The 71,332-nt window shown below is 50.5% G+C and overlaps 2 protein-coding genes across 2 annotated transcripts; both read right to left on the bottom strand.

The window, feature by feature from the left end:
- Positions 1-38,226: 38,226 nt before the first annotated feature.
- On the bottom strand, positions 38,227-39,759 carry LOC138579898 (FK506-binding protein 5-like). The gene is made up of 2 exons (XM_069650123.1): positions 39,684-39,759; positions 38,227-39,026 (listed from the first exon to the last, which is right to left on the bottom strand). Exons 1-2 carry the CDS (start codon positions 39,757-39,759, stop codon positions 38,227-38,229), a joined length of 876 nt encoding a protein of 291 aa, XP_069506224.1.
- Positions 39,760-39,854: 95 nt separating this feature from the next.
- On the bottom strand, positions 39,855-50,185 carry LOC138579897 (uro-adherence factor A-like). The gene is made up of 13 exons (XM_069650122.1): positions 50,146-50,185; positions 49,148-50,056; positions 48,337-48,675; positions 47,845-48,219; positions 47,321-47,734; positions 46,904-47,239; positions 46,104-46,793; positions 44,719-45,453; positions 43,963-44,421; positions 42,578-43,312; positions 41,328-41,927; positions 40,517-40,855; positions 39,855-40,399 (listed from the first exon to the last, which is right to left on the bottom strand). The coding sequence occupies exons 1-13, from the start codon at positions 50,183-50,185 to the stop codon at positions 39,855-39,857; spliced, it is 6,516 nt and encodes a 2,171-aa protein (XP_069506223.1).
- Positions 50,186-71,332: the final 21,147 nt, after the last annotated feature.

Raw genomic sequence — 71,332 nt, 5'->3', positions numbered from 1 at the left:
TTACCTGAAAGAGAACAAACTGGAGACGACAATTTTCACGAAAACAACGAACAGCAATAGTTTGTTGTTAGCATCAAGCTTTCACCCCAAGAAAACTATTGAAAGTATTCCTTTGAGCCAATTTTTGAGATATAGGAGGATTATATCCAAAGAGGAAGAGTACGATATCAAAGCAAGGGATGTAACCAAGAAATTTTTGGAAAGAGGATACAGTGCGGAGACAGTATCACAACATTCAGCGAAAGTAAAAGGAATGGCAAGGACAGAGGCAATGACACCGAGAACAAAAACAACAGCAACTGAAATGGTCTATGTAACTACTTACTCACAACAGAGCAATGTGATCAGAAAAATAATCAAAAAGAATTGGAAATTATTAGAATTGGATCCAACCCTAACAGCTCTATTTCCGAATCCACCATTATTTGCCTACGCCAAAAGCCCATCTATACAAGATCATTTAATGAAATCAGATATTGGACATGAAAAGAAAAAAGAGACAATATATAAAGGAACTATTCCATGTAATAATTGCAATTGTTGTCACAATCTAATTAAAGGAAATGTGATATATCATCCACATAATGGAAATAGAATTCAACTCAAACACACCCCAATATTTGATACCTGTAATGTAATTTATGGAATAAAATGTCCATGCGGACTTTATTACGTAGGACTGACAGGACGAAAAGTAAAAACAAGATGGTGTGAACACAAATCAAACATAGGACAGAACTCAGAAAAATCTCCGGTGGCTCAACACTTTGTGAAAGTAAAACACACGATCGCACAAATTAAATTTGTGATTCTGGAACACGTTACCCTACCCAGGAGAGGGGGGAACTTGAACAAATTCTTACAGCAGAGAGATATTTTTTGGATAGAGAAATTGGACAGTATGTACCCGAGGGGCATGAATATGGAATGGGATTTAAATTGCTTTTTGTAAATTTGAACTAAGGTGTTTCCACTCCCTTATATCCCCCTAAGAACCAGCACTGAGTATAGAGGTGACCAACTAACTCACATCCAATCAATGAAATGTTTTGTTGATGTATATACCAACCCACTAAAATTATGTTATGTCAGACTGGTTTATGTGAATGAAATATTGAGAAGTTGTGGTCTATGAGTCATCTGTGATAGTAGGGAAATGTGTATATGTGATATCATGGATTTAGATATGATTATATCCCCCAAAATGTTCATTATTCACTATTTTGTTGGAGACCTTTCAAGCACTAATTCATTGAGAATAGTATTCGCAAATGTAATATACACCAACTGTTTTTCTTTCTTTCTCATAGTGTGTTTTAATGTGTTATACTGTACTGTTTAAAATTCACCATTATTGTAAATAATTCAACAGTCAGCATTAACAAACATGATCAGCAATACACAATCTAATCTGCACATCTTAGATGACATCCTCACCCAACATGGTGCCCATCAAAAGGTGTGCCTGAACTGGAACAGGCAACGGAATAGACAGAAAAGTGGAGAGCGGTTGCGTGGCAACCTGACGATGAAGGACCCAGAACTCAGTACTGTGACCGTAACGAACAGTGTAGCTAAGGAATCGACTAAGGGTTGAAAGATAGAAAGAGTTTTCGAGGCATAACACCCACGCGAGATTTAATTACAGCAACACGATTACATCCTTTCGAAAAGTACAGGACACAGAGACGCTGCACCGCAAGGGAGGGCCTGTGTGGTACGGACACCACGGCAGGACGCGGAGCCCCGTCCAGGATATTAAAAAAAAGGCTGTACACGGACCTTTTTTCAACTAAGATACAGAATGGTCAATGGACTCAGCGCCGAAACTAAGATCTAAAGTCATCAGTAATGGGTGAGTCCAACAAGAATTGAAAATCGACTTTCCTTAATATGTGATCACAGGGTGGGACCCAGCGCTGTTTTTAGCGACTGGTCCCACTCGTGATAGCTCCACATTTACCTATTTCTGACACAGCAGTGTGAGTCTCTATACACATGGAATAGAGTAGTGACTTCTGCTATTTTGATTTATGTTTTATCTCTATAGTTTGATGAATCCCAGCAATTATACTAACAGCCATATGCAGATACAAGCAGCCATCATATAGCAGCGGGCAAAGTATTACCGCACAACGGTTTACCTGGACAGAGGTTAGTGAAGTGTAAATAGTCCTCAATAATGTGTTTAAATATATTTTTAACAGAAAAAGATATTAATTGAGCTCCCTCTCTACATTTAATTTTGTAGAAAAAAGACAGAGAAACCTGATATTCCCACCTGAAGAAGGGCTTATTAAATGCCCGAAACGCATAGTGTAAATCCCAGAAGCCCGTCATTAGGGCAGTCTTACTGGAATAACAGATACAGGATATCAGAAATACTTTATTTGAACATTATATTACATTCAAGTGGAATTGAATTTTGTTTATAGTTAAAAAAATTTGTTGTCACACATTATGTTATATGTGTTAGGAAGCTGAAAAAAAAAATTATGTATATAATGACACGAAATTTTGTTGAAGGTCTAAATGAGTGAGTTATAAACTTGTTGAGAACTCTGTGTTAAAGAGAAAAAATTGAAAAATAAAGACACATATTTTTATACGTTTGTATTTTTTACAAGAAAAGAATTTCAGTTTATACGTTAAGTTTAAGGAAATAGCTTGGCTGAGTGTCAGCGCAAAAGTGTGCATCTGTAATGTCCGCCGTTGTTGACGGCTGACCCTTTCTTTCTAGAACCTTCTGGACACGCCAGACCAATCTAGGTAGCTTGCCAGGCGGTCAAGACTAAGTCCCAGGAGGGGAGAGAGTGATCGGAAGCCCAAAATGAGCACACACAGTAAGAAACTACAAATGACTCTTAGAAGTGTATATGAAAAATATCTATACATTTATTGTCGGCCGGACCAATTGACATGGGTAAACTTTAGTTATATAAAAACAGTTACCACACAAATACTATCCTAGATAATATATATACAATACGTTTTCTAATGCGACAAAGGAGTAAAAAAAACAGCCACAACCTGTAAAGAGAAGGGTGATTTAACACACTAGGAGCAGTAGACAATTCTTCTGAGTTGTTACCTAACTTTCGAGTCCAGCCCTAAGAAGTAGGGACCCTTGTGCTCAATAGTACAGTTGTGCGTAAAAACGCATGATCGCGCAGATGGAACAAAATGCAAGTGTTCTTGAGGGGGCTGTAGCGAGTCAAGAAGAGGCTTGGGATGTTGAAGAATTCCTTCCCAATATTTGAGTAGGATGTGTCCTTGGCAGCAGAGCAGTTTTCAAAAGGTAAGAATAGCTAGGGAGCGCAGGCTAACCCAGCCAAGATCGAATACCTTTAAGGGATACTCGTGCGTAAAAGTGATCAGTTCTGCCAGGGGGCCACCGGTATATGATACAAGTACTCACCAACCATTGGCACAGTCTGGACCAAACTTTGCCAGTTTAGTCGAGGTCGCTAGGATGTTCGAGTCCTGCAATTTAGCAGTGCTCTGGCTTTCAGTGGCTGCGGGATTGAACGATCGTCCGTGATGGGACAGTTGTCTTTTCTTAGTTTCCAAAGGAGATACAAAGAAAATTCGAATGCAGCAGGTTTGAGGGCACAGGAGAACAGGTCAGCAAGACGCTTACAGCGACCATCACCAACAGGTAGTGACGCGGAATCACGGATGTGTTTAGCGTTATGCACTCTCCTAATTCCGGACCCATAGAAGCAGGGCCTGCGAAATATGACGGGAGAAGGCACGGGATCACAAGCAAGCAATGCCCCAAGCCTCTGGTTTCAACTCGAGACGGCAGAGATTCTGCGGGATACCCTGAAGTAGATCTGTACAGGTCACTGGATGGTGACTGGATGGTCCAGGAACACTTTCAAAAGAGCTCCTTCGGTGGGCAAGCAGGGGGCGCTGAGAGTAGTGAAGGGTGAAGCGCCCCTGCAGGCCTTCTCAATCAATGAAGAAAACAGGGGCCCGACGGGACAGCAGAGGGCGAAGGGTGCCAAACCTTCCAAAGTGCCTCTGGCGAATTTACGAGTATGTTTCTTCATTGCAGGATACTTGGCTCCTTCTGTAGTTCACGAAGAACTCAGATGATCGTCCTGGAATGGATGCAGAGCCCCTTCAATTATTCAATATTAGCTTTGCTCCAAAATCGAGGACTTCCAATCGAAGATCTGCTCTCATGCTGGCATCCCAGTCACGATTCAATCTTGGCCCACAGTGCTCTCAGTCATTCAGGCACTCCAGACATCATGGCACCAGCAGTGTGGATTGGGACCAGACAGTCCCTGCCTGCTTCCTGGGAACACACACGTGACAGGCAGAAGCCTTCTAAAGAGATCGGTTTTTGCAGGAGGCTGCATGCAAAAATAAGAAAAACCTGGGTTGCTTGACCTGGGTGAAGGCAAGGGACAAAATGACCAAGGGACAGAACAAAAGACTTTGTGGCTCGACCATTTTCGGAACTTGCCACAGTCTTGAACCAAACGCGGTAAATATATGATTCCGTTAAAAGAAGTAAAACACTTATAAAAAGTAACTCCTGCCACCAGTTTGTCCTAAGCACAATTGTACACTTACTCAAAAATCCTTTGAGGGTATCTAGAGCCATAAAACAAAAATGACCCCAGTGCACAGTGCTGGTAGGTGCATAGTGCACTGTTAAAAAGTTACCAAGACTGGGTAACTTAGTCAAAGACTTAAGAGAAACATAGTTTCCCAGCACTGACAGTCTTAAGGATGTGTCAGTTTCCCAATAACAAGTGAACAAAAGCTCAAGGGAGCGCAGCTGAAGGCTGTGTTCCAGTGACAAAAATTCAGGATAGGATAGCCAAACAACAGCAAAAGTTTGGGGGGTCCCCAAATGAAGGGAAAATTACACATTGATGAAATCTTTCCTAACATGAATAAAAAATCGCAACATCTGAAATGTCTCCAAAGTTAGATATCAGCGTTGAAGTTACTTTTCATTATTGATGTCTCCAAGGATACAAAGGAGCTTGTAGGGTGTGGGCGCCTTCTGTAAATGGCAGACAATGGTCAATTCTACAGGTCGGACCAGGTGGGTGTTGAGGGCGTGTTGTCTAGGGCTTTTCTTGGTCTAGTGGCTTGTTTTTCAGTCTTGCATGGGGGGAGTTTCGGGGGAGGGGGTGTGGCCATGGGTGGATCGACCTCTGGCTACCCTACTGTTAGGCTGAGGAGTGCATTGTCTCGGTAGGACTTTAGCGCGTTTAGGCTGCGAGTTCGTGCCACCAGCAGGTAGGAGAACGACTCTGTGTGACGTCCATTCTAGGGTTAGACATGGGTAACAGTTGCGTAAGTGGCTATGGCAGGTGGAGCAGCTTCATTCGGAATTAGTAATTGAGCGCGAAGGCATCTCATTTGCTTAGGGCTGGGGGTTTCTGCAGGCCCAAGCTGTCGGTGGGGTACTGGAACAGAAAAGGGGGACTTACATGAAGGTTTTGGCGGTGGAGGTTTGGACGGGGCCAGGGGTTGAGAGTCGGGGGGTTAGTGGACGATGCTAAAACCATGTAACAGAACAGCCTAGAGTAAGGAAACCCCATCCTTATTTTACATCCCTGTGCATCGCCTCACGCTTAGCCACTATTCTAAGGCCACGCTTTTACAAAATGTTCATTTAAATCATGCATGGAAGGAACACAATGTTTTTTAGAGGCCGGGCATGGTGCCTTATCCAGCTTTTGCTAAAATAGCGGTCTGTTCTAGGTTCTTAGCAACTATGCATGTTTCCCGTGGGTCATTCTAGGGCGGTCTACTGGAAAGCGGTCTGCTGGGCCAGTATCCGGAGGGAAGTCATTATGAGGAGGGGGTAGCGCACTTTTAATGTGGGTCTCTGTTTCCTACGAGGAATGCTTTGGTGGTGACATTTAATATACATGTTCAGTAGAGAACGCTCTGAAGTTATGGCGCAGGGAAGAGTATGGGATATCTCTGGGAAGGGGTTTTGGCAGTATTCGTGGGGGTCAATTGGGAGGAATTTCATGTGCGTTTCTAACGCGACCCCCCCCCCCTCCCACCACCCCACGGGAAGGTAGGGGGCCGGTAGTTCTCGCAGGCTGGGGAGCACTTTTATTCTATCACACACGCAGTGCAAGGTGGATGCCTCCCGGAAGTGCGGAGGTATAAACCTATGCTTATACCACATAGAGATTATACCACCCTGGGGCCTGTTTAGGATCTGCACACATTCTACAACTAGGCCAGTACTATGAGTTCCATCTGCCGTACAGAAAATTAAATATATATATGATTTTGCATCAAATTACAGGGGAATTCAAAATAATACGGCGGTCAGTGATCCTATACCTGATCACAGGTCAGTGTAAAAGGGGTTCAGATATAGAACGGACATATGGCCTGGCGTACACATCACTGTTCTCAACCCTGAACTTAACATGTGTATACTCTCACGCCGTCAGCTTTACATGGAAATATCTGACCTGAAAGCCAAGCCGCACTCTCTAATCCCCCAGTGCTGTGAGACTAGCAATGGCAAAGCAGGGCTTTAGAACTACACATAACATGACTGTGCGCATACGGCTTTAAAGGGCACCCATGTACTGTCGCACGCTGCGGTGCTTCAAGGCTTTTAGCAGTTTGGTGCCTCCATAAGAGCCTTTTTTTAGTTTTACACCTTCTCGCTCATATTTCCTCTGTCAATGGCTTCCTCCCTTGCTCTTTTCGCCTTCTGATTCTGCATCCCTTTATCGCATCCTCCTTTAAAACCGTGCACTCTCCTCCTTGCACCCAGGTGCCCTCAATGCAACATGCAAAGAACATCAGTAAGCGCCAAACCTATTGGCATTGCCAATGCTTGTTTAAAGCAGGAATGGAAGGGTTTGGTTATCATGCACTGGAATCGCTCAGTGGGGAAGGACATACACCAGTCTAAGAGTCTGCCTCTGATACATAGTGTAAATAAGTGACTCTTTGGAATGCTATGTTCTACCAGGTCAATGCTGCTGATAGGTTTGGAAGGATCAAGACCCCTCCATTGTCTTGGTCCCCAAATGATTTGAGGCCATCTTGTATGGAGAGGAGTGCAGAGTCTATGCTGTGACCAACTTGTACGGGATCTAGAGGCTTGCCGTCTTCAGTGAATTTGAGTAACTGGGCCTATGCTGCTGTGTCCACTGGTTTGGTGATGTACTTACAACTGGAAATGGCCCAGTAGTTATTTGGGACTTTTTGGACGAGATCTATTTTTTTAAGCAGTGGTTAGCAAAAGGCTTCCTTAAGTTCTGCTGATCTACTCCTGAGGTGAAGGGTGCATTGATAATGGTCCTAGCCAATTCTACATCTAGCGGGCATTCCAAGAGAGGTTTACATAAGGTGAGAGGGCCAGGATCAGAGGGCTAGTCTGCCAGAGCGATGTGCATCAATAGTGTCTGGAATTCCTCCAGTGACAGAGATGTGGAAGAGGGACAATGGTCCATCCTTGGGTATACATGTCTCCAGAACCACTTTCAAAATAATTCAATCTTCCAGCTTTAGTTGTCTGGAAAAGAAGTAGGAAGTAGGAAGAAAAGGCATTGAAAGGTTACTGTGCAGGATGCAAGATGAGGTGCCAGAAGCTCTCCTGGACTCTGCCATGATTTTGAATGTTTCTCTCTGTGGAGTAATAGCTTTAGGGAGCGTGGTGGAGTAGACGAGTGGTTCGGGTTTGCACATTTCGGAGTTATAAACTCTTCTGTGTTTTAAAAATTCTACTTTATCTTTAGGGTCATGGCGCTTTTTTCAGTTGTTGACAAGGTCTCTGCTAGTTGCGTGAGGTGTTCTACGTTTCTCACAAACCTTGAGGTTTATGTGACTGTTTATGTGATGTTGCTCTCTTTAGCCAGCCAGATAGCACAGCGAGCTGAGTGCTTGTTCTAACATTTGTGCACAGCCTGCTGATGCAGGTTCGAGTCGGGCAAAGCCCACTCAGACTTTCATCCTTATGAGGTTGACGAATTGAGTACCACGGAGTGGGATAATAATACCAACTGTTATTTCAGCACTTAGATACCTCTGGATTTGTAGTGCTATATACAATTAGATATAATTGTTATTTAGGGGAGCAATATCATGGAATTAGTCAAGAAGCCATTGTTCAAAGGCATTCATCTTAAGTAGTGGATTATTAAGGTTTGAAGAGTCAGGCACGTGTTCTCTGACGTATGCATGGAATTTGTCTCTTCTCCCCAAGGGAGACCCACCCCCTTTGCGTCTATGGAGTTGAGCCCACTATGCTTAACACCCCCAAAGGGATAGGGCAAGTGGGACCTCACTTGGGGTGACCGCCCTTTAGGGGACAAGGAACATCCAAGCAAGGGTTTCACTCCATCTACCTGTAACCCAGAATCAGCAGTGTTTGTTGGCTGTATGGGAAGTGAGCAGAGCAGTAATGTGCAGGGACTTTTAAAAGTATGTGGTTTGGTTTCAGACCTGTTGTTGTCGTGCTTGCCTGAAGAGCGGAACTCATTGATTCACCCATCTTGTTTCAGGGAGGAAGATAGAGGTCGTAGAACACAGACACCAGGGGAGAGAGCCCGCCTGAGGTTGAGAAAGAGAAAAACCTGTGTGGGAACACAGCGAAAGGGACGCCTCCCTTCACCAAGGAGCTTGGAGGCAGGACCATGCAGAGACCATGATGGGCGGGAGAAATCCGGAACCTGCGGAACACTGCAGAGACCAGGAAGGCAGAAATCCCAATTGAAGGGAGGAGCTGCATTTGCACCCGAGCATCAAGCAGTGCCCAATCCGACGTTCTGCCGGTCGCAGGCAGGAGGAACCGACGCGAAACACCAGTGCCACGGTTCTGCAACTAACAGAGAAGCCGCCTCACCCGACAAGACACGCCTCAGGCGAAAAGGTATGTGGCCGAATGAGAGAAGTGGTGGGAGGGCGGTGAGGTGCCAAGTAGCCCACAAGGGGCTGACCCAGAAAATACCTAATGAAGGGGTGTATCCAACCAGAGGAACATACGGCTGGAAAGGCCAAATAGTCCACGGTGGGCTGGCCTAAGAAAACCCCTGGGGGCGGGGGTAAATACAACCAGAGAAACATATGGCTGGAGAGGCCGAGTAGCCCACAAGGGGCTGACCCAGAAAATACCCCATGAGGGGGTAAATACAACCAGAGAAACATACGGCTAGAGAGGCCAAGTAGCCCACAAGGGGCTGACCCGGAAAAATACCCCATGAGGGGGTGTATCCAACCAGAGGAACATACGGCTGGAAAGGCCAAATAGTCCACGGTGGGCTGGCCTAAGAAAACCCCTGGGGGCGGGGGTAAATACAACCAGAGGAAGATACGGCTGGAGAGGCCGAGTAGCCCACAAGGGGCTGACCCAGAAAATACCCCATGAGGGGGTAAATACAACCAGAGAAACATACGGCTAGAGAGGCCAGGTAGCCCACAAGGGGCTGACCTGGAAAAATACCCCATGAGGGGGTAAATACAACCAGAGAAACATACGGCTAGAGAGGCCAAGTAGCCCACAAGGGGCTGACCCGGAAAAATACCCCATGAGGGGGTGTATCCAACCAGAGGAACATACGGCTGGAAAGGCCAAATAGTCCACGGTGGGCTGGCCTAAGAAAACCCCTGGGGGTGGGGGTAAATACAACCAGAGGAAGATACGGCTGGAGAGGCCGAGTAGCGCACAAGGGGCTGACCCAGAAAATACCCCATGAGGGGGTAAATACAACCAGAGGAACATACGGCTGGAGGGGCCGAGTAACCCACGAGGGGCTGACCTAGAAAATACCCCATGGGGGGGGGGGTGTATCCAACCAGAGGAACATACGGCTGGAGGGGCCGAGTAACCCACGAGGGGCTGACTGAGAGACTATCCCGAGAAGTGGGGAAGGACAACAAGAGGCACAGACGGTCTCAGAGGCCAAAGTGCCCACGAGGAGCTGAACCGCAGATCACCTCCCGAGGAGGCAAGCGCCAAACGGTGTCCAGAAGGCGTGAAGGGTCAGACATCCCACGCTGGGATGGAGTGTTAAAAGACCCAGAAAGAGTAAGCAAGCCACCGAACATCTGCAGAAGACAATGCGAACCGTAAATCATTGTGTTGCTAAGCAACCAACCACTTCAAGCTGGAGCTGAATTTTGTGAACCTTTCGATCTTTGTGAACTCACAAGAACACTTGGAATGTTTAACTGTATCAATGGGCCGAGGCCTGAGAGAGAACCAAAGACACAATTTGGTGGGGGTGAGGAGCCAGCCACCAGAAGCCAAGTCGAGTGGGAGCCAAGTTACTTAGAGTTTGTGTTGTTTAGATGATTCGTGGTAGCGAAAGTATCGGCTAGAATAGGTTTTAATGCAGGAGGGAGTTTTCCTGACACATACTGATCGATGGGCACTGGTTTATGGGTTTTTTTAAGCTTAGGGAAGATTATCATGATCGTAGTTTGTAGGGATAGGAGAGACATTCTTTTTCCTTTAATAAAACTCTTAAGTTTGAACCATGTCCTCTCGTCTGTCTCCTATGTCTGGCTCATCCCAGTTCCTGAAGAAGCGGGATAAGGTCATTTATAAACTTTATTCCCTTCCAAACTCTGCAGCGGGTTTTATAGTAATGGAATGGAATGTGGAAAGGATTGTGTTGGGTGATTGGTGGAAACACGCAAAGTGGAGTGGGTCTTGGCTTCAGGATCTCTCCCTCCTGGGTTTGCCCACTTGTTGTGTGAAGGTCTGGAGCCGCGGGGGTAGGAATCAGGCTCCTGGTTCGTTGCAGTTCCAAGCAAATGTGGCGACCCCCGAGAACGCAGAACTTCAGGAGATGATGGGGTGATCGTGCCGTGAGGGCTATCCACGAGTTGGGATTGTATCCGTGAGGATACAGTAGAATGAGGGCAAAAGGGAGAGCTCCAGGCGGCATAACACGGATTGGCAGAGTGGTGCCATGACATCAGGGAAGGAGGCAGGGGTTTCCTGCAACTCTCTTGTGCATCAGGAGTTGGGGTCCTGCAGGAAGGGCCTCATTAATGCCGGGTGGTTACTCACCTTGCGGACGGGTCCCCGAGGAGTAACAGAGCCGGGTGCTGCTGTGATGGGGTCATATGTGTCATGTCTCTGTGTGCACGCGATCGTCGTGCCTTTAGACGCGTGGAGAGTGGGGAGGCAGACAATGGAGTCATTTTGGGCGGAAGTGCTAAATACTTTTTCTTCGCAGTCCCACGTTGCGCGCGTACGCCCCCGGGCAGCACCGCAGTGATTAATTCCAGTAGCCCCCAGACCCGAATCTATCCCACTCATCCGGAGCCTTTTTAATGAGTCCACGTTATTTCCAGTCCCCCGGTTGCTACTATCCTGCGCGCGTGCATCGTATATAATACAGTGTAATGGCATTTCTGCGAATTGTGCCGCGGGTCGGTTCCATCCAGTTCCTTTATAGGCCTCCGTGTGCCCTGTCTCGCGGGCTTTTCTTTCACATCGAGTCATTGTACTCATTTCGGCGGCGTTACAGTCACGCGGGCCTTCGCCCGCTTCCTCTCATGCGCGTGTCAGGGAGGCGATGCACGTGTCTCACGCGCTTCCTCTATTGTGAGCTCAGGGAGGCGATGCACGTGTCTCACGCGCTTCCTCTACTGTGAGCTCAGGGAGGCGATGCACGTGTGCCACTCGCTTCCTCTACTGTGAGCTCAGGGAGGCGATGCACGTGTCTCACGCGCTTCCTCTATTGTGAGCTCAGGGAGGCGATGCACGTGTCTCACGCGCTTCCTCTACTGTGAGCTCAGGGAGGCGATGCACGTGTGTCACGCGCTTCCTCTACTGTGAACTCAGGGAGGCGATGCACGTGTCTCACGCGCTTCCTCTACTGTGAGCTCAGGGAGGCGATGCACGTGTGTCACGCGCGTCCTCTACTGTGCTCCTCAATGAGGCGATGCACGTGTGTCACACGCTTCCTCTACTTTGAGCTCAGGGAGGCGATGCACGTGTGTCAAACGCGTCCTCTACTGTGAGCTCAGGGAGGCGATGCACGTGTGTCACACGCTTCCTCTACTGTGAGCTCAGGGAGGCGATGCACGTGTCTCACGCGCTTCCTCTATTGTGAGCTCAGGGAGGCGATGCACGTGTGTCACGCGCTTCCTCTACTGTGAACTCAGGGAGGCGATGCACGTGTCTCACGCGCTTCCTCTACTGTGAGCTCAGGGAGGCGATGCACGTGTGTCACCCGCTTCCTCTACTGCGCTCCTCAATGAGGCGATGCACGTGTGTCACACGCTTCCTCTACTTTGAGCTCAGGGAGGCGATGCACGTTTGTCAAACGCGTCCTCTACTGTGAGCTCAGGGAGGCGATGCACGTGTGTCACACGCGTCCTCTACTGTGTCAGGGAGGCGATGCACGTGTGTCACGTGCTTCCTCTACTTTGAGCTCAGGGAGGCGATACACGTGTGTCACACGCGTCCTCTACTGTGAGTTCAGGGAGGCGATGCAGGTGTGTCACACGCGTCCTCTACTGTGAGTGTCAGGGGGGCGATGCACGTGTGTCACACGCGTCCTCTACTTTGAGCTCAGGGAGGCTATGCACGTGTGTCACACGCGTCCTCTACTGTGAGTTCAGGGAGGCGATGCAAGTGCGTCACGCGCTTCCACTCCTGAGCTCGTCAGTGAGGCGATGTATGCGTGTCACACGCTTTCTTTGCTGTGAGCTCAGGAAGTCCATGCACGTGTGTCACACGATTCCTTTATTGTGCTTGTCATGGAGGGGATGCACGTGTGTCACACGCTTCCTACACTGTGTCACGTGCTTCCGCCGCTGTGCTCTTCAGGGAGGAGATGAACGTGTGTTACGCTCTTCCTTCACTGTGCTCGTGAGGCGATGCACGTGTGTCACGCGCTTCCTCTTCTGTGCTCGTGAGTGAGGCGCTGCACGTGTGTCACGCGCTTCCTCCACTGTGGTCTTCAGTGAGGCGATGAACGTGTGTCACGTGCTTCCTCTACTGTGCTGTCAGTGAGGCGATGAGGCGATGAACGTGTGTCACGTCCTTCCTCTACTGTGCTCGTCAGTGAGGCGATGAACGTGTGTCACGTGCTCCCGCCGCTGTGCTCTTCAGCAAGGTGATTAACGTGTGTCATGCGCTTCCTTCACTGTGCTTGTCAGTGAGGCGATGCAAGTGTGTCACGCTCTTCCTCTACAAAGCTCGTCAGGGAGAGGATGCACGTGTGTCACGTACTTCCTCTACTGTGCTCGTCAGTGAGGCGCTGCACGTGTGTCACGCGCTTCCTCTACTGTGCTCGTCAGTGAGGCGATGCACGTGTGTCATGCGCGTCCTTCACTGTGCTCGTCAGTGAGGCGATGCACGTGTCACGCGGTTCCTTCTCTGTGCTCGTCAGTGAAGGGATGCACGTGTGTCACGCGCTTCCTTCACTTTGCTCTTTAGTGAGGTGATGAACATGTGTCACGCGCTTCGTTCACTTTGCTCTTCAGTGAGGCGATGAACGTGTGTCACGCGCTTCCTCTACTGTGCTCGTCAGTGAGGCGCTGCACGTGTGTCACACGCTTCCTCCATTGTGCTCTTTAGTGAGGCGATGAACGTGTGTCACGCGCTTCGTTCACTTTGCTCTTCAGTGAGGTGATGAACGTGTGTAACGCGCTTCCTTCACTTTTCTCTTCAGTGAGGCGATGAACGTGTGTGACGCGCTTCCTCTACTGTGCTTGTCAGTGAGGCGATGTACGTGTGTCACACTTCCGCTACAATGCGCGTCAGGGAGAGGATGCACGTGTGTCACGCGCTTCCTCTACTGTGCTCGTCAGTGAGGCGATGTACGTGTGTCATGCGCTTATCCTTCACTGTGCTCGTCAGTGAAAGTGAGGCGCTGCACGTGTGTCACGCGCTTCCTCAACTGTGCTCGTCAGTGAGGCGATGAACGTGTGTCACGCGCTTCCTCTACTGTGCTCGTCAGTGAGGCGCTGCACGTGTGTCATGCGCTTATCCTTCACTGTGCTCGTCGGTGAAAGTGAGGCGATGCATTTGTGCCACGCGCTTCCTTCATTGTGCTCTTTAGTGAGGCGATGAACGTGTGTCACGCGCATCCTTCACTGTGCTTGTCAGTGAGGCGCTGCACGTGTGTCACGCGCTTCCTCTGCTGTGCTCGTCAGTGAGGCGATGAACGTGTGTCACGCGCATCCTTCACTGTGCTTGTCAGTGAGGCGCTGCACGCGTGTCACGCCCTTCCTCTACTGTGCTCGTCAGTGAGGCGATGAACGTGTGTCTCGCGCTTCCTTCACTGTGCTCGTCGGTGAGGCGATGCACGTGTGTCATGCGCTTTCCTTCACTGTCCTCGCCAGGAAAGCGATGCATTTGTTTCACACGCTTCCTTCATTGTGCTCTTTAGTGAGGCGATGCACGTGTGGCACGTTCTTCCTTCACTGTGCTCTTTAGTGAGGCGATGCATTTGTGTCACGCACTTCCGCCGCTGTGCTCGTCAGCGAGGCGACGCACGTGCTTCTAGAGCGGGCTGAGTGGACGATGCCTCTCCCCTTTTGTCGCTTCTCCTTCCACTTTCAATAGGTCATTTGAAGAGCCTTTCGACCCGGTGGCCTTGGTGCACGAAGGGTGCGAAAGACGCTACATACATGGCTACCACACAGACAGGTGGGGGGTGGTGAGTGGCGCTAACGCGAGTGTCAGGCCGCGGGATGTGTTCAAGGTGTGATCTGGGTGCTTAGGACAACCTGCCCGTGGCTGTCGGTGCGGCAGAATAACGCACGCGAAATAGCCCACGCTGGGAAAATACACGAACTGCCAACAATGTACACTTAAAACCAAGACAATCAAAATATATAATGCCGCTTTATGGTGGCGTTTTTTTGTAAACATATGCTAACTTAAGGAAGCCAAATGAACAATTAAAAAATATATATATATATTTATTTAAAATGGTATGTTTGCTTTACAAACTTCTAATTTATCTTACAGATTTATGACGTTCTGGTTCTTCCACCTTATACCTATGGTTTTTGTTATCATTTTAAGATTGATTTCACAGTTCTGGCCTCTTCATTATTGCTATCCAGAATTTGATTATAGTGAAGGTTAATGGTTTGCCCATTTCGAAGGGCAGAAACAAGAGTGTTTACAGTGTGACATTGGGAGGGTAAGGGGCGTAAAACACAGGGAGGACATGGGGTCGCGTTCAGCACCTCCAGGGAACAGGGCCTCCCGTCATTTCCACATAGTCAGCAATCAGTGTTTCTTCCACTAGCCACTTGGGCTCCCTTTCTTGCTTCATGGTAATGGCACAGACCATCTTTTCGGGTTTGTCCACAAGAACAGGCGTGCTCTCCCATTACTTTCCATTTGTTCTTCCTGGCGTTGCTGTCCCAGAGGCTGATCCTTGCCAGAGCAAATGTAAGCCGTGCCTTCTTGATTGCCAAGCTGGCTCCATGCAGCGGGGTGGCCTTTGATGGCATGACAGTGTCTTTCCAGGCCGCATAGGTTGCACTGCCCATTTCGACTCTCCATGTATCTCCCACCTCCTCTTTTCAGCAGGAATTTTGTTTTTGACAGTTTTTTGGGGTTGCCCTAATTCCCAAAATGAGCAATTCTCCCAAAACAGTGTAGGCTGCTGTGGAGGCTCTCTTGTTTTTAAAATGAAGGCAGCAAATTGATATGAACATCTCCTGCAAGCAGCCGTCAATTACACAGTTTGCTTCCAAAGCACGTTTCTTTGCAGCGAAGGACATGGCAGCTTTCCTGCAGGTCACTTCCACCCGTGAGAGACCACTGTCCGTTTTTAGGAGGCTGCTGTGAGTGGCCTGTGGCATTTGCAGGAACCTTTTCCAGAAACTTCTGTTGGTGAGGATCGACTTAAGCAAAATAGATGGATAGAAGGTTTGGAATTAATCATAATCAGGAGCTTTGCCCTGGGCAACCCTTCAGTCCATTGTTTTTGAGGCAGCCAAGCCATTACAGAAGTGGAAAGGCAATGTGTAAATCCGGGGGTTTCCCTTGCCAAATAAGTCATTCCAGCCTGGGCTGCTTGTTCACATCCCATTTGCACGAGGCCACGAGCAACCCCAGGCATGTGTCATTCACATTCAACATCATCAGTGAGGTGTTGCTTGGGTCTCTAAGACCAAAAGGTCACTACATGCGTCTGCCATTACCCACCCCACTGAGGGCGACTTAAGCAAAACAGAAGGTTGATGGCTGGAAGGTTTTCAATTAATCATAACGACAGGCATTGCTCTGGGTAACCCTCCAGACGACTGTTTATGAACTTGCTAAGCCATTACAGAAAGGGAACGATATGAAAATCAGGCTTGCCTTCACCCCTAGGGAGCAGTGCAGCCGGAACTTCTGGGTCACATCGCTTCTGCAGTAGACCACGAGCAATCACAGACATGTTTCGTCCTTATTGGGAATCTGTTAGGCAGAACCATATGCAGTACCCTTTGGGAACACCACTCACTGTGCTTAGAGAGGCATCAGCTTCACCTCACTGATGATCCCCAACAAGGGTGAAACACGTGTATGGGGTTGCTGGTGGTACTCTCGTTCAGATTGGAATTGCCATTGTATTTCGGTGCTGGACTGCCCCTGGGCAGGACAAAGACTGATATGCAAATGGATATTTCCCATCTGTGAAAGGCACAGTGAGTAAAAGCAGTGGCTGCGAACTCTCAAGTGGTTCATAACCACTGAACAGGTTATCATGTCTGTTCTTGCGAGAGAGGGGCGCCCGCTACCTTTGTAAAACCACACACAATTAAGACTACAAGTGTAAGTACACATTCACCTTTGGTACAAGCCTGTACTACACAGTAAAGTGGTAGCGATGGCTGAGCAGCCAGACTTATCTCAAGAGTAAAGTGAGCAGTATCAACAGTTACCAAAAGGACAGCAATTGCTATGGTTCAAACAAACACTGACTCAAGGTTTCTGAGTAAAAGAATATACATTTATTTACACATTCATTTGTAAAACAGTTCACTAAGTAAAGCAGCAGAAAAATCACAATCTTAATATACTGCACCACACCCAATCAAATCTGGACAAGTTAAGCTCAAAATGAAGTGTGAGCAAAATGGCACTCCAGCAATTTAAAAAGGGAGGGAAAGACAAGGTTATACAAAATCAAGCAGCACCAACAAGTAAGTAGGCAGGGCAATCTAGAAAAGGCTTACTACAACTAGGATTCAAATAAATAGGCCTGAGCCAATGTGAATGGTTCAGAGTCTTTGCAGAGGATCACCCAGTTCAGAGTAGTTCGCGGTTAAGTCTTTGCCAAGAGTTCAAAACGAAGTTGGTTGGCAAAAAAGTTACTTAAAAGAGTAGAGAAGGACAAGCCCTCGGAATGGCGAAAGATTTAAAACACTTTCACCGCGGTCGGACGGAACGAACAACCGGGTTTCAACAGTACCTTAAAAGAAGAAGAATGCTGTAGCTGAGGCAGAAGTTCCTGGCACGTCCTGCAGGCTCACGGTTCCTGAAGCGACTGTCGGACTGACACGAAGAAGGAAGACTGGAGGGTCCTGCACTACCCAGGGAAGAAACCAGCAGCAGAGCAAAGCAATGTATAAAAGGTGCGCTCCTTAAAACCCAAACAGGGTCTGGTCCTCCTGGCTATCCGGTTCACTGCAGCTGTGCACAGCAAATTCGACCAGGAGAGGGAGGCCTTGCTTGGTGTTTGGCGAACTGGTTGGTCCCACCAGCTCAAGGGAAGAAGATTCCTTGCAGATCTTCTGTGTCGTCAAAGTTTGGAGATTCCGACCCGTAGCCGAGCTTCACCGGGAGGTTCAGTGGTCCTCTTCTTTCAGCTTCTCTTCGGTTCTCTCGATCCAGTGGCGACTCTGCCTTCCAAGTCCCAGAGACCTGCTTTTTATGCAGTTTTCCCCCATTCACACAGCCTGGCTGTCAATCACGCAGCAGGGTGGCTGTCCTGGCAGGACAGTCACCTAGTCAATCAAACAAGAGTGTGACTTGGGTTTCCAAGGGAACCCTGTGTAGGGGTCCTGAATCCCCTCCCTCACATCCTGTCTAACCAGACTCTCAGGCACCTAAGGAGGGCTTCTGTGCAGAAGCCCGCCAAAGGACTGTGAACAACGGAACCAAACCTGGTTTGGCGCGCAGAGTAAAATACAAGAAAGACCTTTACAAAAAGAAATGGTGAATAAACCCAGCCGGATCCAAATAAAAGTAAATGGGGTCCAGCGGATTTAAGCTCGAGGCTACTAACTTAGCCTAAAACAGTACCATGGTTATTTACATAGACTGCGGTAGGAAAAATGTGGTAGATGCCACTGCCACCAGCCAAATCTTAAAGAAAGGGGAACAAAATAATGTTCCATGAGAGACAGACAAAAATGGATAACTATTAACCCTTTCCAGTACTCTATGTAAGATAGGTTGTACTGGGTTTGTGAATTTAAAAAAACTAATAAAGTCACTGGCAACTTTAAACTCAATTTTCTGGGACTGACTACTGTCTCCCATAACATGTAAAGTGGGAAGTCTGAAAAAGACAACCCTGTGTCACTGCACTAAAGGTGCTGTGTGACACACAGAAAAAAGATGATGCCTATGGAGTGGACTGTGGAGTAGGTGAGACTCCACAGTCTATGAACACAACATTGTAAAACACACAGTAAAACACATGTAAGAGTGGGAAAAAAGGCTCACACTCTTACCAGATGGAAAAAAAATCCTAGAAATCCAGTAAAGCTGCTGAGGGACTCAGTAGGTAAGGGAAATTAGCCTTTCTGGAGAATTCTCCCTAACAGAATCATCAGTGAGCGATAGCTTGAATCTCTAGGCCCAACAGCGTCTAGACTCACATCTCACATATCTATCTCACTCGAGTGCCTTAAGCAAATCAGAAGATTGATACCTGAAATCATTTGAACTATTCATGACATCATGCATTGCTCTAGGCAACCATCTAGACCGCTGCTTTTCTGCCTGCCAAGTCATTACAGAAAGGGAAAAATAATTTGCAAATCATGCTTGGCCCCACCTCAAAGGGGTTAGTCAAGCCTACAGTGCTGGGTCACATCGCTTCTGCATGAGACCACAAGCAACCACTGACATGATGAGGCCTCATAGGTGAGGACTGGCTTGCAGGCCCCTATCCGTATAACCTTGGAAACCTTGATATCCCCTGTGAGGCTCCTCTGTTGCTGCTGTTCTATGGTCTGACCAGGGCAGCAGTCTTCGTAGGGTTAATCCTAGGTTTGCCTGGGAGCCTACTTTCTTCCTTGTATATTTCACCTTCTGGGTCACTAGCAAATTCTTGTGTTTTATTTCTGTTGATAGGGATATTATTTATGCAGCAATATTCTTTCATCTGGTTTTTCAGCAGCTGGAAGACCTTTGAGGTACGGGCCAATATGGTGCTGAACCGACTGCATATAAGAGAAGGGGAACTCTTCTGCCTCCAATCCATTGGAACTGTACTGGACTCTGACAGAGCTGATGTCATAGATATCTTTGACCTGCTACTGGAACATGACCTTGATATACTCGCCAACATGGAAGCATGGCTTCACAAAGCCCTGACTCTGTCCCTTCCCCCTGACTGGCTGTTGGGTGGAAGTTCCATATATGGTGTTGTTTTGAAGTCCAGTCCAGACTGGCTGGAGCCTTCCCAGTGACTGTATGTTGTGGGTACGCCCTGTGGGTGGGACCTGGGTGAATGGAGTGTGTGACCAATATGCACTTCTTGTTGTGGCTGTCTGGTTTCTGATACACAAGACAAAGACTGAGACAGCCCTGCCCAAAACTGGCCTGAATGCAGTGTGTAGTGTTGAATGGCTGGGTACTTGTCCCAATCCACATTGAATGCACTGTGTGCCTGATAGGCTGACTGACTGCATGAATGCCCTTCTGTATGATTGGCTGTTGAGAGTGACCCAGCAGTGTGGATGAGAGACAGGATAGTATATCTGGGGACCTCTCACCACTGGAAATTGTTCAGAAGCTGTGTCTACACTTGAAGAGTAACTGGAACTGCTGATCCTCGACACCCAGCTGGAAGAAGACTTGCTGTTGCATTTGCTTCGACCTGATCTGAAAGCTGCCGAATTCGTCAAAGACTGATCCGAGAGAGGACCTGGTAAGGCGCCCTCTTCCCGTGCTCCGAGGGACCATCGATTCCCGTGCTCCGAGGGACCATTGAGCACCGCTAACCTTCGCCATAAGCTCCCTGGAAGTCAGACCCTCGAAAAGGCTGCCGACCCGAGACGGGACAGCCGAAGAGAACGAAGCAAAGCACCCGGCCTTCGCCGCTGTCGAAGTCCATTGCCGTCGACCAGGGTTCGCAGGTTTGTGTAACCGCTGGAGGCCCGTCGAAGTTGTGTTGCCCAGCCGTGGGGACCACTTGACGCTTTGCTGCCGACGACCGGAGCCGACCGCTCCTTTGCCTAATATTGAATCAAAGAACTCCCTCGTCCGCAACGTCGCCCGCTTTGTCCCGCCGGAGAATATCAAGGACGACCAATGCGCGGAGGAGAATCCGCTGGTGGGTTTCCCGCCACCTGAAGGCCACAAAGACTTAGACGACTCAACGCCCTTGTTGGGTCACAGTTCTTCTGAAACTCTTTGCAGTCCTGAACAATCCATCGCCGAGGTGCCCCGCACACCTCCTCCTCGCAGGATGTCGCTGACGAGCACCACCTGGATCGACGCCGTGGTCTCGGCACCCTTGAACTCCTCATCGATGCCGTCGACGCCAAGTTCACCATCTTCGACGCCTCTCGACGATCCGTGGCTCCTGCTTTAAAGGGAGTACCCCAAGAAGGATCCTTCGACGCGTCTTGGAAGAACTCTACTCCACCAGGTACATTGGGGGGGTAAAACATTATAGGAGGAAATAAGACTATTGAACAATATATGGACTGGGCTTGTGCTATATATCTTTATTTTACAGGTTGCTCAAGTGGGGGGATCTCCACACAGAACTGTGTCTATCGGTAGGGACCAGTATTCTGCCTATTGTTTCAACCATCTTGCTTTCCCTCCTATCTCTGTTGCTGGTTTCCTCGTTAAAGATCTGTGTAACATTTTAACCGTGCAGTTGATGCACTTTAATGAGATTTCATAACATTGGTGGTACCACTTTAGAATTGTATATATTTATCATTGTTGATTTCCAAGTACAAAGTGCGTTATTGTGATCGTGTACATACCTTTGAATATTAATTATATAAAGACTGTGTTTTCAGTAATACAGTGTGTGCACATTCCTTCGTCGGGGTTCAGGGACTACACTGTACTTAAGAACTAGCCTGCATCACCTCCTGAGAAGCTAGGCCTTGATTGCTCGTCCATTTCTACCTTATAGAGAATCTTGCCTGGGGTCCACTGTGCCTCTCCTCTACCATATAGAGAGGGGAAGTACAGACACCCCCCACCGGTATCTTTACACTCACCACCTTACCTGCCCAAAAGGACCCCAACTCCATCCTCACTACTTACAATGCCCTGATACTCCACACACTTGACTCTCTCGCACCTCTCAAAACTACCATCCAAAAGAAACCTTGCATCCACAATTGGTTCTCTGACAAACTTATCTCCCTACGCAAATACAAACAGGCCTTAGAACACCTCTGAAGAAAAAGCCCCTCCACCAACAACAAAGTAGCCATTCACACTGCAGCCAAAACATACAAAGCTGCCGTCATCTCCACCAAATCATCGATCTATAATTCTAGAATTAGCAAAGCCAGCTCAAACACTAAAGAGTGCTTTAAAATCTCCAAATAACTTGAAGCCTCAGCACTTCCTATCACCAACTTTCCCAAGGACAAAGCCTAGTGCACTACTGTTCAAGCAGCTCTATCTGACAAAACCTCCAAGTTAAGAAACAAAACTATTCTCAAGAAATCATTGCTTACTGCCAAAGACACCTTCCTCTGCATCCATCAAGAATCTCCACCCCCGCACTTCCCTCATTCCAGTTCTCCCCTTTCTCCGCTCAGATGTCCTCCACGTCATCCAACACCTTAAACCCTCAAACTGCAAGGGTGCCCTCTGCCCCCCACCTCATCAAATTGTGTGCTGAGCATCTGGCACCCATCATCTCTAATTTCATTAATGCCTCCTTTCAAATGAGCTCTATCCCTGCTTCTATCAAGGAAGCCTGGGTCACCCCCCTCATCAAAAAACCCACCCTCGATCCCACCCTCCCCACCAGCTACCACCCCATTATTACTGTTCCTTACCTACTCAAAATCCCAGACCACACTGCATACATCCAACTCCAGGCCTACCTGGAATCCAACAACCTACTGGGCTCCCTCCAATCAGGTTTCAGACCCAGGCACAGCACAGAGGCTGCCCTCCTCGACCTTAAAATCAATCTTGATGACATCCGAAATGCCGATGAACTAGCCATCCTCCTCTTCCCCGACCGCCTGCAACCTTCAATCTTGTTGACCACAACATTCTCTGCCAACACCTCACCACCAAATGTAACTTCTCCAGAGAAGCCACCTGCTGGATCAAAACCTTTCTCAGTGAGTGATCCTCAAGGGTCTTTGCAGGCTCGGAAGCTGCTGACCCCTTACCTGTATCCTGCGGTGTCCCTCAGGGTTCTTGCATTTCACCCACTTTGTACAACATGTACACAAAACCCCTGTTCGACCACCTTGATAACCTCGGGATCCTTTATACAAACTTTGCAGACGACACCCAAATTCTGCTAACACTAACTGGTAACCATGCCACTGATTCCCCAAACATCAATCAAGTCTACAGCATCATTCAGGCCTTGATGGCGGAACACCATCTCTGCCTGAATGATGAAAAAAACGATCACCTCATAGTAGACTCCCCGTACCGTCTTAAACAGCTGGACACCACCTTTGCATCCTTCTGCATTAACGGAAACCCTACCAGCGTCTCAAGCTGTCTGAAAACACTGGGTGTTCACTTAGATTTAGAATTATCTATGCACAAACACATCAAGGCCCTCAGCTCCTCAGTGGCCGACACCACTAGAATCATCAACCTCAGCAGACAATTCCTATCCACTGCATCACCCTCGCTAGAGCCACTATAGGCAGTAAATTGGACTACTGCAAGGTCATCCTTGCAGGCACCTCCTCAAAAAATCTGGTTAAACTTCAGCTGATCCAAAACAATGCCCAATGGGGCTGTATGGGGCCTCAAGCGCTTGGGCCACATCTCTCATGACAGACGTGACTCTCACTGGTTGCCAATCAAAGCACGCATAGATTTCAAGATTTTTTCCATAACACACAGATGCATCAACAATACTCCTTCCTCACCCAACGCATCTTCAAAAGTATCAAACTCCCCTGCCTACATTCCTCAGTCACCTTGTCATTAGCCATCCCTAGATTCTCGAGAAAATGAGCTGGGGGAACTTGCTTCATGGTCATTGTCCCCACCCTGCGGAATGCCCTACCGCTCCAAATCCAAGAGCAGGCATCCTATCACATCTTCAGAAAACAGCTAAAGACCTGGCTATTTGACAAATGTGACTAACCTGAAATTGGATTATCCCCCCTAGACCCTACCCGACTCTCAGTAGCATTAACTATCATGATTATGTACCATATTATTTTCCCTGTGTTCTGTTTCCTAGGTTTATTAGCGCCGTGATACGTACGGGTTTGGGTGCTGTCAAGAAATGCAATACATAAATAATTAAATAAATAACATCAAAGAGGGATGAGGCTAGACGACACCCCTGTTTCCACGCTGAGGTGGTAGACTCATTCTGTCGCTCTCCTGAGATCAGTGTATTGCTTGTGCATTGCAGTTTCCGTGAAGATCTTCAACGATTCTTGGTGTGTGGTGGTTCATATTGGGTTTGTCCAGAATCTCCTTGTGAATTTCCCGACTGATCTGGTCGAAACAGAGGAGTCATCAATAAACAGGGCATATACATTTTGGTTCTGCCTACCTAGGTATCTGCTGAGGGGTTATTGAAGCACAGGGACTGGTCAATGGTGGGCAAACGTGTCCCCAACATGCTTGATTTGGTGTATTAATCTGACTCTCCTCTAAGGGTTCATACAGATTTTCTACAATGATCCAGTTAAAGATTTTAGGTTCGGTGTCAATGAGGCCAATTGGTCTATACAAGGGATGCTCATCTTGAGGCCCTTTATAATGGCACTCCTTTGCAAGCCCCCCTCCCTCCTCTTTCTTCCGCGTTTGATTTCCTTGGCTTTGTTATGCGCTGCGGTAGAGCCTTATACCTCCCGCTGGTGATCTGGGCAAGCTCCTTGCTTGATGGTAAGGTTGTTTGCTACCTGGTACCGTAGTAGGTCAGGGTTGGCGCCTTTGCCTGGGAGCCCCACCCTTTATTATGGCACTCATTTGCAAGCCCCCACCCTCCTCTTCCTTCTGCGCTTGATTCCCTTGGCTTGGTTATGAGCTGCGGTAGAGCCTTATACCTCCCGCTGGTGATCTGGCCAAGCTCCTTGCTTGATGGTAAGGTCGTTTGCTACCTGGTACCACAGTAAGTCAGGGTTGGCGCCTTTGCCTGGGATCCCCACCCTTTATTATGGCACTCATTTGCAAGCCCCCACCCTCCTCTTCCTTCTGCGCTTGATTCCCTTGGCTTCGTTATGTGCTGCGGCAGAGCCTTATACCTCCCATTGGTGATCTGGCCAAGCTCCTTGCTTGATGGTAAGGTCGTTTGCTACCTGGTACCGCAGTTGGTCAGGGTTGGCGCCTTTGCCTGGGAGCACCGCCCTTTCCTTGAGACCAGATTTATGTCGTCTTTCTGCCATTGGGATGGACAGTCTAGTTGTGAGGTCTGTGTTTCATTGGTTTTACCGCGCTGTTGGCTGCGGTGTTAGCATTAATACTTATTTCGGGGGAATAACACTGGTGCAAGGAGATTATTTTCTGCTGGATTTTCCTGGGGGAACATCTCTGCCTTTAGTTTTGAGGCATTTGTACTTCAGAACAGGTAGAGAGTAGGGAGCTTTCCATGTATGGTGTATGTAATTTGGGGTGTTAATACTGATGGGTTCTGAGCCTGGTGACCGCAATGGGTAGAAGCGGGGGAAATTAGCCAGGGGGTGTAGCCAGGGACGCCAATTCATCAAAGTGCCACGGGTAGCAGATGTGATATCACTTACGCGAGGACATCACAGGATGTGACCAGACATAACCCTTGCCGGACCACATCACCGGAAGTGACATCATAGTGACATCATAATGCTGCACTAAATAACATCACTGTAAGTGACATCAGAGATACAAAAAGAAGAAGGAAATTCACAAAATCACAAACTGGAAGGAGACAAAAGACTTAACTTGTAGTTAACTAGGGTGCTGTTTTGATATGCCATGAGTAGTGTCATGATATAGCACGGGTACACACTAAGGAAACAGCTTAGGCCAGGGACACTTTTATATGCCTATAAAGTTTTTGTATGGCCTGTTACTGCCAACCTGTGTCAGTTATAACATCATACACCACTTATACACAGTATATGCTAAACAGTGAATTGTGATCCAGTAATGCTTTATCCAAACACATGATTGAATTCTAAGAATCGACACAAGTTCAGAGGGGTCTGCTGGGCATAAGTCTCTTGATCCTCTGGGCGAGGTGTGGGGGGTATCACTGGACAGGTATCTGTGGATTCTAGCGACGTTTTTGAATATGATTCATTTGCGTACAAGGAGCCAGAGAGCAGATTTTCTTGCCTCTGAGTTGTGATCGTGGTTGCTCAGGTTTAGTCCAACACGGAGAACATTGTTTTGCAGGACTTGTAATTTGGACATGTTTTTCTCAGAGGTGCCACAGAGTAGTGCGTAACAATAGTCTAGCATGGACAAGACAAGAGTTTGTGCGATTGTAAGATGATTTTTAGTGGCGCGGAAAGGCCTTCCAGATTTGGATGATTTTGTATCTGCTGTTTACTTAGGCGGTGTCCTGGGTGTGGATCCTGGAGAGGGGAATGAGGATTTGGGTATCATCAGCGTAGTTGGTGTATATCCAGGGAGCCCAGGTGGTCAAATAGGGGTTTAGTGTAAACATTATAGAGGGTGGGAAAGATGCAGGAGCCTTGAGGGACACCACAGTAGATAGGAGTGGGGGAGGCGGCCATGTGCCCAGCGAAGATTTTGAAAGATCTGTTAGCTAAGAAGAATGAGATCCATTTGGCCGCTTTTGAGGACAAATGGGCAGAGGAAGGGTGGTCGACCAAGTCAAAGGTGGCAGAGAGGTCAAGGAGTAAGAGGAGAGAGAGGTTGCTGGCATACACGGCTTTGTGGATTTGGATTTTCAGGAGGAGGGCTGAAAGTACAAAAAGTACAAACCACATATATATGTTATGTACAGTACCTCTGGCTGCTCGCTTGTGGTGTTGAGCTTTTCACTCAATAACAGGAAGGTAAGTCCCCTCTAAGAGCCCGGTGTTCCTTTACCTCTACGGCACTGCTCTTGTGACCTGTGACTGACCTAGGGGTAGAACAGAGCTAGGGTACTAAGGACGCAGCCAGGGGTAGCAGCTACTTCCTCGATCAGCCCTGAAATTAAACTCTTGATTTCTCCTGGATGGCTAAGCGTGGACCTTTCCTGGCCTGTCTTGTAGAGAGTGTGGGATGCAAGAAGGCAAGAGGACAGTTGTGCCTGGACATGTGTTCCTTGCAGGGTTTGGGCTGTGATAAATTGAGGAATATTCCCCAAGGGATAAATGAGTTGGACCGGAGGCAGGGTACTTAGACAATATTGAAGGCCATGAAATACAATTTTGAAACTAAAAAGTTTTGTGTTTTGACTTTTGTGTGCATTGCACAGAGCATCTCTGATGACATAAAAAAAATTCTCTGGGTGACATTCCGTGACCTTGTTTTTAGCTCTTCTGTGGAATTACAGAAAGGGACGGACTGGCCTCACATATTCTGAGTAATGCTTTCTGGCAGTCGGGTCATGCATTTTCTGAAATGTCAAAGTTGGTTTTGGGACATTAACATAACCTCTTACCCCACACATACACCCCCCAGCCCCCACTACCATGGGCACAAGTTTGACTAAAAATGATGTATTGTATATGCATTAAGTAATGTTCCTTTAGATGGCGTCTCTTCTCCCCAGGGGAGAACCCCTTTCATTGAGGCTAGGGATGTGAGACGCTAACCAACAGTCCGCCTAGGGGTGGTAATATGTGGGAGGATCTCATGCAGAGGGACTCCTCTCCTGGGGATAAGGACACAGTTGGGAGGCAGAGCCCCTTTAAACCCCAACCCGGTAGGCTGACAATAGTACCTGAACATTATGGGTCTAAACTCATGTCCAAAACCATGCGTTATTGTGAAACATCAAACCATACTGATGACATAGGCACTGAGATGAAGAAGTGCCCAAAAATGCTACATTCAAGCAGGCAAAGACTAGAACAGCTGCTGTCAATTGGACAACAGATGTTTTTATGGGGCCGTGCCCCCTATTTAAACTGAACAGCAAAGAAGGACTGTGATCTTTGTCATTTGCTGACCCAACCAGCAATGGCCTATGCTTTGCTGGCAAGCTGGAAGCAGTGATACGACGAGAGGGCAAACCAGGTGACCGAAGAGGCTGCAGTGAAGCTGAGAAAGTAGATGCAGGCCTTCGGGAGACTGCAACAAGTCCTGTCTCCAAGTGTGAGATGAGGGACAGCGCGGCGCCTGAGAAGTGTCCTGCGAGCCGCTTGGGAACACACATGATAAACCTGCAGATACTGAGAGGTGGTGGCACGTCCTGTAATCGGTGCACCGGGTGGTCCAACAGCGGTGCTCAGACCACCTACCGTAGCCTACGGTAGAGTCCCATAGGTGACTATCAGGAGAAGGCGAGAGACCATGAAGGAGGCATAAACTGTCATGGTGGGGCCGAGGGGTCCAACAGCTATGCCGAAGCGTTCCACAACAACTCGAGGTGGAGAGAGGTGAGACACGGAGGACTACTAAAGGAAGAAGTTGAAGTAGGAAGAGCAAACCCGCAAACCCTGACGAAATGGGTGAAGAGTTCCCCAGGAGAAGGTAACAGAAACACATACAAGTCTGCGAGGGGGTCGGAAAGTTACGAAACTGTAAACCATAAAGAAATAGAGAAAACTGTAAACTATTTTGTGATACAGTTCCCAGGCCAATTCCACAAAAGGGTGATACTGGAACGTCAAAAGGGTCTCCAGAAATGACTTCAGCGTCCCAGTGGGGACAGAGCCAGAGATGTGCAAAACCCTGGAATTGTGAAAACCTCCATAAGGGAACAAAAAACCTTATTAAGAACTGTGAAAGACATTGGGGAACCAGCTAGGAGAAGGGAGTCATTCTCCTTTCCCCACAAGAACTTTGTGTGATTATTTGATTTTCTGTTGGGTTACAGAGAACCCAGAACTTGTATGCAACTTTTACAAGTTCAGAGACGTTTGGACGCTTTGCATACAGGAGAAGGGAGTCATTGTCCTGGATTAAGAACAGTAGCCGGTCTTTATGGTATTTTATTGCGGCAACAGGGATAGAGTAGGAGCATTTGTGACTGGGACAATGCCTTTTTGTTGTGACTCACATGGACTTCCTGACGAGCACCCCAGCTGTGGGGTCGGGAAACTTCAAAGCCCTACCTCAAAGGGAACAACGGTAGGGGTGCAAGAGTCTGATTCCCCAAAAAGGATTAACTTAAATCTGGACACTGCCGCAACCACTCAGAATATGGTCATTATTTCTGTAACTCTTGTTTTGCCTACGCAGGTCGTACAGAGTGTACCTGCATTAATAGACTGTGGTGCTGCAGGAAATTTTGTAGACGATCAATGGGCCAATAAACATGGAATAAATTGTATACCCAAAGCTATGATCACTCCCATCCAAGGAGTCGATGGTCACCCGCTAAGTTCAGGTCCTATCCGAGAACAGACAGAACCTGTCGTCTGCCAGATTGCCTCACATAAAGAAACCATAGTTTTTGATCTAATCAAGGCAGCCCATTTTCCCATTATATTGGGTCTCCCATGGTTAAGGAGGCATAACCCCTTTATAAACTGGACGGCAGGTACTCTCTTCCTCGGCTCTGAATATTGTGTTAGCCATTGCTTAGCCAAGGAATCCGTAGGCATATACATCCCGACTGAAAAACTCAATCTCCCCTCTAGTTTCCACAATAAATAATTTGGAGGTTATCCCAGAATGCTATTCAAAGTATCAGTCAGTGTTTTCCAATCCTGAGTTCCCTACCCTACCACCTCATAGGAGAGACGACTGTCATATTGAACTTCTTCCTGACAAACCTATTCCTTTTGGGAGAATGTATGTACTTTCTCAACGAGAAAAGGAAGTCCTCAAAGAATACCTCTAAGCTAACTTAAAGAACGGACTCATTACCGAATCGGTATCTGCAGCAGGAGCTTCACTCTTCTTCATCCCAAAAAAGAGACAAATGAACTTCGACCTTGTATTGACTTTAGAGGAATCAATAAGATTACTGTGGCAGACAAATATCCTATGCCATTGATCCCGGACATCCTTGGAGCAGTTCGAGGAGCTTCATTTTACACTAAGTTGGACCTTCGTGGAGCTTACCATCTCATCCGCATTGCCCCTGGAGACGAATGGAAGACAGCATTCAGACCCCCATTCGGACACTTCAAATACCATGTAATGCCCTTTGGATTGGTTAACGCACCTGCTGTGTTCCAGCGCTTCATGGACCATCTGTTTGCGGATATTCTATTCCATTTCGTTATCATCTATTTAGATGACATTTTAATATACTCCTCCTCTCAAGAAGAGCATCTTATACATGTAAAGACTGTACTTGAGCGACTGCAGTCTAACCAGCTTTATTGTAAAGCTTCCAAATGCAAATTCCATCGAAGACAGGTAACCTATCTAGGTTTTGTGATGTCATCACAAGGCATTTCCATGGATCCTAAGAAGGTCTCCGCGGTAGTCGAATGGCCTATCCCTTCTAACGTTAAAGAGATCCAACGTTTTTTAGGGTTTGCCAATTTTTATAGAAAATTCATCCCTAGGTTTTCGGAAATGATTCTACCACTTACTCGACTTCTAAAAAAGGGAATTCCGTTCATATGGGACGATTCCACCAATCATGCATTTCAGACTCTCAAAACCATTTTCACTTCTGCATCCAGTTTGATAACTCCCAACCAGAATAAGCAATTGTTTGTAGAAACAGATGCTTCTCATCATGCGCTAGGTGTAGTTTTACTACAACGAACGGATCAAGGAGATGAAAGACCAGTGGCGTATCTTTCTAAAACCTTCAATGCCTCGGAGCAGAACTATTCTGTGCTCGAAAAAGAATTGTTGGCTATCAAGAGGGCGTTTGAGGAGTGGAGAAACTTGTTATTAGGCTCATCCTTTCCCGTTGTAGTACGCACAGATCATCAGAACCTCAAGGTCCTACAGAATGCACATACAAATAATAGTCGACAAGCACGCTGGGCATATTTCTTTCTTCCGTTCCGGATCGAATTCACCTTCCTTCCTGGAAAACAAAACCTGAGGGCGGATGCTGTCTCTCGTAAAGATGCTCCCATCTCCCTATTCAGTCCTGAACAACTATTTCCCAAAGCAAAATTTATCGCGGTCATCACCGACTTTTTACAAGAATTAAAGACCGCGTCTGCCACTAATCAAGACCTCTGCAGAAAGATAGCTGCTACCCACCATCTTGTCCAGAACAATTCTTACTACTTTTACAAATCTCAGGTCTTAGTTCCTACATTGGAACTTCAACAAGAAGTGTTACGAATGTGCCACGACTCTCGAGCTGCTGGACACCGAGGCTTTCAAGGCACTTTAGACTTAGTGCAAAGACATTTTTGGTGGCCAGGAGTCCGCACTGACGTGCAAGATGATGTAGCGGCCTGCATCGTTTGCTCCCAATCTGAAAATCCAAGGACCCCAACTTTGAGACTACTTACCCGGATGCCGATCCCAGATAAACCCTGGCAGGTGATCTCTACTGATTTTATAGTAGATCTTCCTCCCTCACATAACAAGAACACCATTATGGTCACCATAGATTATTTAACCAAATTAGCTCACTTTACTTCCTTGAGCAAAGTGCCTGGAGCTGAAGAAATGACTAAGATCTTTATTTCGGAAATCTTCTCCAGACATGGTTTACCGGATACTGTGGTCTCAGACCGAGGCCCTCAATACACATCGAAATTTTGGGAAAAGGTCTGTCAGGTCTTCGGAATCAAGCGGGCACTCAGCTCTGGATATCATCCACAGATGAACGGACAGACCGAACGCCTTAATCAGACCCTGGAGGCATATCTACTGTGTTTTGTATCGGCTGCCCAGGACAATTTGTTGGAATTATTACCGTTTGCTGAATTTGCCTACAATAACGCCCGACATACGGCTCTTCACACTAGTCCTTTCCACTGTACCTATGGATTTCATCCGTCTTTTGTACCTTCTGTTACCAAATCTCCCTCGTGCTGCCCAGGAGTAGATGGTCTCATTTCCGAGATACAGGAAGGGCATAGAGTGGCTAAAATGTCTTTGCAAGCTGCTCAGGACAGAGCCAAACTTATTGCTGATAGGCATCACCGAGACATCCCACCGTTGAACCCGGGAGATTCAGTTTGGTTGGCTTCTGGCTTTCTCCCCCGTCACTTGGTCCCTTCTAAACTATCCCCAAGGTTCTTCGGTCCTCTCAAGATCCTATCATTAGTAGGTTCTGCTGCTGTCAAGCTCGATCTGCCCTCATCCTGGTCTCGGATACATCCTGTATTCCATCTGTCCCAGATAAAGGTAACAGTACAAGACCGATTCCATCGATCAGATCGTACTCCTCCTCCTCCAGTCTCGACAGATACTGGTCCTGAATATGAAGTCGCCAGCATCTTTGACTCCCGTTATCGTAGGGGGAAATTACAATTCTTGGTGGACTGGAAGGGGTATTCTCCTGCAGAACGAACTTGGGAACCGGCCTCAGGAGTTCATGCACACCGACTGGTTCAACGATTCTTTAGATTGCATCCCGGGAAACGGGGTCGCCTCCCAGGAGAAGGGGGCATACTGTTACACACACGAAGCAGTGGTCTCTTTGGTCCCGGAATCGGCTCTATGGTTCTATTCAGAGCGGTATCTTCAAGATGGCGGATCACAGTGCAAGCAGATCTGCGATCACCGTTCCAGTCTTTTCACGTTCGCCAAAGGTGCGGCGTACCGCTCACGTGATCCCTCATATGACGCAAAGGCTTCCAGCTCTTAGCGTCGCTACTGTTCTAGCTGATGCTCCCTGAGTTTGCAACTAGATTGTTCCATTCAATCCTTGGTAAACCTTTCCTACTCCTTACTAATACTAACTCTGTCTATCTTCAAACTTTCCAGATCCTTCCCGCAGCATTCTCCGTTCACCCGATCCATCCGGTTCCTACCTGCGCCTCGTTTAGAGACGCTGTTTCTAGTTTCCCGAGCTACAGTCTTTCGGGTAATATCCAGTTCCCGTCTGAGCTACATTCTAAGTGTTTCTCCAGGCTTCTTAGGTTTCTGCTTTAACAAGTTCACTTACCTTTACCTCTTTTTGGCAGAATTGTCACCCTGTTGCTCTCTCTGGTTCCCGCCTCTTCGGCTTCTCTCCTGGTATTCTAGACTCGGCAGGTTAAGAGGTTAGGGGAAAGTATTACTATTACTTACCTGCTTTTCTTCATCCTTTCTGGGTTCCTTATATTCATCTCTTCCTATTGTCACCCTCTCCAGAAGAAGCCTTCCCACATTCGAATTCTCATTGCATCGGTGACAACATCCTGTAAGCCACACTCAAGCCATCGGATTCCGCTTTCAACCAGGGTTTTCTTCCCCAGAGGGTTTCCCTGACTGGCGCGCCCTTTTCTCAGGGTTTTGTTACCGGGCAGAGAGTGGCGCGTTGGTCCGGGTAATTCTTGCCTTCAGCATTGGCTTCCCATTGAATATATCAGTCTGCTCAGGTGAGAATTAAATTCCTATCAAACTGTTTATTGGGTTAATTAACCTTGAAGATATATTGAGTTAACAGATAACACAGGGTGCTGGGTACAAGTGTCCAATCAGCAGTCAGACTTTCCAGCAGCAAGTTACTTTGAACTTTCCTGTGAAGTGGGAAGAAGATGGTATGCACCCTCCTCGGAAATCCTTATCTTCGTCCCATTTGCTTGAGACTTTGGGCAGTCTCTACCCCAACAAGGTACCAGTGAGGTCCTTTTCAAGATGGTTATTTCAAGAAGTTTCAAAGACGATTCAATAGTCTCACTCCCTTTAATGCCATATGGCCACTTCAAATTTATTCATTCCAACCCTTCTGTAAGGGACAATCCTTGCTGCTTTAACAAGGGTTTTGCATTTTGATGTGAGCGCCCAGGGTCCTTTGTCTGTAGGAATTCAGGAAGGGTCAGGCACGAACTGTGGCCAGTGTGATGAGTTACTTCACCATGCAGCTAGTTGTTTTGACCAGTCTTGTTGAATACATATTGTTTACATTTACAATATGTATCACATTTTCTTTTTTTTAAACTCCCTACTGGTCAGTCTTTCACAAAAAGAATGAATGGCGATTTTCAGCTGTGGGTCACTTTTTCATTGGTGCCCGAGACCATTTTATGCCCGAGTCCGACCCATAATAGGGTCACAGGAAGGAAGTGAGGCCTAGGTATTTTCAAGATGGAGGGACCCTTCCTTCAGTATACATATCCCTTACTCACCTGCACCATACTCCCCCCTCTCTTGTCTGCTTAAGATCAAAGAGATTCCAGAAATGATCTACCTGGTGTGACTTCCCCATTGTGTTGCAGAGATCCCTGTGAAGTATCTAGCTCCCAGCCTACCCCTTTGGCGCATGTCTTGTCCTCTCCACCAGGATCAAATGGGCTTCCAGGGGAGGGTCCAACATCTGTTGTGGGTTAAACTACCAGCCCCATAAAGAAATACACAAAGGGGGTTGACGGCTATGGGAGTCGCAGGAAATCAGGTGATAATGAAATGGCACCAAATGGGTTCTCAGAGATATAACTGTGATGCCTCAAAGGCCACTATATCAAGCCAGATATAGATTTACATGTACATTTAAGCAAAGGCTTGCCACCAGGCCATGGGGATACACAGGCGTGTATAGTGTGAATCATGGATGCCCAGAGTTACATGCAACCTGTGCCTGTTGGAATTAATGGGACTCCTGCGGGCTGTTTCATGAATTCACATGTTACCATGTAACTGCTATTTTGCCAAATCACACTGCATTTTCCGTGTCCAGCAGAAGTACGCACGTGAGCGTTATGCCTTTTCAGCATGAAGCACTAGAAAGTGAAGTCTGTTCAGCAGAGCCCACTTTCTAAGAGAGAAAATCAGAATCATTTTGCATAGCAACATTCTAAAAAGGTCCGGATTGCACACCCTTGCAGATGGCATTCGGACACAGTTTCACATGACAAGACTGGAACAGATTACATTTTATATTGCACTACATTTAATATTTTTTTTATTTAAGTGCTACTTAGCATAATAATTAATATACATTGCATGCCAGCATTAAAATTCAAACATTTGGTCACAGGAATGTTTGTGAAGGAGGCAGCAGGGAAGTCTTGGTGGGGAATTGGAAGTCACATTTTTCGAAGAAGAGAGACCTGAGTTGTGGAATGGCTATTGGCAGTTGTTGTTTTTACTGTTCTTTGTGAATAATTTACCTAATTAGTCTCTTCATAAATAATTGATACTATGAATGATGTTATTTTTTAATAGTGCATCATGTCGGATTTCTTCTACTTCTAAGTGCTGCAATGGAAGGTGTGGACATTATCCATTGTAATTGTTCTTACTTCCTTCATGTATGTCTGTTGTCTGCATGTTTCTTGCACACTTTGAATGCTCTGAAATGATAAATTAAAGATGATGCTTGCTGTCTCCTCATCCTCTTCATCTTGCAGGGTGGGGACATTGCTTGCTGCCTCTTCACTCTCTTCATCTTGCAGTGTGGGGACGTTGCTTTCTATCTCCTCATCCTCTTCATCTTGCAGGGTGGGGACATTGCTTGCTGTCTCCTCACCCTCATCATCTTGCAGGGTGCGTGCTTTGCTTGCTGTCTCCTCGTTCTCTTCATCTTGCAGGGTGGGGACGTAGCTTGCTGTCTCCTCACCCTCTTCATCTTGCAGGGTGTGGACAATGCTGGCTGTCTCCTCATCTTGCAGGGTGGGGACATTGCTTGCTGTTTCCTCAGTCTCTTCGTCTTGCAGGGTGGGGACAGTGCTTGCTGTCTCCTCATTTTCAACATCTTGCAGGGTGGAGACGTTGCTTGCTGTCTACCCAACCTTTTTATTTTACTGGGTGTGGACGTTGCTTGCTGCCTCCTCACCCTCTTCATCTTGCAGGGTGGGGGCGTTGGTTGCTGTCTCCTCATACCCTTCATCTTGCAGGGTGTGGACGTTGCTTGCTGTCTCCTCATCCTCTCCATTTTGCAGGGTGGGGACATTGCTTGCTGCCTCCTCACCCTCTGAATCTTCCAGGGTGGGGGCAATGCTCGCTGTCTCTTCATCTTCTTAATCTTGCAGGGGGAGACATTGCTTGCTGCCTCCTCACCCTCTTCATCTTGCAGGGTGGGGGCGTTGCTCGCTGTCTACTCATCCTCTTCATCTTGCAGGGTGGTGACGTTGCTCGCTGTCTTCTCACCTTCTTCATCTTGCAGGGGGAGACATTGCTTGCTGCCTCCTCATCCCCTTCATCTTGCAGGTTGGGGACATTGATTGCTGTCTCCTCGTCCTCTTCATCATACAAGGTGGGAACGTTGCTTGCTGCCTCCTCACCCTCTTCATCTTGCAGGGTGGTGATGTTGATCGCTGTCTCCTCATCCTCTTCATCTTGTGGGGGGGGGGCATTGCTAGCTATCTCCTCATCCTCTTCATCTTGCAGGGTGGGGGCATTTCCCCGCTGTCCCCTCATCCTCTTCATTTTGCAGGGAGGGTACATTGCTCGCTGTCCTCTCATCCTCTTAATCTTACAGGGTGGGGACTTTGCTTGTTGTCTCCTCATCCTCTTCATCTTGCAGGGTGGGGACGTAGCTTGCTGTCTCCTCATCCTCTTCATCTTGTGGGGGGGGCGTTGCTCGCTATCTCCTCATCCTCTTCATCTTGCAGGGTGGGGGCATTTCCCCGCTGTCCCCTCATCCTCTTCATCTTGCAGGGAGGGTACATTGCTCGCTGTCCTCTCATCCTCTTAATCTTACAGGGTGGGGACTTTGCTTGTTGTCTCCTCATCCTCTTCATTTTGCAGGGCGGGGACGTTGCTTGCTGCCTCCTCACCCTCTTCATCTTGCAGGGTGGGGGCAATGCTCACTGTCTCTTCATCTTCTTCATCTTGCAGGGTGTGGACATTGCTCGCTGTCTCCCCATTCTCTTCATCTTGCAGGGTGGGGACATTGCTTGCTGCCTCCTCATCCCCTTCATCTTGCAGGGTGGGGACATTGATTGCTGCCTCCTCACCCTCTTCATCTTGCAGGGTGGGGGCAATGCTTGCTGTCTCCTCATCTTCTTCATTTTGCAGGGTGTAGACATTGCTTGCTGCCTCCTATCCCCTTCATCTTGCAGGGTGGGGACATTGGTTGCTGTCTCCTCGTCCTCTTCATCTTTTAGGGTTGGAACATTGCTTGCTGTCTCCTCATCCTCTTCATCTTGCAGGGTGGGGATGTTGCTTGCTGCCTCCTTAACCTCTTCATCTTGCAGGTTAGGGAAGTTGCTTGCTGCCTCCTTGCCCTCCCCATTATGCAGGGTAGGGTCATTGATTGCTGTCTCCTCACCCTCTTCATCTTGCAGGGTGGTGACATTGATTTCTGACTTCTCACCCTCTTCATCTTGCAGGGTGGGGCATTGCTTGCTGTCTCATCCTCTTCATCTTGCAGGGTGGGGACATTGCTTGCTGTCTCCTCATCCTCTTCATCTTGCAGGGTGGGGGCATTGGTTGCTGTCTCATCCTCTTCATATTGCAGGGTGGGGATATTGCTTGCTGCCTGCTCACCCTCTTAATCTTCCAGGGTGGGGGCAATGCTCGCTGTCTCTTCATCTTCTTAATCTTGCAGGGTGGAGACATTGCTTGCTGCCTTCTCATCCCCTTCACCTTGCAGGGTGGGGTGTTGCTCACTGTCTACTCATCCTCTTCATCTTGTAGGGTGGTGACGTTGCTTGCTGCCTCCTCACACTCTTCATCTTGCAGGGAGGAGACATTGCTTGCTGCCTCCTCATCCCCTTCATCTTGCAGGGTGGGGACATTCATTGCTGTCTCCTCGTCCTCTTCATCATGCAGGGTGGGGACATTGCTTGCTGCCTTCTCATCCCCTTCACCTTGCAGGGTGGGGTGTTGCTCGCTGTCTACTCATCCTCTTCATCTTGTAGGGTGGTGACGTTGCTTGCTGCCTCCACACACTCTTCATCTTGCAGGGTGGAGACATTGCTTGCTGCCTCCTCATCCCCTTCATCTTGCAGGGTGGGGACATTCATTGCTGTCTCCTCGTCCTCTTCATCATGCAGGGTGGGGACATTGCTTGCTGCCTCCTCAACCTCTTCATCTTGCAGGGTGGGGACATTGCTTGCTGTCTCATCCTCTTCATCTTGTAGTGTGGGGGCATTGGTTGCTGTCTCCTCACCCTCTTTATCTTGCAGGGTCGGGATATTGCTTGCTGCCTCCTCGGCCTCTTCATTTTTCAGGGTGAGGACGTTGCTTGCTGCCTCCTCACCCTCTTAATCTTCTAGGTCGGGGGCAATGCTCGCTGTCTCTTCATCTTCTTAATCTTGCAGGGTGGAGACATTGCTTGCGGCCTTCGCATCCCCTTCATCTTGCAGGGCGGGGACATTGCTTGCTGTTTCCCCATTCTCTTAATCTTGCAGGGGGGAGACATTGCTTGCTGCCTTCTCACCCCCTGCATCTTGCAGGGTGGGGACATTGATTGCTGTCTCCCCGTCCTCTTCATCATGCAGGGTGGGGACGTTGCTTGCTATCTCCTCACCCTCTTCATCTTGCAGGGTGGAGACATTGCTTGCTGCCTCCTCATCCCCTTCATCTTGGAGGGTGGGGACATTGATTGCTGTCTCCTCGTTCTCTTCATCGTGCAGAGTGGGGACATTGCTCACTGTCCTCTCATCCTCTTTATCTTACAGGGTGGGGACATTGCTTGTTGTCTCGTCATCCTCTTCATCTTGCAGGGTGGGGACATAGTTTGCTGTCTCCTCATCCTCTTCATCTTGCAGTGTGGGGACATTGCTCACTGTCCTCTCATCCTCTTCATCTTACAGGGTGGGGACATTGCTTGTTGTCTCCTCATCCTCTTCCTCTTGCAGGGTGGGGACGTAGTTTGCTGTTTCCTCATCCTCTTCATCTTGCAGGGTGTGGACAATGCTTGCTGTCTCCTCATCTTGCAGGGTGGGGACGTTGCTTGCTGTCTCCTCAGTCTCGTTGTCTTGCAGGGTGGCGACGTTGCTTGCTGCCTCCTCATTTTCTACATCTTGCAGGGTGGAGACGTTGCTTACTGTCTCCTCAACCTCTTCATCTTGCAGGGTGGGGGCGTTGCTTGCTGCCTCCTCAACCTCTTCATCTTGCAGGGTGGGGTCGTTGGTTGCTGTCTCCTCATCCTCTTCATCTTGCAGGTTTGGGACATTGCTTGCTGTCTCCTCATCCTCTACATCTTTCAGGGTGGGGGCATTGGTTGCTGTCTCCTCATCCTCTTCATCTTGCAGGGTGGGGACATTGCTTGCTGCCTCCTCATCCTCTTCATTTTGGAGGGCAGGGACGTTGCTTGCTGCCTCCTCACCCTCTTCATCTTGCAGGGTGGGGGCAATGCTCACTGTCTCTTCATCTTCTTCATCTTGCAGGGTGTGGACGTTGCTCGCTGTCTTCTCATCATCTTCATCTTGCAGGGCGGGGACATTGGTTGCTGTCTCCCCATTCTCTTCATCTTGCAGGGTGGGGACATTGCTTGCTGCCTCCTCATCCCCTTCATCTTGCAGGGTGGGGACATTGATTGCTGCCTCCTCACCCTCTTCATCTTGCAGGGTGGGGGCAATGCTTGCTGTCTCCTCATCTTCTTCATCTTGCAGGGTGGAGACATTGCTTGCTGCCTCCTATCCCCTTCATCTTGCAGGGTGGGGACATTGGTTGCTGTCTCCTCGTCCTCTTCATCTTTTAGGGTTGGAACATTGCTTGCTGTCTCCTCATCCTCTTCATCTTGCAGGGTGGGGATGTTGCTTGCTGCCTCCTTAACCTCTTCATCTTGCAGGGTAGGGAAGTTGCTTGCTGCCTCCTTGCCCTCCCCATTATGCAGGGTGGGGTCATTGATTGCTGTCTCCTCACCCTCTTCATCTTGCAGGGTGGTGACATTGATTGCTGACTTCTCACCCTCTTCATCTTGCAGGGTGGGGCATTGCTTGCTGTCTCATCCTCTTCATCTTGCAGGGTGGGGACATTGCTTGCTGTCTCCTCATCCTCTTCATCTTGCAGGGTGGGGGCATTGGTTGCTGTCTCATCCTCTTCATATTGCAGGGTGGAGATATTGCTTGCTGCCTGCTCACCCTCTTAATCTTTCAGGGTGGGGGCAATGCTCGCTGTCTCTTCATCTTCTTAATCTTGCAGGGTGGAGACATTGCTTGCTGCCTTCTCATCCCCTTCACCTTGCAGGGTGGGGTGTTGCTCGCTGTCTACTCATCCTCTTCATCTTGTAGGGTGGTGACGATGCTTGCTGCCTCCTCACACTCTTCATCTTGCAGGGTGGAGACATTGCTTGCTGCCTCCTCATCCCCTTCATCTTGCAGGGTGGGGACATTCATTGCTGTCTCCTTGTCCTCTTCATCATGCAGGGTGGGGACATTGCTTGCTGCCTTCTCATCCCCTTCACCTTGCAGGGTGGGGTGTTGCTCGCTGTCTACTCATCCTCTTCATCTTGTAGGGTGGTGACGTTGCTTGCTGCCTCCTCACACTCTTCATCTTGCAGGGTGGAGACATTGCTTGCTGCCTCCTCATCCCCTTCATCTTGCAGGGTGGGGACATTCATTGCTGTCTCCTCGTCCTCTTCATCATGCAGGGTGGGGACATTGTTTGCTGCCTCCTCAACCTCTTCGTCTTGCAGGGTGAGGACGTTGCTTGCTGTCTCATCCTCTTCATCTTGCAGGGAGAGGAAGTTGCTTGCTGCCTCCTCGCCCTCTCCATCTTGCAGGGTGGGGACATTGATTGCTGTCTCCTCACCCTCTCCATCTTGCAGGGTGGTGACATTGATTGCTGACTCCTCACCCCCTTCATCTTGCAGGTTGGGGGCATTGCTGGCTGTCTCATCCTCTTCATCTTGCAGGGTGGGGACATTGCTTGCTGTCTCCTCATCCTCTTCATCTTGCAGGGTGGGGGCGTTGCTTGCTGTCTCCTCATCCTCTTCATCTTGCAGTGTGGGTATATTGCTTGCTTCCTCCTTATCCTCTTCATTTTGCAGGGTGGGGGCACTGCTTTCTGCCTCCTCACCCTCTTAATCTTCCAGGGTGGGGGCAATGCTCGCTGTCTCTTCAACTTCTTAATCTTGCAGGGTGGAGACATTGCTTGCTGCCTTCTCATCCCCTTCATCTTGCAGGGTGGGGACATTGATTGCTGTCTCCTCATCCTCTTCATCTTGCAGGGTGGGGGCATTGATTGCAGTCTCCTCGTCCTCTTCATCGTGCAGGGTGGGGACTTTGGTTGCTTCCTCCTCACCCTCTTCATCTTCCAGGGTGGGGACATTGCTTGCTGTCTTCTCATCCTCTTCATCTTGCAGGGTGGTGACATTGCTCGCTGTCTCCTCATCCTCTTTATCTTGCAGGGTGGGGATGTTGATCGCTATCTCCTCATCCTCTTCATCTTGCAGGGTGGGGACATTTCTCGCTGTCCCCTCATCCTCTTCATCTTGCAGGGTGGGGCATTTCTTGTTGTCTCCTCATCCTCTTCATTTAGCAGGGTGGGGACATTGCTTGCTGTCTCCCCATTCTCTTAATCTTGCAGGGGGGAGACATTGCTTGCTGCCTTCTCACCCCCTTCATCTTGCAGGGTGGGGACATTGATTGTTGTCTCCCCGTCCTCTTCATCATGGAGGGTGGAGACGTTGCTTGTGCTGCCTCCTCACCCTCTTCATCTTGCAGGGTGGAGACATTGCTTGCTGCCTCCTCATCCCCTTCATCTTGCAGGGTGGGGACATTGATGGCTGTCTCCTCGTTCTCTTCATCATGCAGGGTGAGGACATTGTTTGCTGCCTCCTCACCCTCTTCCTCTTGCAGGATGAGGACGTTGCTTGCTGTCTACTCATCCTCCTCATCTTGCAGAGTGGGGACATTGCTCACTGTCCTCTCATCCTCTTTATCTTACAGGGTGGGGACATTGCTTGTTGTCTCCTCATCCTCTTCATCTTGCAGGGTGGGGACGTAGTTTGATGTCTCCTCATCCTCTTCATCTTGCAGGGTGTGGACAATGCTTGCTGTCTCCTTATCTTGCAGGGTGGGGACGTTGCTTGCTGCCTCCTCAGTCTCGTTGTCTTGCAGGGTGGGGATGTTGCTTGCTGACTCCTCATTTTCTACATCTTGCAGGGTGGAGACGTTGCTTTCTGTCTCCTCAACCTCTTCATCTTGCAGGGTGGGGGTGTTGCTTGCTGCCTCCTCAACCTCTTCATCTTGCAGGGTGGGTTTGTTGGTTGCTGTCTCCTCATCCTCTTCATCTTGCAGGTTTGGGACATTGCTTGCTGTCTCCTCATCCTCTACATCTTTCAGGGTGGGGGCATTGGTTGCTGTCTCCTCATCCTCTTCATCTTGCAGGGTGGGAACATTGCTTGCTGCCTCCTCATTCTCTTCATCTTGCAGGGTGGGGACATTGCTTGCTGCCTCCTCATCCCCTTCATCTTGCAGGGTGGGGACATTAATTGCTACCTCCTCGCCCTCTTCATCTTGCAGGGTGGGGGCAATGCTTGCTGTCTCCTCATCTTCTTCATCTTGAAGGGCAGAGACATTGCTTGCTGCCTCCTATCCCCTTCACCTTGCAGGGCAGGGACATTGATTGCTGTCTCCTCGTCCTCTTCATCTTTTAGGGTTGGAACATTGCTTGCTGTCTCCTTATCCTCTTCATCTTGCAGGGTGGGGATGTTGCTTGCTGTCTCCTCAACCTCTTCATCTTGCAGGTTTGGGACATTGCTTGCTGTCTCCTCATCCTCTACATCTTGCAGGGTGGGGGCATTGGTTGCTGTCTCCTCATCCTCTTCATTTTGCAGGGTGGGGACATTGCTTGCTGTCTCCTCATCCTCTTCATCTTGCAGGGCGGGGACATTGCTTGCTGCTTCCCCATTCTCTTAATCTTGCAGGGGGGAGACATTGCTTGCTGCCTTCTCACCCCCTTCATCTTGCAGGGTGTGGACATTGCTTGCTGCGTCCTCATCCCCTTCATCTTGCAGGGTGGGGACATAGATGGCTGTCTCCTCGTTCTCTTCATCATGCAGGGTGGGGACATTGTTTGCTGCCTCCTCACCCTCTTCATCTTGCAGGATGGGGACATTGCTTGCTGTCTACTCATCCTCCTCATCTTGCAGAGTGGGGACATTGCTCACTGTCCTCTCATCCACTTTATCTTACAGGCTGGGGACATTGCTTGTTGTCTCGTCATCCTCTTCATCTTGCAGGGTGGGGACATAGTTTGCTGTCTCCTCATCCTCTTCATCTTGTAGGGTGTGGACAATGCTTGCTGTCTCCTCATCTTGCAGAGTGGGGACGTTGCTTACTGTCTCCTCAGTCTCGATGTCTTGCAGGGTGGGGGCGTTGCTTGCTGCCTCCTCAACCTCTTCATCTTGCAGGGTGGGGTTGTTGGTTGCTGAATCCTCATTCTCTTCATCTTGCAGGTTTGGGACATTGCTTGCTGTCTCCTCATCCTCTACATCTTTCAGGGTGGGGGCATTGGTTGCTGTCTCCTCATCCTCTTCATCTTGCAGGGTGGGGACATTGCTTGCTGCCTCCTCATCCTCTTCATCTTGCAGGGTGGGGACATTGCTTGCTGCCTCCTCATCCTCTTTATTTTGCAGGGCGGGGACGTTGCTTGCTGCCTCCTCACCCTCTTCATCTTGCAGGTTTGGGACATTGCTTGCTGTCTCCTCATCCTCTACATCTTTCAGAGTGGGGGCATTGGTTGCTGTCTCCTCATCCTCTTCATCTTGCAGGGTGGGAACATTGCTTGCTGCCTCCTCATTCTCTTCATCTTGCAGGGTGGGGACATTGCTTGCTGCCTCCTCATCCCCTTCATCTTGCAGGGTGGGGACATTGATTGCTACCTCCTCGCCCTCTTCATCTTGCAGGGTGGGGGCAATGCTTGCTGTCTCCTCATCTTCTTCATCTTGAAGGGCAGAGACATTGCTTGCTGCCTCCTATCCCCTTCATCTTGCAGGGCAGGGACATTGATTGCTGTCTCCTCGTCCTCTTCATCTTTTAGGGTTGGAACATTGCTTGCTGTCTCCTTATCCTCTTCATCTTGCAGGGTGGGGATGTTGCTTGCTGTCTCCTCAACCTCTTCATCTTGCAGGTTTGGGACATTGCTTGCTGTCTCCTCATCCTCTACATCTTGCAGGGTGGGGGCATTGGTTGCTGTCTCCTCATCCTCTTCATTTTGCAGGGTGGGGACATTGCTTGCTGTCTCCTCATCCTCTTCATCTTGCAGGGCGGGGACATTGCTTGCTGCTTCCCCATTCTCTTAATCTTGCAGGGGGGAGACATTGCTTGCTGCCTTCTCACCCCCTTCATCTTGCAGGGTGGGGACATTGCTTGCTGCGTCCTCATCCCCTTCATCTTGCAGGGTGGGGACATAGATGGCTGTCTCCTCGTTCTCTTCATCATGCAGGGTGGGGACATTGTTTGCTGCCTCCTCACCCTCTTTATCTTGCAGGATGGGGACATTGCTTGCTGTCTACTCATCCTCCTCATCTTGCAGAGTGGGGACATTGCTCACTGTCCTCTCATCCTCTTTATCTTACAGGCTGGGGACATTGCTTGTTGTCTCGTCATCCTCTTCATCTTGCAGGGTGGGGACATAGTTTGCTGTCTCCTCATCCTCTTCATCTTGTAGGGTGTGGACAATGCTTGCTGTCTCCTCATCTTGCAGAGTGGGGACGTTGCTTACTGTCTCCTCAGTCTCGATGTCTTGCAGGGTGGGGGCGTTGCTTGCTGCCTCCTCAACCTCTTCATCTTGCAGGGTGGGGTTGTTGGTTGCTGAATCCTCATTCTCTTCATCTTGCAGGGTGGGGATGTTGCTTGCTGTCTCCTCAACCTCTTCATCTTGCAGGTTTGGGACATTGCTTGCTGTCTCCTCATCCTCTACATCTTGCAGGGTGGGGACATTGCTTGCTGTCTCCTCATCCTCTTCATTTTGCAGGGTGGGGACATTGCTTGCTGTCTCCTCATCCTCTTCATCTTGCAGGGCGGGGACATTGCTTGCTGCTTCCCCATTCTCTTAATCTTGCAGGGGGGAGACATTGCTTGCTGCCTTCTCACCCCCTTCATCTTGCAGGGTGGGGACATTGCTTGCTGCGTCCTCATCCCCTTCATCTTGCAGGGTGGGGACATAGATGGCTGTCTCCTCGTTCTCTTCATCATGCAGGGTGGGGACATTGTTTGCTGCCTCCTCACCCTCTTCATCTTGCAGGATGGGGACATTGCTTGCTGTCTACTCATCCTCCTCATCTTGCAGAGTGGGGACATTGCTCACTGTCCTCTCATCCTCTTTATCTTACAGGCTGGGGACATTGCTTGTTGTCTCGTCATCCTCTTCATCTTGCAGGGTGGGGACATAGTTTGCTGTCTCCTCATCCTCTTCATCTTGTAGGGTGTGGACAATGCTTGCTGTCTCCTCATCTTGCAGAGTGGGGACGTTGCTTACTGTCTCCTCAGTCTCGATGTCTTGCAGGGTGGGGGCGTTGCTTGCTGCCTCCTCAACCTCTTCATCTTGCAGGGTGGGGTTGTTGGTTGCTGAATCCTCATTCTCTTCATCTTGCAGGTTTGGGACATTGCTTGCTGTCGCCTCATCCTCTACATCTTTCAGGGTGGGGGCATTGGTTGCTGTCTCCTCATCCTCTTCATCTTGCAGGGTGGGGACATTGCTTGCTGCCTCCTCATCCTCTTCATCTTGCAGGGTGGGGACATTGCTTGCTGCCTCCTCATCCTCTTTATTTTGCAGGGCGGGGACGTTGCTTGCTGCCTCCTCACCCTCTTCATCTTGCAGGTTTGGGACATTGCTTGCTGTCTCCTCATCCTCTACATCTTTCAGAGTGGGGGCATTGGTTGCTGTCTCCTCATCCTCTTCATCTTGCAGGGTGGGAACATTGCTTGCTGCCTCCTCATTCTCTTCATCTTGCAGGGTGGGGACATTGCTTGCTGCCTCCTCATCCCCTTCATCTTGCAGGGTGGGGACATTGATTGCTACCTCCTCGCCCTCTTCATCTTGCAGGGTGGGGGCAATGCTTGCTGTCTCCTCATCTTCTTCATCTTGAAGGGCAGAGACATTGCTTGCTGCCTCCTATCCCCTTCATCTTGCAGGGCAGGGACATTGATTGCTGTCTCCTCGTCCTCTTCATCTTTTAGGGTTGGAACATTGCTTGCTGTCTCCTTATCCTCTTCATCTTGCAGGGTGGGGATGTTGCTTGCTGTCTCCTCAACCTCTTCATCTTGCAGGTTTGGGACATTGCTTGCTGTCTCCTCATCCTCTACATCTTGCAGGGTGGGGGCATTGGTTGCTGTCTCCTCATCCTCTTCATTTTGCAGGGTGGGGACATTGCTTGCTGTCTCCTCATCCTCTTCATCTTGCAGGGCGGGGACATTGCTTGCTGCTTCCCCATTCTCTTAATCTTGCAGGGGGGAGACATTGCTTGCTGCCTTCTCACCCCCTTCATCTTGCAGGGTGGGGACATTGCTTGCTGCGTCCTCATCCCCTTCATCTTGCAGGGTGGGGACATAGATGGCTGTCTCCTCGTTCTCTTCATCATGCAGGGTGGGGACATTGTTTGCTGCCTCCTCACCCTCTTCATCTTGCAGGATGGGGACATTGCTTGCTGTCTACTCATCCTCCTCATCTTGCAGAGTGGGGACATTGCTCACTGTCCTCTCATCCTCTTTATCTTACAGGCTGGGGACATTGCTTGTTGTCTCGTCATCCTCTTCATCTTGCAGGGTGGGGACATAGTTTGCTGTCTCCTCATCCTCTTCATCTTGTAGGGTGTGGACAATGCTTGCTGTCTCCTCATCTTGCAGAGTGGGGACGTTGCTTACTGTCTCCTCAGTCTCGATCTCTTGCAGGGTGGGGGCGTTGCTTGCTGCCTCCTCAACCTCTTCATCTTGCAGGGTGGGGTTGTTGGTTGCTGAATCCTCATTCTCTTCATCTTGCAGGTTTGGGACATTGCTTGCTGTCTCCTCATCCTCTACATCTTTCAGGGTGGGGGCATTGGTTGCTGTCTCCTCATCCTCTTCATCTTGCAGGGTGGGGACATTGCTTGCTGCCTCCTCATCCTCTTCATCTTGCAGGGTGGGGACATTGCTTGCTGCCTCCTCATCCTCTTTATTTTGCAGGGCGGGGACGTTGCTTGCTGCCTCCTCACCCTCTTCATCTTGCAGGGTGGGGGCAATGCTCGCTGTCTCTTCATCCTCTTCATCTTGCAGGGCGGGGACATTGGTTGCTGACTCCCCATTCTCTTCATCTTGCAGGGTGGGGACATTGCTTGCTGCCTCCTCATCCCCTTCATCTTGCAGGGTGGGGACATTGATTGCTGCCTCCTCGCCCTCTTCATCTTGCAGGGTGGGGGCAATGCTTGCTGTCTCCTCATCTTCTTCATCTTGCAGGGTGGAGACATTGCTTGCTGCCTCCTATCCCCTTCATCTTGCAGGGTGGGGACATTGATTGCTGTCTCCTCGTCCTCTTCATCTTTTAGGGTTGGAACATTGCTTGCTGTCTTCTCATCCTCTTCATATTGCAGGGTGAGGATGTTGATTGCTGCCTCTTTAACCTCTTCATCTTGCAGGGTGAGGAAGTTGCTTGCTGCCTCCTCGCCCTCTCCATCTTGCAGGGTGGGGACATTGATTGCTGTCTCCTCACCCTCTCCATCTTGCACGGTGGTGACATTGATTGCTGACTCCTCACCCTCTTCATCTTGCAGGGTGGGGGCATTGCTTGCTGTCTCATCCTCTTCATCTTGCAGGGTGGGGACATTGCTTGCTGTCTCCTCATCCTCTTCTTCTTGCAGGGTGGGGGCGTTGGTTGCTGTCTCCTCATCCTCTTCATCTTGCAGGGCGGGGACATTGCTTGCTGTTTCCCCATTCTCTTAATCTTGCAGGGGGGAGACATTGCTTGCTGCCTTCTCACCCCCTTCATCTTGCAGGGTGGGGACATTGATTATTGTCTCCCCGTCCTCTTCATCATGGAGTGTGGGGACGTTGCTTGCTGCCTCCTCACCCTCTTCATTTTGCAGGGCGGGGACGTTGCTTGCTGCCTCCTCACCCTCTTCATCTTGCAGGCTGGGGGCAATGCTCGCTGTCTCTTCATCTTCTTCATCTTGCAGGGTGTGGACGTTGCTCGCTGTCTTCTCATCCTCTTCATCTTGCTGGGCGGGGACATTGGTTGCTGTCTCCTCATTCTCTTCATCTTGCAGGGTGGGGACATTGCTTGCTGCCTCCTCATCCCCTTCATCTTGCAGGGTGGGGACATTGATTGTTGCCTCCTCGCCCTCTTCATCTTGCAGGGTGGGGGTAATGCTTGCTGTCTCCTCATCTTCTTCATCTTGCAGGGTGGAGACATTGCTTGCTGCCTCCTATCCCCTTCATCTTGCAGGGTGGGAACATTGATTGCTGTCTCCTCGTCCTCTTCATCTTTTAGGGTTGGAACATTGCTTGCTGTCTCCTCATCCTCTTCATCTTGCAGAGTAAGGATGTTGCTTGCTGCCTCCTTAACCTCTTCATCTTGCAGGGTGAGGAAGTTGCTTGCTGCCTCCTCGCCCTCTCCATCTTCCAGGGTGGGGACATTGATTGCTGTCTCCTCACCCTCTCCATCTTGCAGGGTGGTGACATTGATTGCTGACTCCTCACCCTCTTCATCTTGCAGGGTGGGGGCATTGCTTGCTGTCTCATCCTCTTCATCTTGCAGGGTGGGGACATTGCTTGCTGTCTCCTCATCCTCTTCATCTTGCAGGGTGGGGGCGTTGGTTGCTGTCTCCTCATCCTCTTCATCTTGCAGTGTGGGTATATTGCTTGCTTCCTCCTCATCCTCTTCATTTTGCAGGGTGGGGGCACTGCTTTCTGCCTCCTCACCCTCTTAATCTTCCAGGGTGGGGGCAATGCTCGCTGTCTCTTCAACTTATTAATCTTGCAGGGTGGAGACATTGCTTGCTGCCTTCTCATCCCCTTCATCTTGCAGGGTGGGGACATTGATTGCTGTCTCCTTATCCTCTTCATCTTGCAGGGTGGGGGCATTGATTGTGGTCTCCTCGTCCTCTTCATCGTGCAGGGTGGGGACGTTGGTTGCTTCCTCCTCACCCTCTTCATCTTCCAGGGTGGGGACATTGCTTGCTGTCTTCTCATCCTCTTCATCTTGCAGGGTGGTGACATTGCTCGCTGTCTCCTCATCCTCTTTATCTTGCAGGGTGGGGATGTTGATCGCTATCTCCTCATCCTCTTCATCTTGCAGGGTGGGGGCATTTTTTGCTGTCCCCTCATCCTCTTCATCTTGCAGGGTGGGGCATTTCTTGTTGTCTCCTCATCCTCTTCATTTTGCAGGGTGGGGACATTGCTTGCTGTCTCCCCATTCTCTTAATCTTGCAGGGGGGAGACATTGCTTGCTGTCTTCTCACCCCCTTCATCTTACAGGGTGGGGACATTGATTGCTGTCTCCCCGTCCTCTTCATCATGGAAGGTGGGGACGTTGCTTGTGCTGCCTCCTCACCCTCTTCATCTTGCAGGGTGGAGACATTGCTTGCTGCCTTCTCATCCCCTTCATCTTGCAGGGTGGGTACATTGATGGCTGTCTCCTCGTTCTCTTCATCATGCAGCGTGAGGACATTGTTTGCTGCCTCCTCACCCTCTTCATCTTGCAGGATGGGGACGTTGCTGGCTGTCTACTCATCCTCCTCATCTTGCAGAGTGGGGACATTGCTCACTGTCCTCTCATCCTCTTTTTCTTACAGGGTGGGGACATTGCTTGTTGTCTCCTCATCCTCTTCATCTTGCAGGGTGGGGACGTAGTTTGCTGTCTCCTCATCCTCTTCATCTTGCAGGGTGTGGACAATGCTTGCTGTCTCCTCATCTTGCAGGGTGGGGACGTTGCTTGCTGTCTCCTCAGTCTTGTTGTCTTGCAGGGTGGGGACGTTGCTTGCTGACTCCTCATTTTCTACATCTTGCAGGGTCGAGACGTTGCTTGCTGTCTCCTCAACCTCTTCATCTTGCAGGGTGGGGGCGTTGCTTGCTGCCTCCTCAACCTCTTCATCTTGCAGGGTGGGGTTATTGCTTGCTGTCTCCTCATCCTCTACATCTTTCAGGGTGGGGGCATTGGTTGCTGTCTCTTTATCTTCTTCATCTTGCAGGGTGTGGACGTTGCTCGCTGTCTTCTCATCCTCTTCATCTTGCAGGGTGGGGTTGTTGGTTGCTGTCTCCTCATTCTCTTCATTTTGCAGGGCGGGGACGTTGCTTTCTGCCTCCTCTTCATCTTGCAGGGTGGGGGCAATGCTCGCTGTCTCTTTATCTTCTTCATCTTGCAGGGTGTGGACGTTGCTCGCTGTCTTCTCATCCTCTTCATCTTGCAGGGCGGGGACATTGGTTGCTGTCTCCCCATTCTCTTCATCTTGCAGGGTGGGGACATTGCTTGTTGCCTCCTCATCCCCTTCATCTTGCAGGGTGGGGACATTGATTGCTACCTCCTCGCCCTCTTCATCTTGCAGGGTGCGGGCAATGCTTGCTACCTCCTCGCCCTCTCCATCTTGCAGGGTGGGGACATTGATTGATGTCTCCTCACCCTCATAATATTGCAGCTCGGGTACCTTGCTTGCTGTCTCCTTATCCCCTTCATCTTGCAGGGCGGAGACATTGCTTGTTGTCTCCTCATCCCCTTCATCTTTCAGGGTGGGGACATTGTTTGTTGTCTCCTCATCCTCTTGCAGGGTGGGGACATTGCTTGCTGTCTACTCATCCTCTTCATCTTACAGGGCAGGGACATTGCTTGCTGTCTCCTCATCCTCTTCATCTTGCAGGGTGGGGACATTGCTGCTTGCTGTCTCGGTCATGCATGGAAAGCATCCAAGGACTCCTGGGGCCCTGGACTAGCATGATGCAATGAAAAGCACTCACAGCCAGCATTTGATACTGGGCTGAAGTACTTCTTGAAAGCTTATTTCATCTCAGTGTTTTTTTCATTGTTTGTATTGTGTTGATAGTTTATTAAAAACGTTAACACATTTCCAATCATGCAATTCATCAACACCTGCTAATTCACTGCAGTGTAGGAATCGTCACCTGCTGGCAAAGTCTCAAAAATTTTGTGTCCAGCCCTTCCTGCAATGACTTTTTCTCTACATCATCTGTTTGATGAGTAGCTGTGAAAAACCTGCCCTGTCTCTCCATCCCCAGCTCCCACACGGGGCTGCTGAATGCTGGTCCCCCACTCATGGAAAGCTCAGGTAGTTGGGATTCCTGGAATGCTGCGGTGTTCCAGTGCTGCTGAGTCCCTGAGGGTTGGCCTCTCTGCTCTCTAGTGGAAGCCCCCAGGAGGAAGATACTGCGTTAAAAACATGTGATACGTATATCGCCATCTTAAAGTGACATGATGTTAATTCAGCTTAAGGAACGAATGCATGAGGATTAATATCTTTAAAGTATTGGCACAGGTGTACCATTGATGAGGAAACAATTGTTACTGTCCTGATGAAGGCCAATACATGAGATTGAGTAACACTCAAGTTAGCTCTAATAGGCCTAGACACACTGGGCCTCATTACAAGTGAGGAGGAACGGGTTAACCGGACCTGCTAAAGGAGGCGGACCCGTTAAACCCGTTCCGCCTCATTACAAGCTCCCCTCGCGGGACCCGGTAAGTAACGCCTGGTCTAACCAGGCGTGCTTACCGGGTCCCGCGAGGGGAAGAGGGAGCAAACAACAGGCCGATTACGAGCGGCATGGCTACCGCCAAAATCATAATAAGGCCCACTTAAAAAACAATATCATTCTGTACATGTGTAATAGATTATTAACATAAACACAGATGCTGAAATCTGTCCTGCAAAATGAAATGTGTTCTTGATCAAGTCATAATAATGTGGCTTTTCTATTTGTATGTTTTCACCCCCTTGTACGGACTCTTTGTAAGAGTTTTTCAGAATGTGACACAAATACATTTTGTAATAAGACCTTTACTGTGTTTGCCCCCTGTATAGCTTCGATTGGTTCCATTGTGGAAATACAAGCCAAATGTAGGCATTGAGTGGACTGAAATTAATTAAATAAAAGTCAGGGTTAAAAGCCATGCCCCTCATGTATGTATAACTATTTAAGCATCAGACAACACATCAATTTGTGGTGTGCAATAAGTTAATAGTCAGTTCAATATTGATGTGTTCTCTCCCAAATAGGCAAAATAGCGCCTTGGAGGGATAAGAAGCCTGTGCTGGAAGGAAACGATACAAGCTTAGTTGTGAGGCGTCAGTAGTTCAGATTGCAATATCCTGTACGAGGGCCATCCTTTTTGCACCACTCAGAAAGGCCAGGACAAGCCATGGAAAGCCTAGGCAGGGCCACGAAGCCTGGTGCTCATGGAAACCTCACAAATACCTGTTAGCAGGACTCTTTGTTATCAGTAGTGCATTTAAATGGAAGCTCATTATTAGTGGATGATGGCAATAGAGCACGATGTCTGGAGAAAGGATACTTATAATGCCCATTGTCTGTGACAATTCATCATGGTAATTGTGACTAGTGAGGGATAAACTCTGCCACAGGGGCATTTTCACCTCACAGCCCATTCAGTTAGCTACCCAAATATGTACCATATCTCAAGAAAAACTGTCCTGAAATAATGACAACAAATTTAGTACAATTTTCGCATCATTTTTGTGTTGTTTGTTGTTCTAAAAGTACAGTTTCAAAAAACCTAGAGGAAATGTTTTAGGCTCACATTATTTTGCATTCTGCTACTTATAATCTCCCATTCAGGAAGGAGAAAATAAATCTGCACTGATACTGCTTTGCTTCACATGATTCTGTAGAGATGTATATATGGGTCACTTTGCTATATTATGTGATTCGTGTACTTTACAAGACACATCTATAAAACGTAATGTTTGAGCTTTTGAAAGCCAAACATTAAGACATACAAGATCTGAGAAGATATGTTGTCAAGTGCCTAAATTGCAGACTGGGCTCAAATCCCAGCTCCTCCCCGCTTAACTAAAGTGCATAATACCCCTAGCCAAGTCATGCTTCCCACCAACTAAAGTGCAGGATCCCCTAGCCAAGTCATGAAACTGCACTGATTCTGCAACTGGACCACTCTTAACGGCCTCGGTCCTGGGCCCAGCCACTCTCCACTTGCACTGATGCCCTGGAACCCCTCTGCACTGCGGGACTGTCTCTGTATCCCTACAGCCCCCCCCTTTTCCAGCACTTGTTCTGCACTTACCTTGCACTTGCCACCAGCTGGCCCTATTTATTTATTACTTTACGCCACTTACCAAGTACTGCACTTCCCCCCTCCCCTTCCCCTTGCACTTTTCCCCCTCCCCCACCCCTGCACTTGCGCGATCTGAATGACACCTGGCCTAGTAGGATCGTTGTCTGTTCCCCTTGTTCCTCCCCTCCCTGCCTCGTCGCGCCTTGAAACACCTGTGTATAGGCGCGTTACAAATGCCATATCATATCATATCACTAACTAAAGTGCATGATCCCCCTAGCCAAGTCATGCTTCACACTAACTAAAGTGTATAATCCCCCTAGACAAGTCATGTTTCTCACTTACTAAAGTGTATAATCCTCCTAGCCAAGTCATGGTTCTCATTAACTAAAGTGTATAATTCCCCTAGCCAAGTCCTGTTTCTCACTTACTAAAGTGCAAGGACCCCCTTGACAAGCCATGGTTCTCACTAACTAAAGCGCATGATTCCCCTAGCCATGTCATGTTTCCCACTAACTAAAGTGTATAATCCCCCTAGCCAAGTCATGGTTCTCACTAACTAAAGTGGATGATCCCCCCAGCCAAGTGATGGTTCTCACTAACTAAAGTGCATGATCCCCCTAGCCAAGTCATGTTTTCTCACTAACTAAAGTGTATAATACCCCTTGCCAAGTCATGCTTCTCACTAACTAAAATGCATAATCCCCCCAGCCAAATCATGTTTCTCACTAACTAAAGTGCATGATCCCCCTAGCCAAGTCGTGCTTCTCACTTACTAAAGTGTATAATCCCCCAGCCAAGTCATGTTTCTCACTAACTAAAGTGCATAATACCCCTAGCTAAATCATGTTTCTCACTAACTAAAGTGCATGATCCCCCTCACCAAGTCATGTTTCTCACTAACTAAAGTGCATAATCTCCCTAGCCAAATCATGTTTCTCACTAACTAAAGTGCATGATCCCCCTAGCCAAGTCATGCTTCTCACTAACTAAAGTGTATAATCCCTCCTAGCCAAATCATGTTTCTCACTAACTAAAGTGCATGATCCCCCTAGCCAAGTCATGCTTCTCACTAACTAAAGTCTATAATCCCTCCTAGCCAAATCATGTTTCTCACTAACTAAAGTGCATGATCCCCCTAGCCAAGTCATGCTTCTCACTAACTAAAGTCTATAATCCCTCCTAGCCAAATCATGTTTCTCACTAACTAAAGTGCATGATCCCCCTAGCCAAGTCATGCTTCTCACTAACTAAAGTGTATAATCCCTCCTAGCCAAGTCATGTTTCTCACTTACTAAAGTGTATAGTCCCCCTAGCCAAGTCATGCTTCTCACTCTCGTCTCTGTGAAGTTTGGGAGTTCCTAACAATCAGTCAGTTCATGGCACACACTACTCAAAAAAGCCCCAACTATAGTGTTGCTGCATATACAATAATTCTAGTGACCGCTCATCTGTCACAGATCACAAAGTTTTGTCTCTTGGCATTCTCATGGCAACTTCTTGTAACATTACTTCCTTTGCGGTCCGCGATTGCGACACTAATTCACTCCCTGTGATGATATTACGGGATAGCCCTTCTGGCAGTCTCAATGCATATACAAATAAGAAGCCCTCAGGCTTGTGCTGCCATGCAGGGCTCTGCAAATCCTATAAGCGGCCCTGCCACTCACTCATACTCATTGGTCCATTTGAGGCAGTGTTTTGGCTGTTGTGACAGTGCCCATCGGCTTTTCAGCCACTCTTGCTTTGAAACCCCTGCCATCAATATGATGCAGAAGGCCCATGTGCCCCTTAGTACTGCACCTCTTCTAACAAACAGTTCTGCGGCCGGAGTGGGCAGGTGTACAGCCCCTCTGTCTGTACCCAGGCTACCGAGACATTTCGCTGTCAGATCCCGGAAGACCTAACATATAGCTCAGTGGGATAATGCATCTGCTGCAGGGATCTGTGTGCAAACTGCGGGTTCTCATACTTGAACCCCATCTGGGCCAAACACTCTTTCGGCCGTCTTTGATCCATAGCACAGTTACCAACGTTTCAAGGGGACAGTATCATGATGTTATTTATAGCGCTACGAAGCCGCAAGTCTGTGGTAGCAAGCACTATATATGAAATAGAAGCTGCTAATCAAGGTGGAGCTCTGGTTGTGGGGTCCGTTCGTCTTCCATGGAAATGTTCGTCCGCTATGGGGGCTAAAAATACTCAGGCTGACATGCCAAGCAGAGGAGAAGTTCCCTTGTGAAGTGCCAGGGGAGATGAATGCCAGGGCGGGGGGAGGGGGGGGGGGGTAATTTGCATGATTCTCGGGTGAGGAGAATCATGAGTAGGAGTCAATTGCTTCATGTCAGATAATCTCCCCGCCTCCGCACTCGCGTCTCATTGTCATTAAAATCCACTCGGTGCGAATATGAGAGGCTGGAACAACTAAGAAAAAGCTCTGCCAAGTTCCCCCACCCGAGCTCAGCTTCCCGTGAACTTTCAAAACTTGTTCGGGGCAGCCCTGGCCACTTCCCAAGGAGGGCTAGCAGAGGGTTAACTGTTATCAGACTTGGGTATCTGCATATATTGGGTATATCCTCACAGGTCGTGAAAAACTGCCCAGATTGGGAGGAGTTCTGTAGCATGGCAGGCCTGTCTGATGTGAGCTGCTCTGCCTTACCAGGCCCATGAGCGGTTAGCCCAACATGTGACTGGCTCTGCCACAGACCCAACGGTTATCCAGGGAGCAGCCCAACATGTGATGGCCTCTGCCGGAGCCCCAGCGTTCATCTAGGGAGCAGCCCAACATGTGACTGGCTCTACCGCAGCCCCAACGGTCATCCAGGGAGTAGCCCAACATGTGACTGGCTCTGCCACAGCGCCAACGGTCATTCAGGGAGTAACATGTAATAGCCTCTGCCGCTGCCCCAACAGTCATCCAGGGGTTAACATGTGATGACCTCTGCCGCAGCCCCATCAGTCATCCAGGGAGTAGCCCAACATGCAATGGCCTCTGCCGCAGCCCCAACGGTCATCCAGGGAGTAGCCCAACATGCGATGGCCTCTGGCACAGACCCAACGGTCATCCAGGGAGTAGCCCAACATGCAATGGCCTCTGCCGCAGCCCCAACGGTCATCACGGGAGTAGCCCAACATGTGATGGCTTCTGCCGCAGCCCCAACAGTCATCCGGGGAGTAGCCTAACATGTAATGGCCACTGCCGCAGCCCCAACGGTTATCCAAGGAGTAGCCAACATGGGATGGCCTCTGCCGCAACCCCAATGGCCCAACATGTGATGACCTCTGCCACAGCCCCAACGGTCACCCAGGGAGTAGCCCAACATGCGATGGCCTCTGCCGCAGCCCCAACTGTCATCCAGGGAGTAGCCCAACATGCGATGGCCTCTGCCGGAGCCCCAACGGTAATCCAGGGAGTAGCCCAACATGTGATGGCCTCTGCCGCAGCCCCACCGGTCATCCAGGGAGTAGCCCAACATGCAATGGCCTCTGCCGCAGCCCCAACTGTCATCCAGGGAGTAGCCCAACATGTGACTGGCTCTGCCACAGCCCCAACGGTCATCCACAGAGTAACATGTGATAGCCTCTGCCGCAGCCCCAACGGTCATCCAGGGATTAACATGTGATAGCCTCTGCCGCAGCCCCAACGGTCATCCACAGAGTAACATGTGATAGCCTCTGCCGCAGCCCCAACGGTCATCCAGGGATTAACATGTGATAGCCTCTGCCGCAGCCCCAACGATCATCCAGGGATTAACATGTGAGGGCCTCTGCCACAGCCCCATCAGTCATCCAGGGAGTAGCCCAACATGCAGTGGCCTCTGCCGCAGCCCCAACGGTCGTCCAGGGAGTAGCCCAACATGCGATGGCCTCTGGCACAGACCCAACGGTCATCCAGGGAGTAGCCAACATGTGATGGCCTCTGCCACAGACCCAACGGTCATCCAGGGAATAACATGTGATGGCCTTTGCCGCAGCCCCATCAGTCATCCAGGGAGTAGCCCAACATGTGACGGGCTCTGCCACAGCGCCAACGGTCATTCAGGGAGTAACATGTAATAGCCTCTGCCGCAGCCCCAACGGTCATCCAGGGAGTAGCCCAACATGCGATGGCCTCTGGCACAGACCCAACGGTCATCCAGGGAGTAGCCCAACATGCAATGGCCTCTGCCGCAGCCCCAACGGTCATCCAGGGAGTAGCCCAACATGTGATGGCTTCTGCCGCAGCCCCAACGGTCATCCGGGGAGTAGCCTAACATGCAATGGCCTCTGCCGCAGCCCCAACGGTCATCCAGGGAGTAGCCCAACATGGGATGGCCTCTGCCGCAGCCCCAATGGCCCAACATGTGATGGCCTCTGCCACAGCCCCAACGGTCACCCAGGGAGTTGCCCAACATGCGATGGCCTCTGCCGCAGCCCCAATTGTTATCCAGGGAGTAGCCCAACATGCGATGGCCTCTGCCGCAGCCCCAACGGTAATCCAGGGAGTAGCGCAACATGTGATGGCCTCTGCCGCAGCCCCACCGGCACAACATGTGATGGCCTCTGCCACAGCCCCAACGGTCACCCAGGGAGTAGCCCAAAATGCGATGGCCTCTGCCGCAGCCCCAACAGTCATCCAGGGAGTAGCCCAACAGGCAATGGCCTCTGCCGCAGCCCCAACGGTCATCCAGGGAGTAGCCAACATGTGATGGCCTCTGCCACAGCCCCAACGGTCACCCAGGGAGTAGCCCAAAATGCGATGGCCTCTGCCGCAGCCCCAACAGTCATCCAGGGAGTAGCCCAACAGGCAATGGCCTCTGCCGCAGCCCCAACGGTCATCCAGGGAGTAGCCAACATGTGATGGCCTCTGCCACAGACCCAACGGTCATCCAGGGAATAACATGTGATGGCCTTTGCCGCAGCCCCATCAGTCATCCAGGGAGTAGCCCAACATGTGACTGGCTCTGCCACAGCGCCAACGGTCATTCAGGGAGTAACATGTAATAGCCTCTGCCGCAGCCCCAACAGTCATCCAGGGGTTAACATGTGATGGCCTCTGCCGCAGCCCCATCAGTCATCCAGGGAGTAGCCCAACATGCAATGGCCTCTGCCGCAGCCCCAACGGTCATCCAGAGAGTAGCCCAACATGCGATGGCCTCTGGCACAGACCCAATGGTCATCCAGGGAGTAGCCCAACATGCAATGGCCTCTGCCGCAGCCCCAACGGTCATCATGGGAGTAGCCCAACATGTGATGGCTTCTGCCGCAGCCCCAACAGTCATCCGGGGAGTAGCCTAACATGTAATGGCCTCTGCCGCAGCCCCAACAGTTATCCAAGGAGTAGCCCAACATGGGATGGCCTCTGCCGCAACCCCAAGGGCCCAACATGTGATGGCCTCTGCCACAGCCCCAACGGTCACCCAGGGAGTAGCCCAACATGCGATGGCCTCTGCCGCAGCCCCAACTGTCATCCAGGGAGTAGCCCAACATGCGATGGCCTCTGCCGGAGCCCCAACGGTAATCCAGGGAGTAGCCCAACATGTGATGGCCTCTGCCGCAGCCCCACCGGTCATCCAGGGAGTAGCCCAACATGCAATGGCCTCTGCCGCAGCCCCAACTGTCATCCAGGGAGTAGCCCAACATGTGACTGGCTCTGCCACAGCCCCAACGGTCATCCACGGAGTAACATGTGATAGCCTCTGCCGCAGCCCCAACGGTCATCCAGGGATTAACATTTGATAGCCTCTGCCGCAGCCCCAATGGTCATCCAGGGATTAACATGTGAGGGTGTCTGCCACAGCCCCATCAGTCATCCAGGGAGTAGCCCAACATGCAGTGGCCTCTGCCGCAGCCCCAACGGTCATCCAGGGAGTAGCCCAACATGCGATGGCCTCTGGCACAGACCCAACGGTCATCCAGGGAGTAGCCCAACATGCAATGGCCTCTGCTGCAGCCCGAACGGTCATCATGAGAGTAGCCCAACATGTGATGGCTTCTACCGCAGCCCCAACAGTCATCCAGGGAGTAGCCTAACATGCAATGTCCTCTGCCACAGCCCCAATGGTCATCCAGGGAGTAGCCCAACATGTGACTGGCTCTGCCACAGCGCCAACGGTCATTCAGGGAGTAACATGTAATAGCCTCTGCCGCAGCCCCAACAGTCATCCAGGGGTTAACATGTGATGGCCTCTGCCGCAGCCCCATCAGTCATCCAGGGAGTAGCCCAACATGCAATGGCCTCTGCCGCAGCCCCAACGGTCATCCAGAGAGTAGCCCAACATGCGATGGCCTCTGGCACAGACCCAATGGTCATCCAGGGAGTAGCCCAACATGCAATGGCCTCTGCCGCAGCCCCAACGGTCATCATGGGAGTAGCCCAACATGTGATGGCTTCTGCCGCAGCCCCAACAGTCATCCGGGGAGTAGCCTAACATGTAATGGCCTCTGCCGCAGCCCCAACAGTTATCCAAGGAGTAGCCCAACATGGGATGGCCTCTGCCGCAACCCCAAGGGCCCAACATGTGATGGCTTCTGCCACAGCCCCAACGGTCACCCAGGGAGCAGCCCAACATGCGATGGCCTCTGCCGCAGCCCCAACTGTCATCCAGGGAGTAGCCCAACATGCGATGGCCTCTGCCGGAGCCCCAACGGTAATCCAGGGAGTAGCCCAACATGTGATGGCCTCTGCCGCAGCCCCACCGGTCATCCAGGGAGTAGCCCAACATGCAATGGCCTCTGCTGCAGCCCCAACTGTCATCCAGGGAGTAGCCCAACATGTGACTGGCTCTGACACAGCCCCAACGGTCATCCACGGAGTAACATGTGATAGTCTCTGCCGCAGCCCCAACGGTCATCCAGGGATTAACATTTGATAGCCTCTGCCACAGCCCTAATGGTCATCCAGGGATTAACATGTGAGGGCCTCTGCCACAGCCCCATCAGTCATCCAGGGAGTAGCCCAACATGCAGTGGCCTCTGCCGCAGCCCCAACGGTCATCCAGGGAGTAGCCCAACATGCGATGGCCTCTGGCACAGACCCAACGGTCATCCAGGGAGTAGCCCAACATGCAATGGCCTCTGCCGCAGCCCGAACGGTCATCATGAGAGTAGCCCAACATGTGATGGCTTCTACCGCAGCCCCAACAGTCATCCAGGGAGTAGCCTAACATGCAATGTCCTCTGCCACAGCCCCAATGGTCATCCAGGGAGTAGCCCAACATGGGATGGCCTCTGCCGCAGCGCCAATGGCCCAACATGTGATGGCCTCTGCCACAGCCCCAACTGTCACCCAGGGAGTAGCCCAACATGCGATGGCCTCTGCCGCAGCCCCAACTGTCATCCAGGGAGTAGCCCAACATGCGATGTCCTCTGCCACAGCCTCAATGGTAATCCAGGGAGTAGTCCAACATGTGATGGCCTCTGCCGTAGCCCCAATGGCCCAACATGTGATGGCCTCTGCCACAGCCGCAACGGTCACCCAGGGAGTAGCCCAAAATGCGATGGCCTCTGCCGCAGCCCCAATGGTCATCCAGGGAGTAGCCTGACATGTGATGGCCTGTGCCGCAGCCCCAACGGTCATCCGTGGAGTAGCCCGACATGCAATGGCCTCTGCCGCAGCCCCAACGGTCATCCGGGGAGTAGCCCGACATGCGACGGGCTCTGCCGCAGCCTCAACGGTCATCCGGGGAGTAGCCCGACATGTGACGGGATCTGCCGCAGCGCCAACGGTCATCCGGGGAGCAGCCTGACATGCGACGGGCTCTGCCGCAGCCCCAACAGTCATCCGGGGAGTAGCCCAACATGTGACAGCCTCTGCCGCAGCCCCAACGGTAATCCGGGGAGTGGCGTGACATGCAACAGCCTCTGCCGCAGCCCCAACAGTCATCCAGGGAGTAGCCCGACATGTGACGGGCTCTGCCCCAGCCCCAACGGTCATCCGGGGAGTAGCCCGACATGTGATGGGCTCTGCCGCAGCCCCAACGGTCATCCGGGGAGTAACCTGACATTCGATGGACTCTGCCGTAGCCCCAACGGTCATCCGGGAGTAGCCCGACATGCAATGGCCTTTGCCGCAGCCCCAACTGTCATCCGGGGAGTAGCCTGACATGCGATGGCCTCTGCCGCAGCCCCAACGGTCATCCGGGGAGTATCCCAACATGCGATGGCCTCTGCCGCAGCCCCAACGGTCATCCAGGGAGCCAACATGCGATGGCTTCTGCCGCAGACCCAACGGTCATCCAAGGAGTAGCCCAACATGCGACTGGCTCTGCCGCAGCCCCCACGTTCATCCAGAGAGCAGCCCAACATGCGATGGCCTCTGCTGCAGCCCCAACAGTCATCCAGGGAGTAGCCCAACGTGCAAGGGCCTCTGCCGCAGCCCCAACGGTCATCCGGGGAGTAGCCCAACATGTGACTGGCTCTGCCATAGCCCCAATGGCCATCCTGGGAGTAGCCCGACATGTAACAGGCTCTGCCGCAGCCCCAACGGTCATCTGTGGAGTATCTCGACATGCGATGGGCTCTGCTGCAGCCCCAACAGTCATTCAGGGAGTAGCCCGACATGCGACGGGCTCTGCCGCAGCCCCAACGGTCACCCGGGGAGTAGCCCAACATGCGATGGGCTCTGCCGGAGCCCCAACGGTCATCCGGGGAGTAGCCCGACATGCGACGGGCTCTGCCGCAGCCCCAATGGTCATCCGGGGAGTAGCCCGACATGTGACGGGCTCTGCCGCAGCCCCAACGGTCATCCGGGGAGTAGCCCAACATGCGACGGCCTTTGCCGCAGCCCCAACAGTCATCCGGGGAGTCTCCCAACATGCGATGGCCTCTGCCACGGCCACAACGGCCAATCAGGGAGCCAACATGCAATGGCTTCTGCCGCAGACCCAACGGTCACCCAGGGAGTAGCCCAACATGCGATGGCCTCTGCTGCAGACCCAACGGTCATCCAGGGAGTAGCCCAACATGCGATGGCCTCTGCCGCAGACCCAACGGTCATCCAAGGAAGAAGCTCAACATGCAATGGGCTCTGCTGCAGCCCCAACGGTCATCCAGGGAGTAGCCCAACATGCGATGGCCTCTGCCGCAGCCCCAATGGTAATCGAGGGAGTAGTCCAATATGTGATGGCCTCTGCCGCAGCCCCACCGGCACAACATGTGATGTCCTCTGCCACAGCCCCAACGGTCACCCAGGGAGTAGCCCAACATGCAGTGGCCTCTGCCGCAGCCCCAACTGTCATCCAGGGAGTAGCCCAACATGTGATGGCCTCTGCCGTACCCCCAATGGCTCAACATGTTATGGCCTCTGCCACAGCCCCAACGGTCACCCAGGGAGTAGCCCAAAATGCGATGGCCTCTGCCGCAGCCCCAACGGTCATCCAGGGAGTAGCCCAACATGCGATGGCCTGTGCCGCAGCCCCAACGGTCATCCGGGGAGTAGCCTGACATGCGATGGCCTCTGCCGCAGCCCCAACGGTCATCCGGGGAGTAGCCCGACATGTGACTGGCTCTGCCGCAACTCCAATGGCCCAACATGTGATGGCCTCTGCCACAGCCCCAACGGTCACCCAGGGAGTAGCCCAACATGCGATGGCCTCCGCCGCAGCCCCAACTGTCATCCAGGGAGTAGCCCAACATGCGATGGCCTCTGCCGGAGCCCCAACGGTAATCCAGGGAGTAGCCCAACATGTGATGGCCTCTGCCGCAGCCCCACCGGTCACCCAGGGAGTAGCCCAACATGCAATGGCCTCTGCCGCAGCCCCAACTGTCATCCAGGCAGTAGCCCAACATGTGACTGGCTCTGCCACAGCCCCAACGGTCATCCACGGAGTAACATGTGATAGCCTCTGCCGCAGCCCCAACGGTCATCCAGGGATTAACATATGAGGGCCTCTGCCACAGCCCCATCAGTCATCCAGGGAGTAGCCCAACATGCAGTGGCCTCTGCCGCAGCCCCAACGGTCATCCAGGGAGTAGCCCAACATGCGATGGCCTCTGGCACAGACCCAATGGTCATCCAGGGAGTAGCCCAACATGCAATGGCCTCTGCCGCAGCCCGAACGGTCATCATGAGAGTAGCCCAACATGTGATGGCTTCTACCGCAGCCCCAACAGTCATCCAGGGAGTAGCCTAACATGCAATGGCCTCTGCCACAACCCCAACGGTCATCCAGGGAGTAGCCCAACATGGGATGGCCTCTGCCGCAGCGCCAATGGCCCAACATGTGATGGCCTCTGCCACAGCCCCAACTGTCACCCAGGGAGTAGCCCAACATGCGATGGCCTCTGCCGCAGCCCCAACTGTCATCCAGGGAGTAGCCCAACATGTGATGTCCTCTGCCACAGCCTCAATGGTAATCCAGGGAGTAGTCCAACATGTGATGGCCTCTGCCGTAGCCCCAATGGCCCAACATGTGATGGCCTCTGCCACAGCCCCAACGGTCACCCAGGGAGTAGCCCAAAATGCGATGGCCTCTGCCGCAGCCCCAACGGTCATCCAGGGAGTAGCCTGACATGTGATGGCCTGTGCCGCAGCTCCAACGGTCATCCGGGGAGTAGCCCGACATGCAATGGCCTCTGCCGCAGCCCCAACGGTCATCCGGGGAGTAGCCCGACATGTGACTGGCTCTGCCGCAGCCCCAACGGTCATCCGGGGAGTAGCCCGACATGCGACTGGCTCTGCCGCTATCCAAACGGTCATCCGGGGAGTAGCCCGACATGTGACGGGCTCTGCCGCAGCCTCAACGGTCATCCGGGGAGTAGCCCGACATGCAACGGGCTCTGCCGCAGCGCCAACGGTCATCCGGGGAGCAGCCTGACATCCGATGGGCTCTGCCACAGCCCCAACAGTCATCCGAGGAGTAGCCCAACATGTGACAGCCTCTGCCGCAGCCCCAACGGTAATCCGGGGAGTGGCGTGACATGCAACAGCCTCTGCCGCAGCCCCAACGGTCATCCAGGGAGTAGCCCGACATGTGACGGGCTCTGCCGCAGCCCCAACGGTCATCCGGGGAGTAGCCCGACATGTGACGGGCTCTGCCGCAGCCCCAACGGTCATCCGGGGAGTAACCTGACATGCGATGGACTCTGCCGTAGCCCCAACGGTCATCCGGGAGTAGCCCGACATGCAATGGCCTTTGCCGCAGCCCCAACTGTCATCCGGGGAGTAGCCTGACATGCGATGGCCTCTGCCGCATCCCCAACGGTCATCCGGGGAGTATCCCAACATGCGATGGCCTCTGCCGCAGCCCCAACGGTCATCCAGGGAGCCAACATGCGATGGCTTCTGCCACAGACCCAACGGTCATCCAAGGAGTAGCCCAACATGCGACTGGCTCTGCCGCAGCCCCCACGTTCATCCAGAGAGCAGCCCAACATGCGATGGCCTCTGCTGCAGCCCCAACAGTCATCCAGGGAGTAGCCCAACGTGCAATGGCCTCTGCCGCAGCCCCAACGGTCATCCGTGGAGTATCTCGACATGCGATGGGCTCTGCTGCAGCCCCAACGGTCATTCAGGGAGTAGCCCGACATGCGACGGGCTCTGCCGCAGCCCCAATGGTCATCCGGGGAGTAGCCCAACATGCGATGGGCTCTGCCGGAGCCCCAATGGTCATCCGGGGAGTAGCCCGACATGCGACGGGCTCTGCCGCAGCCCCAATGGTCATCCGGGGAGTAGCCCGACATGCGACGGGCTCTGCCGCAGCCCCAACGGTCATCCGGGGAGTAGCCCAACATGCGACGGCCTCTGCCGCAGCCCCAACGGTCTTCCGGGGAGTATCCCAACATGCGATGGCCTCTGCCACGGCCAAAAAACGGCCATCCAGGGAGCCAACATGCAATGGCTTCTGCCGCAGACCCAACGGTCACCCAGGGAGTAGCCCAACATGCGATGGCCTCTGCCGCAGACCCAACGGTCCTCCAGGGAGTAGCCCAACATGCGATGGCCTCTGCCGCAGACCCAACGGTCATCCAGGGAGTAGCTCAACATGCAATGGGCTCTGCTGCAGCCCCAACAGTCATCCAGGGAGTAGCCCAACATGCGATGGCCTCTGCCGCAGCCCCAACGGTCATCTGGGGAGTAGCCCGACATGCGACTGGCTCTGCCGCAACCACAACGGTCATCCGGGGAGTAGCCCAACATGCGACGGGCTCTGCCGCAGCCCCAACGGTCATCTGGGGAGTAGCCCGACATGCGACAGGCTCTGCCGCAGCGCTAATGGTCATTCGGGGAGTAGCCTGACATGCGACGGGCTCTGCCGCAGCCCCAACAGTCATCCGGGGAGTAGCCCAACATGCGATGGCCTCTGCCACTGCCCCAACGGTAATCCGGGGAGTGGCGTGACATGTAACAGCCTCTGCCGCAGTCCCAACGGTCATCCAGGGAGTAGCCCGACATGTGACAAGCTCTGCCGCAGCCCCAACGGTCATCCGGAGAGTAGCCCGACATGTGACGGGCTCTGCCGCAGCCCCAACGGTCATCCGGGAGTAGCCCGACATGCAATGGCATCTGCTGCAGCCCCAACGGTCAACCGGGGAGTAGCCTGACATGCGATGGCCTCTGCCGCAGCCCCAACGGTCATCCGGGGAGTATCCCAACATGCAATGGCCTCTGCCGCAGCCCAATGGTCATCCAAGTAGTAGCCCAACATGCGACTGGCTCTGCCGCAGCCCCCACGGTCATCCAGAGAGCAGCCCAACATGCGATGGCCTGTGCCGCAGCCCCAACAGTCATCCAGGGAGTAGCCCAACGTGCAATGGCCTCTGCCGCAGCCCCAACGGTCATCCGGGGAGTAGCCCAACATGTGACGGCCTCTGCCGCAGCCCCAACGGTCATCCGGGGAGCCAACATGCGATGGCTTCTGCCGCAGACCCAACGGTCATCCAGGGAGTAGCCCAACATGCGATGGCCTCTGCCGCAGACCCAACGGTCATCCAGGGAGTAGCCCAACATGCAATGGGCTCTGCTGCAACCCCAACGTTCATCCAGGGAGTAGCCCAACATGTGATGGCTTCTGCCGCAGCCCCAACGGTCATCCAGGGAGTAGCCCAACATGTGATGGCCTCTGCTGCAGCTCCAACGGCCCAACATGTAATGGCCTCTACCACAGCCCCAACGGTCACCCAGGGAGTAGCCCAACATGTGATGGCCTATGCCGCAGCTCCAACAGCCCAACATGTGATGGCCTCTGCCACAACAGTCATCCAGGGAGGAGGCCAACATGCGATGGCCTCTGCCGCTGCCCCAACGGCCTAACATGTGATGGCCTCTGCCACAGCCCCACGGTCATCCAGGGAGTAGCCCAACATGTGATAGTGTAGAGGAGGTCCTAGACATACTCGCCGAGATATGTGACGTATGAGGAACACATGAACCAACAGAGAGCAATTCTAGGCCTCTGCCCAGTGCCCATCAGAAATGCAATACCTGTCGAAGTGCCTATAACCAGACAACCATGGGCAGCTCGGTACGCACTGAGACAACCGTACCAGCAGCTGACACAAAATGAAGACTACTTACAAACTGTCCCCGAAGAGACCCAAAGAGTCTTAATGGAGGGCAAATGGTGATGACATAAGAGCCCAGACAGACGTACAGATGAACATAAATGACGAACGAAAGATGACACGCAAGGACGAAATACAAAGAATAACGATGTAATGGACGTGTAAGAAGAAACGATTTTGATACATAAAGAGACGTAAGGAAACGTAGCGGTAAAGCAAGATGGAAGTTTTCAACCAGCCAACACTTGCAAATAGGCTTGGACAAGGCTAACAAAGCCAAGATTCATATTCCAGCCAAAGCCAAAGGAAGGAGCGGAATCGAAACACAGTAAGAAGCAGCTCAATGCCTGGGAATTCGAGGTCAACCTAAGGAAGGGAGGAGAGCGGCAGCCTCAGAGAATCAAAACTTCAGAGCATACCAGCCAGCCAGTGAAGGTCGAGATAAAGAGGCCCCATGCAGGTGGCGAGGCTACGGGAGAATCAAATACACGAATAACAAGGAAAAAGAAGCAGATTCACAGTGAACAGACACGTGACCAACAAAGGGCAAATAGGCACCAACATCTGATGTCACCCAGAACCTGAGGATGCCATAACTTTTCCTGATAAGAAACTACATTTTCGAGGCCATGCTCAGTCAACTAATTGACACATAGCCCTAAAAGTACTGATTGATAGAAGGGAGGTAGGGTGAATCTAGGGGCACTCCCCATCTGGGAGTCCATTCTGCATGCTGCTAATTAAAGTGGTGATTTATGCGTAGGGGTGTAACGTACCCAATCACAATGGACCAAATAATCTAGGGTCCTATAGCTTGTAGAACCAATAAGACGTTGTAGTTGTAGTGACGTCTATCACGAGTGATATAGAGGGATGGGCGTAGATGCCCACCCGATAAGAGTTATCCAATCCTCACTCTCTGCTCCCATATACAGATATAGCACCTATACTTAAGTTACCTTTTCCAACCAATAGAATTGCATGACAAACTTATGAGTGTTACACGTCAATGATGACGAATTTTGGGTATAACTATTGCTGTCTGAATGAAGAATTTGGAAGTTGAAGCGAGACAGGCGATCACAACACTGCTGATTCCCATTTGTTTCCCCGTTTTTTGTACTTGTCATTAAATGGAATTCCCTTTGCCAAACCATTGAGTTGTCCTTATTGATTGGTGTTGGAGTAAGAGAATCCTGCACCCCATCCTCCTCAAGGTGCATCAATCTTGTTTTAAGGTGCCGGAGGGCAAGCTCTGAATCTCAATGGGCCCGTTCAGAAGTTGCTCCGCCCTCCAGTACACTTGGTAGCGACGAGGATGGTTTTGACCATCGAGTATTGATTAACTATTGACAAGACGCCTATTGATCGACAGCACGAAGTAACTCTAGGTTTTTGGCAATATCACAAGTCCTTCACCATTCGGCTGAATAGACTGAGAAGCTTCCCCTGGACAATGATAGTGTAAGTCCATAAAATCTGCAGTCGGTCTGAAGGAACCTCCCTTACAGAGCATAAACCTTCTCATTCCTACGGGCAGCCGAACAGACGAAAAGACCGGAGAGGCGGTAACGGAGGGGCAGGTGATACCGAATATCCAGAGAGGAACCATGCGAGCGGTGAGTGAATGAAAAAGATTCAATATTTTGGCAAAAGATTTGTAGGCATTAGAACAAGTAAGGGAAAAGGTAACAGAGGGTGGCGGAAAAATAAAATAATCAAAAGTAGAGAAGACTGTATATATACAAGGGGATAATTACTCGAGTATAATAGAGGAAAACAGTGGTTACTCGGATAGATACCCGAGAGAAAAACAGTGGTTACCGGGATAGATACCCGAGAGAAAAAGAGTGGTTACCGGGATTGATACCCGAGTGAAAAACAGTGGTTACTGGGATAGATACCTGAGAGAAAAACAGTGGTTACAGGGTGGGCACCCGAGAGAAAACAGAGGTTACCGGGAGGACACCCGAGAGAAAACTGAGGATACCAGGAAGGACACCTGAGATAAATACGTAAGAGGATTGCCTTGTTCCTGCGCTTTAATATAGCGGTCAGAAGAAACGTGAACTCAGAGCCCATATAATAGGGGACGATTAGGCTACTGTGACGATTAAAGACGTCACAAAAGGGGTTCGTTTAAACTCCATGTCGGGGTATTGATTAGAAGGCAGAGATATATGTGTCCAGCTGGTGTCTGTCTGGTCTGTCAAGTGTCTATTGTACGTGTTCTGTTATATGTCACATGCAAAGAATTGTGTATCATTGATTGTTTGATACAAAGTTTGGGTTTAACGCGATTCTGTAACTGAGAGGGAATCGCACATGGATTGATGTTCTTGAATAAATTGATGATATTAAATTTTGGAGGGAAAAGATTGGATTGCAGCTTGCAGTATTTGGGGCTCGCTCATATTGTTGGGAGTATTGAAAGTGCATGAAAATATTGTTGAAAACAGAATTCAAGCATGGAGGATATTACTCCACTCGCCCACTTATGTATGCTATTTCCTAAACATGCACCCAAGCTTAAGAAATATAGTGCTGAGTGGGTTAAGGGTACCGCCCACAAGATGTTTATGCCGTGGCCACAGAACGGGTCCTTATCGAAAGCCGTCTTACAACATATGACGACTTATTTGCATGCCACATATACCGGCAAGAAACTAGAAAAATGCCTTGCTGTTCTGGAACTTTGGAAAATGTTCAAACAGCCAAAGGAGGAAGAGTCTCCTGCAGGCTGGATATTAAACATATGCACGAAGGGGGGTGAGATGCCTACTGCGCCACCAGCCCCGCCTGAGCCAGAGATCGAGGGAAGTAAGTCAGAGGGACTCTACCCGTTAAGAGAGCTTAAGGAAGCCACGGGGTATAGCAACCCCGCATATGAGTCACCTACGTACAGTAGTGACGAAATCAAGGGGAAGGATCAGGAAATTGATCTTACCTCTGCAGTCCATAGGGACAAGGAGAGACGCGATAATGAAAGGAAGGCCCAGGCACAGATTAGTGCACCTCTCGATAAGGGGACAGAGGGAAAGAAGTGGAAAGGAAGTGAAGACAGAACTGATGAGATAGCATTTGCAAAAGACGAATGGATGGGAGGACAGATATTATTGAAACTCGATGGGTAAGGAAGTGATGATGTGAGACAAAGAGAGAGGTCTGCTGAGGCACAGAGAAGGGAAAAGGAAAAGGAAATAAGGGACGAGAGAATAAGAAGGAAAGATATACTGAGGCGAGAACAGCTTTATCGCGAAGAGCAAGAAAAACAGCTTGTTCGCAAACAGAAGGCAGCTGTCATGATGCCCACCCCGGGGCATCCGGATGAAGTCCATCAGCCCCGGGAGCAGGCATCCAGATACTCATTAAAACCCCAACAGCCCCGGCTGCAGGCTGTTTGGATTCAGTCCTGGTGCCTTAGGCGCCAGGCTCATAGACTTTACTTACCTTATGCAGACCATGCTGCAAATGAGTCTAAGTCAACGTGAGGCCTGGATGGGACTATTTTATTACAGGGACTATTTTTCACTCGGGTGTGGTTCTGGGGAACTTCTTACCTGGGACTACTTTGCAGGCTATTTAAACCACGCCCGAACAGCAGCCCACGCTTCGCGTTATTCTGCATCCTGCAGCGTGACGCTCACCGTGTCTGCAAGTCAGCATCCAGTCTTCTGCCACGCCCGCCTCGAATCCAGAGCTCCTAGACAAAAGGAAAAGAAAGGAGAAGAGGTTAGATCACGGACATTATTTGATTCCTTACCTGATTCCGGACCCAGCACATCTCCAAGCCTGGAAAGAACATTACTTCAGCACGCGTCGCTTCGCCAGCAGCAGCGCCGCATTATACTCACCAGTCCACCGCATCTTTCGACTCGGCGCTGCCTCCGTCATTTTCTTCGTCCAAATTCAGCACCTGGGGGGAAAACAAAAGGAATAACAAGGTGAGCCGAGAAAACCAACAAAGACAATCTCTTTGCCACCATAGGCTTACCTGCTTTACCACCGGAGGTATTATTCTTTAATTCGCCGCATCTTCCTATGCCGCACCTATAAAGGGAGAGAAAACAGCAAGTTAAACTCATGCAACTTTCACCGGACAGTGTTTGGTAATACAGACTCTTACCTGAACACCATCAGCTGCCTCCAGGCAATATTCTTTTGGGCCCAGCTGCAACCTAACGAGGGAATGGAACAAGAGTGAACATCGGACATATTGAACTCTTTGAACTTTATAGACACTGGAGTCAATATTCCTCCGGAACTCCTCCAGTACCTTCAACCCAGTGAAGTAACTGGTATCTACGCGCCCCTGCATGCCATGCAGGATGGAGAGCTCATCATTTAAAAACATAAGGTGAGGTTACCAAAAGGGGATATCGGAGGTGATTAGTCGGGAGAACGAGATCTGTTGGGGGGCCATCACTAAAGTCCACGGGTGGCTAAATCCCTTTCTCCACTTGCAGAAGAATACTTCTACGAGTCCAGCAGACAAGATTAGGCGGGCCAGTCCAGACTGTCATCTCTTCACTACGCATCACGTTGGTGGAGACCGCAGCTGTCCGGGTTCGATTGACACCCCTGTGGGAACCAGGTGAGCGTAACAGCAGCCTATGACCAGCACAGAAAGAATCAGCAAGGTAACAGTACTTGAAAAGAGAATAAGGAGTCGGGAAGATGAGGAAGTTAGAAGGGCAAACGAACGTAGGAATGAAAGGAGAAGAGAAGGCAAGACTAGAGAAGAAGCAAGGAAGTGCAAGGAAGTTGATGATGATATAGAACGTAAGCGTAGACAGAGGGCACGCGATCTTGAATATTAGGAGCGGGAAGTTAAAAAACCCAATCCTGTTGTAGAATGGGAAGATATTGAAGAATTCTTTCCCCTGTACGACTCAGTACCGGGCACAAGTGGGGCAAATATTGAAGATGACTTCGACACCAGAAGCATCGGGGAAACGATCAATAAAATATATGATGAAATGGGGTTGGAGCCAACATCCCACGGGGAAAGGGAAGACGAGCGCTTAGAGAGCACTCAGTTATATGATACAGAGGAGGTCAACCGAAGTAGTGGGAGCAGGAGACTGTCCCTGGACAGGCTAAACATTAGTAAGAACAATGAAGATGCAAGAAGTTGTGTGAATGCAGAACAATCAATGTCCGACTCCGGAGGGGAAATGGAGGAAGAGATAAATGAAGAAGGGAGGCGGCGCGAGAAACGGCTCCCAAGGGACAAAGGGGTACGAT

This window comes from Ambystoma mexicanum, chromosome 3p, assembly GCF_040938575.1.
Source record: "Ambystoma mexicanum isolate Mex_15411 chromosome 3p, UKY_AmexF1_1, whole genome shotgun sequence".
Taxonomy (NCBI): domain Eukaryota; kingdom Metazoa; phylum Chordata; class Amphibia; order Caudata; family Ambystomatidae; genus Ambystoma; species Ambystoma mexicanum.
This window is presented reverse-complemented; position numbering and strand designations above follow the sequence as displayed.

Coding starts and splice junctions, on each gene's coding strand:
- LOC138579898 (XM_069650123.1), bottom strand. CDS start 39,759: ATGAATGTCCCCACCCTGCAAGATGAAGGGGATGAGGAGGCAGCAAGC. Junction 39,027..39,683: donor CACCCTGCAAGATGAAGAGT/GTGAGGAGGCAG, acceptor CCACCCTGCAAG/ATGAAGAAGATGAGGAGACA.
- LOC138579897 (XM_069650122.1), bottom strand. CDS start 50,185: ATGAAGAGGATGAGGAGACAGCAAGCAATGTCCCTGCCCT. Junction 46,794..46,903: donor AGAGGATGAGAAGACAGCAA/GCAATGTTCCAA, acceptor CCACCCTGCAAG/ATGAAGAAGATGAGGAGACA. Junction 40,400..40,516: donor AGGGGATGAGAAGGCAGCAA/GCAATGTCTCCA, acceptor TGCAAAATGAAG/AGGATAAGGAGGAAGCAAGC.